The 72089-nt window shown below is 36.7% G+C and overlaps 3 protein-coding genes across 3 annotated transcripts in view; 2 read left to right on the top strand and 1 right to left on the bottom strand.

Moving 5' to 3' along the window:
• The window catches only part of LOC306869248 (excitatory amino acid transporter 1-like), a 14815-nt gene extending 2318 nt beyond the window's left edge, over positions 1–12497 (top strand). Inside the window, exons 2-10 of the mRNA XM_079415931.1 lie at positions 211–468; positions 1314–1451; positions 5944–6148; positions 6229–6271; positions 6360–6631; positions 7562–7795; positions 8764–8958; positions 9667–9801; positions 11484–12497. Of these exons, the coding sequence (XP_079272057.1) occupies positions 288–468; positions 1314–1451; positions 5944–6148; positions 6229–6271; positions 6360–6631; positions 7562–7795; positions 8764–8958; positions 9667–9801; positions 11484–11694 (1614 nt within the window). The 5' untranslated portion in view covers positions 211–287 and the 3' untranslated portion in view covers positions 11695–12497. The remainder of the gene's footprint in view (positions 1–210; positions 469–1313; positions 1452–5943; positions 6149–6228; positions 6272–6359; positions 6632–7561; positions 7796–8763; positions 8959–9666; positions 9802–11483) is intronic.
• Positions 12498–15158: 2661 nt separating this feature from the next.
• Positions 15159–63737, top strand: LOC306869218 (nipped-B-like protein A). Its single transcript, XM_079415888.1, has 45 exons — positions 15159–15328; positions 17199–17348; positions 18945–19110; positions 21886–22022; positions 23063–23171; positions 24081–24235; positions 24343–24398; positions 25075–25444; positions 28541–29254; positions 30562–30726; positions 31173–31340; positions 31683–31754; positions 31859–31942; positions 32273–32373; positions 36836–36922; positions 37042–37273; positions 38527–38678; positions 38774–38854; positions 41186–41286; positions 41387–41513; positions 41628–41710; positions 41808–41940; positions 43000–43143; positions 43239–43325; positions 44565–44782; positions 44894–44996; positions 45088–45186; positions 45292–45438; positions 46198–46332; positions 46448–46546; positions 47799–47852; positions 47944–48052; positions 51014–51144; positions 51758–51898; positions 52148–52396; positions 54961–55051; positions 55553–55726; positions 55916–56106; positions 56668–56775; positions 57014–57214; positions 57315–57461; positions 58801–59213; positions 59313–59487; positions 60361–60540; positions 61569–63737. Exons 2-45 carry the CDS (start codon positions 17285–17287, stop codon positions 61935–61937), a joined length of 7122 nt encoding a protein of 2373 aa, XP_079272014.1. The 5' UTR covers positions 15159–15328; positions 17199–17284; the 3' UTR covers positions 61938–63737.
• A 7068-nt stretch (positions 63738–70805) lies between these two features.
• Positions 70806–72089, bottom strand: part of LOC306870496 (glial cell line-derived neurotrophic factor-like) — a gene marked incomplete at both ends in the record, with an annotated part of 1795 nt that continues 511 nt past the window's right edge. Inside the window, one exon of the mRNA XM_079417808.1 lies at positions 70806–71227. Within this exon, the coding sequence (XP_079273934.1) occupies positions 70806–71227 (422 nt within the window). The remainder of the gene's footprint in view (positions 71228–72089) is intronic.

Raw genomic sequence — 72089 nt, 5'->3', positions numbered from 1 at the left:
CACGTTTCATTCAACGTTATTGCTGGATCTTTGACATTTTTTGTGAAATTTACTAGTAATTACTGAATGACAATTATTTCAATGTAAATCCTACACCACTTTTTTTTCTGGTGCACTCACAATTTCGTAAGAAAATTAAAAAATTGAGTTATTATTATGATTTAGCTGGAAATTGCATTAGAGAGGTTACCTGTATGTTGTTCTCTGCAGTTATTGTCCGAAGCGGAGTGTTTCCCGTTAATCGTTCAACGGAGTCTGGTGTGTCCGGTGTGGCGCCCCCATCAGGCATGACTCAGAGTAACGGAGAGACGCGTCTGCAGCGCAGCAGAGTGCAGCAGCTGCGGGACGGCTTCACAGAGCGCTCACAGCGGGCGCGCAACACCGTGCAGAACATCACCACTGATGACGTCAGAGGCTTCTTCAGGCGGAATGCCTTCGTCATCTTCACAGTCGCTGCCGTCATCATTGGTGAGATGATGTTTGATGTTGAGATGACTGTCTGTGCATACTACTCTGAAAGGGAAAAACAGGTTTACATAATATTGGAACTGAATCAAAATGCAAATAAATATAAAAGTAAAAATTGCATACAATTAAATAAAAGTAGAAATTTAATCAAATAAATAATAAAAAATGGAATTAAATATAAAGGTTCAAATGTAATATTAATAAGCTAAATTTAATATAAAGCAAAAAATGCATATTACTAAATATTTATTTTGAATTCACAATTTTATAAGTTTAATTTTACATAAAATAACCTTAATATATTTAGTGTGTGTGTTAAATTTTTAAATTGTGAATTTCAAAATGGCCAAATAATGGTGGATTAATCTGCTTAATTTACATTACATACATCAATGTTTCAGGGAATAATGTCATACGGCATTATTTAGCAAGTATTTTGTTATGCCATCATCATATTCAACAACATCTTATATATTAGATTTTATTTTTTGTATAGGATATCATAAAACACTGAACCTTAGCCTTTAAAAAAATTGTAAAGCAATACTGAACATTTCAGTAGAATTAAATGCATAATAATATCCTGTTTCTCTTGGGATCCCATTATGATTAGTTCCAAATTGTGATAAAAATTCCATTAGCTTTTCTTTAGGTTTGTTTTGACAGACAGTATTGTGCTCTGACTTTAGCACTGGCACAGTACAACACACTTAAACTATTTCACAATCATTTTTTTTCTTCTATTTAGGTATATAATAACACTCCAGCTTAAAAAAAAAAAGAAAAGCTAAATGCAAAAGTTTTTTTACAGATCAATTAAAGGTGCATGTGTGTTTTTCTCACAGGTATAATTCTGGGATTCGGACTGCGGCCGTATAAAATGTCCTATCGACAGGTGAAATACTTCTCTTTTCCTGGAGAGCTGCTGATGAGAATGCTGCAGATGCTGGTGCTCCCTCTGCTGGTGTCCAGTTTAATCACAGGTACGGGGCCGCTGCGGTGCCACCAGGCACTGAGCATGAGTCTGAGACAAACACATGATGCAGGGGACGGGGACGGGCCCAGTCTGATTTGGTCAGGCTCAAATGGGACAGCAGATAGTGACGTCGGATGGCGTCGCGTGGTGACGTAATGACACATGCCATTAATCGATCTATGTGCTATAACATGTAAAACGGGAACATTAATCATAATACTGTCTTATTCGGAATAAGTTAAATAATTAGATTATTGATGTCAATGTTATGTCACTCGTGCAGCTGAAGCAATTCTGTTTTTTCAGCTGTAAATGTATTTGCAAAACCATATACGCCTAAGAATATAATAGTTTTAAGAAGAATTCAGTTAGTTTTGAGATCTTCAACAAGGCTAGTTCAGCTTCTAGGCCTGTTTTGTTTAGGAAGGTTACAGCAGGTTCAACATAGAGCAGGTGAGCACGTGTGTGAGGTCAGCGCTTTGATGGTCACTTTACAAACAGACAAGAGGTCAAAGGTCAAAGTGACCATACGGAGAAATGAACAAAAGCTCCTTTCAGTCATCTCTCTCTCACACACACACATTCTCTGTGTATAAATAGCATTAGATGCTTTCTAAATAAAGCCGCAAACAGTTTCCAGGCAGATTAGATGGCTGCCGTGTGGCACAAACACAGCTTATATAGAATAAAAAAGACAATGCTTTTCATTTTTGTCCATCTTTGATAGTTAAACAGCTGCTTTTATGCTATAGAGCCCACATGAAACACCATTCATCATGAGTCATTTTACTAACATGAGTGAAAAACTATGGCAGGGCTTGATTTTATCTAGCAAAAATTGATTGGATTGTGAAATGTGGCTGTTACATACCAGAATGGAGTTAGATGGCTGGAGCAAAGGGGTTAAAAAGTAAAAGATATTCATGATTTCCTCTGAAAAGGGAAGAGGTGGAGCAAATTATTACATTTTGATGAAAGTATTTGTTTTTCTTTGGAATAATGTTGACTTATTTGGAATGTCATTTGCAATAGGACCAGAAATGTGTATTAAGTAAATCGAGACTGTTTTGATTTCATATCGACTTATTGCAGCTGTCTTTAAAGATTTTCTCAGATGTACGCTGTTTGTTTCTGTCTTGCTCTCACTTGCACAGTCACAAGGCTGAACATCAATGACACAGTAGAGGTCCATTCAGATCAAACACTCAAAACATAAACACACACACACACACACACACACACACACACTCATATGGTGCATCACAGCATGCCATCGGGTCAACCAAATCTGTAAAAGCTAAAACGAGGGCCAACTTTAGAGGCGGCCAGTGACACCGATTTGAAAATCTGTGGGAAGTGTTGTTCACTGGCTGCGTGGCCATATAGTTACAAAGCAAAAATGAGTTGGATTTGTCACTGTGATTAAAAATGTAGTGTATTATTACTATAAACGAAGTTTGATGTGTAAATGAATGCCATGCAGAGAGAGTTGTTACTGCTATATATTGAATGCATTATAACCTGAGGGAAATGAAGTAGAGAAACTAAAAAATCTTCACCTGCTGCAGTTTAATATTTTAATTTTTGATTAAACAGCTACTTCAGACTTAGTTTTTTGGCAAATTCTGGCCGTTTGCTGATTGAGCTTGAGATTGAGCTCTCATTAGATGAGTTTCTTTGTGAGGGTCACACACAATTCGTCTTTGAAGACTGTGTGTGTGTGTGTGTATATGTGAGGTAATTACTCTGCGGTATAGGAGAATAAGATTTTATAAGACTCTGGTGGGGAAGTCATTGTTACCATGGAGACAAGAACTAATGAGAGCAGCAGGACGAGAACATGCCCTGTGCAGAAGGTTCCCAGGCCACTGTGGGGTGTAAAGCTGAGGGGTTTTATAGGGTTGGGGGCCGTGAGATCACTACTTAGGATCAGACACACACACACATGCACCATACACAATAATGGAAGACATACTTAGTTCAATACAATAGCTGTTTCTGTCCTATAGAGAGAAATGCTGAATGGCAGTCGTGGTCAGTGACCTTCAGGAAATATACTGTCTGACTCTTATACAAGCTATTGTTGTTGATCATCAATGTAGAGACTTTCTTTCTTTCTTTCTGAATTTCACACTGAATTTGACTGATTTTATTTTTTGTCTGAAAACGTCTTTTGTAGACAAATATAAATTGTATGTCCTTTAAAAACTTTTAATTCAACAACTATAGACTTAAGTGTGAAGACAAATCAGCCCAAAAACTTGCAAAATCTAGACAAAGAAGCTCAAATAAGAGAGTTTCACATTTTGGAGTCAAACGATAATTCCTGCCATTTGTGTTATTTCATAGATTTGATAACGTAATATCCAAATAAGTCTAAAATAGTCATAATGTATTTTACCATTCGAAGGTTTGGGGGTCAGTAAGATTTTATTTCATTTAAATTAATACTTTTATTCAACAAGGATGCATGAAATTGATCAAATGTGTAAGTTGTTTTAGATTTCAATTTGTAAAAAAATGCTGTTTTTTTACCTTTAAATTAATAAAAATATACTGAACATCAGCGTTTTTTTCCATAAAAATATTAAGCATCACAACTGTTTTAAATATTGATAATTATAATGTATCATGAGTAGCAAATCATAATTATTTCTGAAAGATCATGTGACACTGAAGACTTTGGTAATGATGCTGAAAGTTCAGCTTTGATCACAGGAATAAATGACATTTTAAACTATATTACAATAAAAAAAATATTTTCAATTGTAATATCTCACAATTTTACAGTTTTTTTTACTGTAGTTTTGATCAAATAAATGAAGCCCTTGAGCATAAAAAAACAAAAAAAAACAAAAACTAACACTTTATTTTAAAGACCAATTCTCACTATTAACTAGTAGTTTATCACTCATGGCATATTGGCTGTTTATTAGTATGTAAAAAGCACATATTAATGCATGACCATATTTTAGATCCCTTAACCTCATACCTAAACTTAACTACCTCACTAACTATTAATAAGCAGCAAATTAGGAGTTTACTGAAGCAGAAGTCATAGTTAATAGTTAGTTAATGGTGATAGTTGGACCTTAAACTAAAGTGTGACGAAAAAATCTTACCTTATCTTTGAATGCTTGTGTACAATGAGTTGGTATTTCCAACCTTTTCACTGACATTGTATGTATATGCGGTTGTATATCCAGTATATGCTGTTGCGTGCATCACTATATGCTAGGGGTGTAACGGTACACAAATATGACCGTTTGGTACATACCTCAGTTTTAACGTCAGGATTCGGTATGGTTTTGGTACAGCAGGGGGAAAACTTTTTTAATAAACAGTGGTTTACTGAACAAGTTGCTCTTTCTTTAAATACATTCAGTTGTATCTACCTCTTGTATATACCAAAGCTATAGGGAGCCCTTTTACATCAGAATCAGAATGAGCTTTATTGGCCAGGCATGTAGATGTACACAAAGTGCAAATAACATATGTTCTTAGCTATAGATTCTATTTACACTGTTAAAATAGAAAGATTTTCTGGTATTTATACTACTTATTGCAAATAGTTGCAATTATCTGCACCTCAGTATTGTAATACATTATAAAACAGTACCCAATAATAACGTATTGAGTGTAAATTATAATTTTAATTCAAATTATTAAATGTATATTCTCATTGGGACAATAATCTACACCTACCCTAACCCTACCCCATACTTTATTTTCAAATTTTTGATTATTTCCTTCATTTTTATTGAAAATAAATCTGATGCGATATGAGATTTGAAAAGGGAGAAAAAAAAGTTTGGAAAAAGCACGCGCCTAACCATCTATGCCACTGAAACTGATGTCACATGACCATCTTTTTTTTATTGTTGACTGCCCAATCAGGCTTTGGTGAGCGGAGTGAGTGTAAATAGCGTCTGCCAACAAGGCGGGCTATTTGCACTTAGTGTAAATAGACACTCCGTTTATTTCCACGCTGTTTTGTTGACGTCTTTCCACGGTTGAAACACTGATTGAGTAATTACATGAGGCATGAGATGTTCAGTCATGTTTATTCCCATTAAAGTACAGAGGAAGGAATGATCGCGTTCACTCGCGCTCCGCTCTGCACACGTCGGTCACGGCCTATGGTCACGGCTCGGGAACCGGAGCTGATTGCGGCCGCTCGAGTCAAGTCAATATTATTTGTATAGCGCTTTTAACAATGCAAATTGTGTCAAAGCAGCTTTACATCAATGCAGAGTCAATGCTTGTGTTGTGTTTATAATATCACATTTCGGCTCTCCAAGGCGTTTATACAGCTATCTGTCAAAACATTTATTATTTGAATTTCCTGAAAAAAAAATGCTGTACACATGCGTACCGAACCGAAAGACCCGTCCCGAAACCGTTCGGTACGAATACGTGTACCGTTACATCCCTACTATATGCACATGCATCCACAGAATCATGTGAAACAAACTAATATTGCAGTCACCTGTGTGCAGGTATGGCCGCTCTGGACAGTCGAGCTTCAGGGAAGATGGGTTTGAGAGCCGTAGTTTACTACACCACCACCACTATTATCGCTGTGTTCATCGGGATCGTCATGGTGCTCATCATCCACCCGGGAAGAGGCTCTAAAGACGAATTCACCAAACAGGAGAAGATAGAACAAGTCAGTCCAGCAGATGCCTTCCTCGATCTTATCAGGTATGGTGAAGTACATTTTTAATTTACAATTTTACAAGTTTTTTTTTTCTAACATTATATTCTTTTTTTATTTTTAACAGAAACATGTTTCCTCCTAATTTAGTGCAAGCGTGTACTCAACAGGTGATGTTTTTAACCACTAAAAATCTAGTTTCCTATAAGATGGTAAACACAACCAAGTAACTGTTTCTATTCTCTCTACCTTCATCAGTTTAAAACGCAATATGCCAAGCGAGTGGTCACAGTTAAGGTTTTGGTGAACGAGACATTGTTCAGTTTGAATAACGGGTCGCAGGAACTCAAACGTGAAGAGGTGATACCAGTGCTGGGAACGGTTAATGGAATCAACGCGCTCGGACTCGTGGTCTTCTCCATGTGCTTTGGCTTCATAATTGGGAACATGAAGGAGCAGGGTCAACCACTACGGGATTTCTTTGACTGTCTAAATGAGGCCATCATGAGGCTTGTTGCCATTATCATGTGGTGAGTGATTTAGGGTGGGAAAGTTTTCAGCTCTCATGTACTTGATTTTCACAAACAGTGGTTTTTCTAATTAATGAAATTAGAGGAAAGAGTTAAAAATGGTCCCTCATATAGTAAATAACGGAATAATGAATTGCTCTGCTAAGACGCTAATAGATAAGTCTATATTTTAATTAGTTTGTCAGTTAAAAAAAGTGTCTAAAGTCTAAATAAATTCATTTAATAGGCCTATATATGGCAATGTATAGGTCAGCGTTTGAATTTGGGTCTGTTTACTTGAACAAAAAATTCTTAAAGGATTAGTTCAATTTTATGAAAACCCTCAAGTCGTTCCAAACCTGTATGAGTTTCTTTCTTATGTTAAACCGAGAAAGATATTTTGAAAAATATTTAAGAACCAAACAGTTGCTGGTAGCCATTGACTTCCACTGTATGGAAAGAAATACTATGGAAGTAAATGGGGACCATCTACTGTTTGATTACCAGCATTCTTCAAAAATATCTCCTTTCATGTTCAACATCTTCAAGAAAGATACTCCTACAGGTTTGGAATGACATGAGGGTGAGTAAATGAAGGCAAAAGTTTCATTTTTGGGTGAACTATCCCTTTAATAGCTCAATAGGCCTAATTTAGTATGGACCACAACACTTCAAGTTATAGCTGTAAACTTGTAAGCTTTCGTAGTTATTTGTATTATAAATTTGTTCCAAATTTGATGCTTTCACTCTCTGGTGATTCATGATGATGTAAAAAGCACATCAAAGCACAGTTCCCGTTTCGAATCCGATGTGACTGGAAAAATTACAGTAAGGAATTCAGTTGTGAACTCAATAACGGCTCTGAGTGACATTCTCCTTGCCTTAATTAAGTGTATGTTTTCCGCTATTTTTTCCCGAAGCGGTAATAACTAATTTGTTTTCCCACCTCAGGTACGCTCCCCTCGGCATAATGTTCCTGATTGCGGGAAAGATAGTTGAGATGGATGATATATCAGAAATGGGAGGCCAGTTGGGCATGTACACCATCACAGTCATCATTGGCCTACTGATACATGCAGTCATCGTACTGCCTTTGCTTTACTTCCTTGTGACGCGTAAAAATCCATTTGTGTTCATCGCTGGACTTCTGCAAGCCCTTGTCACTGCACTCGGTACCTCCTCCAGGTGAGCTTTTAAATTAAAATCATTTTCTATACTACAATACATTTTAATACATATTATATTTAATTTAGCAAAGAGCTTGCATCATTTTGACACGGATATCACTGAAAATAATGATAACTTGTTACGGATATCACTTAAAATAATAAGATGTTGATTCAGTAGCTGCTCTGAACAATTCAGTTTAGTAAATGAATCATCAAACAGATTCATATCGGAGACTTTTTGAGCTATTCATTACGTTGAATGGTACCAGCTCATGCTTAAATAGTTTGGAAATCGCAATACATTTGTAGTACTTTGTTTTTGAATTACTGTAGAGAATTGCACAATATAAGAATTGCATAATAAGAGAATTGCATAATTTGTTTGTGATTGGAATTATGCTGGTCGCATATGCGAGAACAACTCTATAAAAAGACGTTTGTGTCATTATGTCCTGTACACTGTTTTTATTTCATCACATTCAACACAGACTGTACACTCTTATTCATAACACAAGTAAAATGTGATTGCCGCTACGAAAGTAAATTACGATTTTACTACAAATAAAACCAAAAAAACCCATGGTTTTTGTAGTTAAACCTTAATAAACCACAAAAAGCCATGATAGTTTACCCAGAGTATTTGTAGTAAAACTGGTTATACAAATGTAAATCAATTCTACTACCCCCCCCCCCCCCCCCCCCCCCCCAAAAAAAAAAAACATGGTTAGGCCTACTACAGTTTACTACAATAAATTTAGGTTGGTTATTTTGCTGTAGCGCTAGAATGAGAGTTTCACAAATTTCACCCAAATAAGAATGTGATTCATACTTTGGTCACCCACTACATGCTGTTTGTATATGTTCTCAATATGGATTATTTTTAAGGTGTTTGTTGGAACTAGACATCCCACTGTGACTCGCCACTGAAAAAGCGCTACTTTCCTTACGTCTACGTGAATAATGACAGAATTTGTCTCTCCGTAGCTCTGCCACACTGCCCATCACCTTTAAGTGTCTAGAGGAAAATAACCATGTGGATAAACGTGTAACCCGTTTTGTGCTGCCTGTTGGAGCCACCATAAACATGGATGGCACCGCTCTGTACGAGGCTTTGGCTGCCATCTTCATCGCACAAGTCAATGACATGGATTTGAACTTTGGAGAGATCCTAACCATCAGGTACCGTTAGGTTAAATAAAGAACTTTTTCCTTGAGAGCTTATTCAGTTAAGGCAAGACACCACCAGTGAAAACTAACAGATTTCACCATATTTCCCCAGCTGATTAATCACAGAACATTAAGACGTTAAATGTTGTTCTACTACACGTTTTTTTGAAATGTTTAAAAATGCAAATTAGGCATTGTCTAATTAAAATACACTAATTTGCATGCATTTCCAGAACAAAAGAACATTGAATAAAGCCAGGATCAAAATTTTAGTTTTATTTTATTTTTGACATTTGACATTGACACATATTTTGGATATCTGTTTTTTTAACACTCCATAAATCAAAAATACTGTCAGAAAAATTCGGGGAAAAACCCCATTATGTTAAGGAATAAAACTGTATATTTAAAAAAAACCTTAAGAACCTGTAAAAGTTTTTAGAATATAGACAAAAATAGATTTCTGATTTGAGAAAACGGCAATTAAAAAACTGTATTGTAATTGAATATACAGATGCAAATAGACAAAATATAATACAATAAACACTGTATTTTTGATGTTTTCTTTCCACTATTAGAATCTCAAAAATGACCAGTGCATAAAAAAACTATGGTTTTGCCTGTAAGGTCTTGCCTTAAATGTAGTTGATTTCTCACACCAGTTTAGTATTAATCTGATGAAAAATGATTTTTGAATGCATGCTTTGTATAATTTTAAAGCATCACAGCAACAGCAGCCAGCATTGGTGCTGCTGGAATCCCCCAGGCTGGTCTGGTTACCATGGTGATAGTGCTGACCTCTGTAGGACTGCCCACTGATGACATCACTCTAATTATCGCAGTTGATTGGCTCCTGTGAGTACTATTTTTTTGTGTATTACAAACGTTTAAAGTTTTTTGGTGTGTGATACATCACACATATGACTTTTCAGGGAAACCAATGTGTACTTGCACATTACACTGAGATATAATAAAGTTTGATATAATATACTGGGTGTCCAACTTTGTATATCCTAGTGTATATAGAGATTTATTTATTTATTTATTTAGTCATTTAGCAGACGCTTTTATCCAAAGCGACTTACAAATGAGGACATAAGAAGCAATCAAAACCAACAAAAGAGCAACAACGTGCAAGTGCTATTACAAGTCTTGGTTAGCCTAACGCAGTACAGATAATTATTATTATTATTGTTATTTTTTAATAAAAAGACATAGATAAAATACAATTAGAATAGATAGTGCTAGAGTTAGAGGGTCAAGTAAAGATGGAACAGATGATCTGATATTTTTACATTTTGTGATAATTTAAACAATCAGGCAGTTGAGATTTGCTATCTAGTACATACTATATTATATTCAACTTTTCATATAATGATGGGTAATCTGCTAGTTTACATTTTGCGCCAATATAACTATAAAACAGTTTAGATTTGCTCTATAGTACATGCGTATGTATCCAGGTAAGGTTGGATATACTTATTGTAGTTGTATAATTAATAATCTAATGAATAATAAATTAATTTATTAATTGAGTTACTAATTCATTAAGCAGTGAATTATGAAACCTGTGAGGTTTTGTTCAGTTTATAACAATTTCTAGTCCTTGTGGAAATTACTTGTCTAAAAGGTAATAGAAAGTTTTATTTAAATATTTTTAATTAATACAAATTAATAAAAATAATTTAAAATTATTAATAAAAGTGAATATTTTATTGTTTATAATGAAATATTAAATTACATTAATAATTATATTATTTTTTTTGTGTTTTAAATTTAAAGGCTTCATCAGCTAGAAATGCCTCTTTGTGACTGTAACCACTATCTAACATAATTTTTAAAAATATTTATCAGCATTCATAATCCAGAATAACTGGAAAAGTCATGGAAATTCATTGATCCAAAGCTGTGGGAGAACCCTGAACAGGAGAATTTCAGCTGATGTTCTGAAGGTGCTTTGAGTGAATATTCTTTCACACAGACCCAGGCAGAACTTCAGCGCTGAGCAGCAAGATATTCTATCTTTAACATTCCATAACCCATAATCCAATTGTATATGGCCATGTAACATCTGCTTCCAATGAGTTTAGGACCCACTGAACAATACACCCATATCCAATAGCATGTTCTTGTGGCCTTTACTCCCACCACATTCAGAGCAAAACAGCAGTCGTTGAATTCAAGTACAGTCAGGGAGCTTGTCCTCAGATTACGTGCTGGTTAAAGCAGCGTACAGAACAGAAGAGGCATTGTGAGGCCTAGAGGAGGACTCAGACTCTCAGGAACGTTCATGCTAGGAAAGATGGGTCAGCAAAAACATCACACAAGATGGAGGAACTGTTTTTCTGAAGCGGAAGCTACATGAGGCCCTCAGAGCACAACAAAGGCTCATGTAACATCCAGATGTGTAAACCAGAGAAATAAATCCCCATTGATGAGGAGATGGCTTTGATAAGAATTTGTGGTGTGCTTGGACCAAGCACAGAATATTTCCACCATGAAAATAAATCTGTTTGTTTTTTGATCTGCTGTTTCAGAGATCGGCTGCGCACCACCACGAATGTTTTGGGTGACTCCATTGGTGCTGGCATTGTGGAGCACCTGTCACGTCACGAGCTATGCGCTATCGACGCCGAGATCGGAAACTCTGTAGTGGAGGAGAACGAGACCAAGAAGTCATACCAGCTCATCTCTCAGGAGAGCGAGTGCGAGAACGCCAAGATCCCTGACAGTGAGACCAAAATGTAACTGCCTGTTTCCTGAGGAAAAACTGGAGTTTTTGTACAAACACTAGTGACTTAGTCAGACGCTAGTCTGATATTCATCTCAAGCCTTTTTATATGCCTGTCAAAGACATCTAAATGTGTTGAAGTTCAAGCAGAGATGGACATGTGTGGTCCTCTTTGAACTGTTTTATTGTAGAGTAAATGGAATAGGTTTGATTACATTAGACATATTAGACCTAATTTTCTAGGTGCAGGTTTGTTTTCGCTAATTCAAGAGAAAAACCCAATGTCATTATGGAAATCATATGTTCACAATGATGCTTCTACTTGGGCTGGGAAAAAAAAGGATTTTAAATAAGCGAAATGATTTCAAAAAGAAGAAATAGTTCAAAAGAAGCATTTTCAAACTGGTTGTTATGAAACACATGGGAAGTTTTGGCAGCTTAAGTTGGAAAGTGAGGCTGTGAATCCAGAAACAACAGTATATTGTGATGTTTCCATGCTACACAACTACAGCATATCAGTGAAAATATGGAATCTGTGAAGTCAGACCGTGCATGAGTTGTTTTTGAAAAACTGTACATTCAACTGATGTAATAATCTTATTTCAAGACTTTTATAGATTACTGTCGGTTTGAATAAAATAAAGAAATCTATAAATAAAAAAAGAGCATTTTGCTCACGTTAGTTCAAGTTCAAGTTCAAGTTGAGCTTTATTGTCATTCTGCTACATGTGTGGACATATAGTGGAACGAAATGTCGTGTCTCACAGGACCAGGGTGCTACATTACTGTCGGTTTGAATAAAATAAAGAAATCTATAAATAAAAAAAGAGCATTTTGCTCACGTTAGTTCAAGTTCAAGTTCAAGTTGAGCTTTATTGTCATTCTGCTACATGTGTGGACATATAGTGGAACGAAATGTCGTGTCTCACAGGACCAGGGTGCTACATTACTGTCGGTTTGAATAAAATAAAGAAATCTATAAATAAAAAAAGAGCATTTTGCTCACGTTAGTTCAAGTTCAAGTTCAAGTTGAGCTTTATTGTCATTCTGCTACATGTGTGGACATATAGTGGAACGAAATGTCGTGTCTCACAGGACCAGGGTGCTACATACTAGTTAAACATAAGATAAACATACAACAATGCAAGTATAAGAGAAACAAAAAAAAGACCTTTATCTCATTACCTGTTTTATTCTTATATTTTGTACCTGTTTTGCATCCTCAGTGAATGGGTGCCGTCAGAATGAGAGTCCAAACAGCTGATAAAAACACAATAATCCACACCACTCCAGTCCATCAAGTAACGTCTCGTGAAGTGAAAAGCTTTATGTTTATAATAAACAAATCCATCATTAAGATATTTTAACCTTAAACCATAATCTAAAGCCAAAATCCATCATAACACTTGAAAAAGTCAATTTCCTGTTGTCCTCACGCCAAAATCCACCCACATATTTGTCGGTTTTGGACCGTTTTCATTTGTAAACGGTGCTTGATCTGTGCTGATTTCTCTCCTGATTCAGACAAGATGACTTTTTCGCTAGAAGAAGCAATAAACAGAGGACTCGTATTTTAGCCTAAAGCAACAATTTGAAGTTAAAAATGTCGTAATGATGGATTTGTTTCTTACAAACATGCAACATTACATATTTCACAAGATGTTAACTGATGGACTGGAGTGGTGTGGATTATTGTGATGATTTTATCAGCTGTTTGGACTCTCATTCTGACGGCACCCATTCAAAATTGGTGAGCAAGTGATACATTTCTCCAAATCTGTTCTCATTAAGAAAAAACTCATCTACACCTTGGATGGCTTGATTGTGAGTACATTATAGCAAATATTTTATTATTCCTTTAAACTGTTCTTTCATAAAAAAAACTTGTTAATCCTTAATGTAGCACCACACAGTTCTGCAGAATTACAGTCATTATCAGCCTTTGAATGGGTCATCCTTGACATTTCTCAATCGCTCACTATACATTGTGTTACCGCCTTAGAAAGAATGTATGATCTAATCTCTGTTCATGTCAAGACCTTGCTGACACAGTTTTATCATGTCCTTCTTGACCTGTTCCAGTAGTGTTTTTTGTTGAGGTGAGTGCGAGTATAATATATTGCATTTCCGAACACATTAAAAATCTCTTAGTGTTATATCGATATACAACTAATGAGCAAACATATTGCTTTGACATATATTCCAAACTAAAAGCAATGCATGAATGTACTACTGTGCTATACCAAAAATTTCAAGAAGAGTTGATTCATATAGACATTTTGTATATAAAGTGCTTTACATAGACATGCTAAAGAACGAGTAGAAATAAAAACAACAATTGTCAATTCTAAAATACATAATTTTCAGGTATACGTTTTGCAGATGCTTTCCTACAAAACTTTCATTCAAAAAAAAGGTTAGACTTGCACAGGTTTTTAGTTTGGGCTTGAATAGCACTGGAATATATATGACAGATAATGGCAATGGAAGCCACAGTATTATAGCTCATATATTTCATATAGCTACACCGAATTATTTCTCTTAAAGAAGACAAATAAATTCAAAGAATGTCGTTAATAAACTAATCGTTATACTAAGTCGCCATCCAGTGGTGAGAAGTGAAACTAGAGAAAGGCTCAAAGGACAGGGCTCTAGGTCAAGTTACAACCTACAAGAAGTTCCTACAAGAACACAGAAGTCTGCTAACTGTTCCCTCACAAACCCATCAGCAATTAAAAGAAGTTGTAGTTTCTTTAATATCCAAAAGCATATTTAATATTCTATTAAAAAAGATCCCTAAACGTTCTTTTTAAGGTAATATCCACTGATCAAGGATTCCCATTATTTGTATTATAGTTGTATATTAATAATATAATACACATTATTTTAATATGCTCTTTTTTCACTTATGTATTAATAAATATGTACATATCCACATCAATACATAATGTAATAGCGTTATTCACAATTACTTTATAATTAATACTCATCATACTTCATAAACACAGTGTGTGTGTATATATACATGCATACGTACGATACGTATTAATGTAATTTATATGAAAGAAGAGGATTATACATTTATATATATATGCATGCGCATGTATTAATATATGTGAACACTATTACATGATTATTATTACACTATTACATGATATGTAATGAGTGGGGATGTCAAACTAGAGTAAAAAAAAAAAAGATATCTTGAATAAAAAATATAGTTATACGTGTTTTTCGCACCTGATGGAAAAAGGCTGGAAATCGTCAACAGTGTCTGCGGGAAAATAATCACGTTGTTAGTATTTGTATTTCCGGTCAACCTACAATTCCCTCTGACTAGCGACAAAGCATCGGTTGTGGGGCTTTTTTGTTTGCAAACAAAGACGACTGTGTTTTACGAGCATTGATGAGTTCATGAGGAGCTGAATTAAACTCGGCTCCGTTAAAGTGTTATGAGAGAAAGCCTGACCTCCCCCACCCCAGATAAAGATAGAGTTGGCTTGTTGTTAGCTGGCTCGGCTAAACAAACCCCGCGCTGATCTTTTTATAGCAGAGAGGGGGAGCCAGAGACTTACAGCAGACCGACAACCAACCTCTCATCCCAACAACAGTCCCCTTATTTTTTCTTCTTTGAAGTTACCCCAAGCTAAGGTAAATATCAAACCATGTCACAATTACTCCTAAGGCCGCCTTCGCGTTCCCTTGCCACATTTCGACACATTTCTATTTGGTTTTTCTCGACGGAACGGCTCTGAGGAGACGAACATCGCAACGGCTCGGCTAGTCGTTCTCCTCCGGCGCGCCCCCCTGCGTAGAGTCCGAGGCTTCTGCGGAGCTCGCTGAGGCCTTGCGACACAAACACTAGCGAGCGCTTTTGTGTGGGAGCTCAAACGGATTATATACAGATATCCCACGCTCCTTGTAATGACCGAAAACGTTTCGTCGCGTCACGTACAGTGTGAGGGAGAGAATGGAGGACAGCGAAAAGTGTTTTTATTGTTCGCGAGCGGAGATAGAAAGATGTGCGTAGCCGAGCTAGCTTTCGCCAGCGTTTAGCATAGCGGCGGCTATCGTTTAGTAGTCGAAACGACTGAACTATTAACAGAAAACCGTGTAGAAGATAACTAAATTCGTTAGTTAAATAAGAACACAAGCGGCTCGGGTTTCTGTATGAATTCACAAAGCAGATCGGAGCAATGCTAACTAGCGAGTCTCTGCGAGGAATCTATTAAGTCCTAACGCTTTGCTAATAGTCGAAAACATTTCTGAGCATCTCTCGATAACCCACGAACGGCTTGAACGCGTGTTATGGTAAATATTTACATTCTCTGGTGTTCATAACTTAGCTGTGTTAGCCATGTTTTGAGTCATTACGGCTGAATAAACGTCAGTGAAACGCTTTGAGGATGAATGGTTCCTCTCTGTGGTGATCGACTTGTCAACACTGTGTTTTTGGTCATTTTGTGTTACCCTGTTTGCACAGATGTGATGCTTCACTCTACTGTATGACCTGCCATATCCTCTAATAACATCTTGCGTTAACGAATTAGCGAATAATACTATAAATTGGGCAGATAATTGCATTCAGAACTTAAGCCAACTCAAAGTCGCTTGCACCTTATTTTCGGTCAGAAATATAAACATATTTTTGCTGGAGATGTTGAAAACGTTCCTGATGGTTGAATTTAAATTTTTAGCGACAAAAGGTTTGATTATGAAATAGTGCATTATGTGAATGTCTCTGCCGAGTTGTTGTCGTAAAACCTGCATGCAAGTGATCGGAATGGATTCATGAATATAAAGTGAAGTATTGACATTTAAAGGGACAGTGCAACAGAAGGACCCCGCTTTGCATCGGTAATCTGCCCCTCAGAGCTCAGCACTGGACTGTTTACCTTTCGAATACAGTTTCACATGTAAACGAGTCATGAATATTAATGCCTCCAAATAGCCCGGATGCGGAAATGTATGCAGAATTTTCTACAGAAGAGGTTTTTATAATTTGAAATGCAGTTGTTTAAACAAAAATAGCACTGTTTACTTGTTGTCCCCTGAGCAGTGATGTAGTATGTTATTTTGAATGTGTGTAAAATGTGTTCTTATTTGATTATGTGAGGTCTGCTTCTTTGCATCTGCTCTTTTGTGCTTACTATGCGCTTCTCCCAGCTGTCATTGGTCCCCTGAGAGAGACAGGGTTGGGCTTGCATATCTAATGAGGGGTGTGTCCATGGTCCATCTTCTGTCTGTCCAGAGTGGGTGTGTCCGTCTGGCTGTCTGCACTGTAGTAAATGTTATCGGACTCACATAATGCTCCTCTACGTGACAGTTAGTGTACATAGAAATCAATACACCTGTTACAGACAGTGCGTCTGAGTGGACCGATTCTGCCAGGAAACATAATGACTGTCTTGAAACGAGTGTATAATTTATGTTGATCTATGCAAAAAAGTCTGTAACAATGAAGCTTGTTAGACATCATCCCATATACAACCTCATTTAAACGCTCTTTTTTTCCCTCTAGGATTAAGTGAGATGTGAGGGATGGTCAGCGAATAAATATCTCTGTGGAACTCTGTGTGTGTAAGACTTCTGTGCCCAGCCGTCAGTATGAATGGGGACATGCCACATGTGCCCATCACAACCCTTGCTGGGATCGCTGGTCTCACTGACTGTAAGTACTCTAATCACACTACTCGTAATTCACGTTTTCATTGGCGTTGCTTCCGGAAGTATTTTTTCCATTCATTTTTCCCATTGGGATTTTAAAAAGGATTTTGTTAAAGCTTTATAAGCCATGAACTAACCCAACATAATAACAACCTTATAAACCTTAAGTTGGAGCGAAAAATTGGACAAAACAACAAAGGTACAAGACTTGAGGGCTTTAGTGAGGGAAACTACAATCACATGAAACTTTGCAAATGACAATCAAATTAAAATCAATGGAGAAATATAAAACGACTCATTTAAAGATATTAATTATCTATAGAAACAATGTATTTTTAGTTTATTGAAAAATATTCAAATATTTAAGTATTACGGGAGGCTGACTCGATTACATTATTTGTAGTGCCTAATGGGCTTCAACAAAAGTATATACCATCGATTAACAACCTCATAGCTCATAACTGAAAATGAAAAATTCATATTCGTATGTAGTTTGTAGAGTTTTTTTCTAGCTTGTAGAGAGACATGTCTGGTTACAGTGATGACTTTGCATTGGTGGCGCTATTTTAAAAAATATGGATATAGTTCTTCACCTCTTGGTGACATGAAGTTAAAATCACACTTGTGCATTCTTTAGATACTTGTTTGTCCTAAATGGTCTATACATTGTTTAAAAGGCGTTTCTGTGGAGAGAATGAATGATATTTGTTTTTAGTGTTTTTTTTTTTTTTTTTTTAATACAAGATTGTGGGAATCAGAGCATTGTGCGTATGAGATCATTGTAGGTCTTCAGGATGGTTTCCTCTGAAAAAGTTTACAATAAAAATTTTATGCTTTTTTCACTAGGTGTGATAAAACAATTTATCATATACGGTAGTATTGAACTCACAGGTATGCGTGTATCTTCTATTTAAAATGGGTAATTCATTCTATTAGAATTTAAAGTCTAAATGATCTATTTTGTAATTAAGCAATGCACTATGAGAGACTTGAAAACTTTGTTTTTTATAAAGCTCTCTAAGATTTAGGTCAAAAATAGTCATATTGTGAAATATTACCATTTAAAATAACTTTTGAAAAATTTGAATATTTTTTTAAATGTAACTTATTTCTGTGATGTAAAACTGAATTTTCAGCATCATTACTCCAGTCTTCAGTGTCACATGATCCTTCAGAAATAATATGCTGATTTGCTGCTTAAAGAAACATTTCTCATTATCAATGCTGCTTATTGACATATACATATATATATATATATAAAATTGTTTGCATTTTAAACCGTCACTTCATCCATTAAAGCATCCTTGCTGAATTAAAGTATTCACTTCATCCAGCAAAAGCAAAAAAATCTTGCCAATCCCAAACCTTTGAGCTGTAGTTTATATCAGATAATTTGCTGCAGCATCTGGATTATCTTCAGGTTTAGCTGATAAGACATTGCTTTCTTGGACTCTGATTCATGTACGCTGTGTAGAGGGTGTTTTAGATTGGCTGCGTCAGAACATCTATGACGGCACTTTAGGTGGCTGTTAGATTTCTTCCCTGGGAGTTCTTTTAATAAAGAAAGCTTTGCCTTATCACACTCTGTTTGTGTGTACAGTGTTGAACCAGCTGCCCCTGCCCTCCCCTTTACCGGGCACCACCACTAAGAGCCTGCTGTACAGCGGGCGTGTAGCTGAGGAAGTGGGGCGTCTGATGGGCAGTAGGGATGAAACTCTGGTCTCTCAGCTCGCCAGCAGCCTCAGCCAGGTCTCCACGGAGCACATGTGAGTTTTTGCTTACATTTGCCCATTACATACACCACTTTTCTATATGCCTGCTCTGTCTAAATCAAACTCTCTGCTCCATAAAAAAAGTTGTATTTTTTCCCAAATTGCATGCTTTCCATTTTCGTTTTAATGGTTTAAAGAAATTTTAATAATGAAAAAAAGATGTCTAATCAGTTGAACTCATAACATTTTTATTACTTAATAATTACTTAATACAATTTTTGACGATAATAGGGGCTATGAAATGTTTTATTTTTTTCGGAAATTGTGTTTTATGATTGAGTCAAAAATGGTGCTAATCAAATGAATGCGTAAAATTAATAATGCATGCATAGTAAGGATGTTCATTTTAACCGGTTAACCGACTGATAAGAATTTTGACTGATTAATACAATCAGTATAAAAAAAAAATGTTTTGCTTTGATTTGTGTACATTCATAATAAAAACAAATCTTTGTGCTTTTGTAAAATAAGCTTAAAAAAATAGGATGCTGCTTTCGCAGCACAAAAATGAACCAGAACTCTGCATAGGCTACTTGTTGCACAGTTTTTCTTTAGTTTTTCTTAAATTATTATTTAAGTGAAAATATATTTCTCGTATAGGCCTATTTATTAGTTGTTTTATATATACACACACACACACACACACACACACACACATACATACATACACTCACTGGCCACTTTATTAGGTACACCTTGCTAGTACCGGGTTGGACCCCCTTTTGCCATCAGAACTGCCTTAATTCTTCGTGGCATAGATTCAACAAGGTGTTGGAAACATTACTCAGAGATTTTGGTCCATATTGACATGATAGCATCACGCAGTTGCTGCAGATTTGTCGGCTGCACATCCATGATACGAATCTCCCGTTCCACCACATCCCAAAGGTGCTCTATTGGATTGAGATCTGGTGACTGTGGAGGCCATTAGAGTAAAGTGAACTCATCGTCATGTTCAAGAAACCAGTCTGAGATGATTTGAGCTTTGTGACATGGTGCATTATCCTGCTGGAAGTAGCCATCAGAAGATGGGTACACTGTAGTCATAAAGGGATGGACATGGGCAGCAACAATATTCAGGTAGACTGTGGCGTTTAAACAATGCTCAATTGGTACTAAGGGGCCCAAAGTGTGCCAAGAAAATATCCCCCACACCATTACACCACCACCACCAGCCTGAACCGTTGAGACAAGGCAGGATGGATCCATGCTTTCATGTTCTTTACTCCAAATTCTGACCCTACCATCTGAATGTTGCAGCAGAAATCAAGACTCTTCAGACCAGGCAACATTTTTCCATCTTCTATTGTCCAATTTTGGTGAGCCTGTGTGAATTGTAGCCTCCGTTTCCTGTTCTTAGCTGACAGGAGCGGCACCCGGTGTGGTCTTCTGCTGCTGTAGCCCATCTGCTTCAGGGTTCGACGTGTTGTGCGTTCAGAGATGGTTTTCTGCATACCTTGGTTGTAACGAGTGGTTATTTGAGTTACTGTTGCCTTTCTATCATCTCTAACCAGTCTGCCCATTCTCCTCTGACCTCTGACATCAACATCATTTTCGTCCACACAACTGCCGCTCACTGGATATTTTCTCTTTTTCGGACCATTCTCTGTAAACCCTAGAGATGGTTGTGCGTGAAAATCCCAGTAGATCAGCAGTTTTTGAAATACTGAGACCAGCCCGTCTGGCACCAACAACCATTCCACGTTCAAAGTCACTTAAATCCCCTTTCATCCCCATTCTGATGCTCGGTTTGAACTTCAGCAAGTCGTCTTCACCACATCTAGATGCCTAAATGCATCGAGTTGCTGCCATGTGATTGGCTGATTAGCAATTTGTTTTACCAAGCAATTGAACAGGTGTACCTAATAAAGTGGCCGGTGGGTGAGTGAGTGTGTGTGTGTGTGAGATTTGTTTTTCTCCGCTCGCAGAAGCGCTGCAGGTGCATGATGTGATAGCTATCATGACCAGGTGAATCCTCATGTTCTGTTGTTTTCTGCTTTTTGTGCATGTACAATTTATTTAAAATATAAAAAAAACAACATAATTTTGTCGGTTAACGGTTAATAATCGGTTAACGAGCGTCAGTTGTCGGTTAGGAAAAATAACCGAATTGAACATTCCTAATGCATATGAATGTATAAATCTTTTGAAGTGTAATCAGATGAAATGTGATCAATTCCAATTTTTATCAAGCCATTAAAAGTGCTGCACAACAGTTTAAATATAAACAAGAAATTCTATTTCTTAAATGTTTCAATAGACTGTTATTGTTGTTGCTCCTTAGAAAAGTGCATTCTACTTGTATAGTAGTTATATATGTCATAATTTCTTCAAGTTAAACCAAATGTTATTTTGACGGGCTGTAGTGAAGACCTTTGAGTTTCTGTCTGTATATCACAATAGTTTTATCAAACAAAAGGGTGAAATGCTGATGTCCTTATATGAGGCGGCAGATGCTGAAAACACCACAAGCATCAAGTTATATGTGGTAGACAAAACTGTGCCACTCATTAACACATGCAAACTTCATATCTAAATAGACTTTTGCAGTTCAATGTTCACAGATGCTATTCTATCACAACTTGATTAAATGCACAGCCCTTCTTTTGATTTATTCGTTCAAATTTTGCCAAATTTTCTGACAGTCTGGTGTTATACTGTAAATTCCATATTTATGACGGATTCTGGGATTCATAGTGGAAATCATAGGGCCCTGTGTATTCTTTCTGTGGTGTGTGAGTTTGTCAACACTGTTATGTTTTTCCGCAGAGAGCTGAAGGACAGCCTTGGCAGTGATGAGTTGGAGGGAGATGTACCAGTGCTGCTGCAGCTTTTGCTGTCTAGGAACCCCAACATCTTCAGGAATAAGACCGCACCGAGCACTCCCCAGTATCCGGCCCAGGCGGGTAAGAGTCAATCCGAGCACGTAGGGAAACTGATACTACCACAAACTTAACAGATTGCACTTGCAACAATGCTTACTTTTGGGTTGTTAGTTTGCTGTTTCACCCAAGCAGGTAAAAGTAATTAAATATGTGTGTCTGCCTGCAGAATGTTTAGTTATTTTTGCAGCTTTTTTCCTTCTGATAAGACAGACTTTGCCTCCCTTTCCTCTCCCTAGAAAATGGTGTTTTTTTTTTTTTTCCCATCAGAACTACGGAAAGAGACATTGTTTTTCTCTGACCTTCAGTTATTCAAAGAAAATAACATTTATGAAACAACAGAGAAGAAACAAAACCATGTGAATTCCTCCATAATGTGTATGTTAAGGAGAAATAAATCATTTGATTTTGTTTCTTATGTATGCCAGTATATAAAATCAAAGAACTTTGTTAATATAAAAAGCATATTAACGGATGTATTTTGCACATGTAATATAGTTGCCACTGCACCATTCATCAACAAAGGCCTGTTTACAAAGTCTGCATGACACTGACAGCATCGCAAAGCAATCCAAGCTGATTTGTGCAAGAACGTGTGTAGTATGAATTTAGAGTATGTTTGCACAGCACATCAAACTCGTCTATTTAAAAAAAAAAAAAAAAAAAAAAGTTTAGTGCCTAAAAATAAATGGAAAGCTTTGTCAAGTTTTGGACAACATACTTTGGAAATGGCACAGAAAAATATATGAAAGAATAATTTATATTTGACACAATTGTTTCATTTAATAGAACTTGTATAAATATTTAATATCTCTTTAATAAATATTTATTGTTTTAAGTTTCAACTGATTTCATTGCAATGACCTAATGCCTGAATTATTTAATTCTTTGCTATTTTCCTGTATAGCAGCAAAGATGAAGTAATGGTTTTACCTGGCTTATTGGAACCTTGCCAGTCTTTAAACTTTTAGTAGCCATCTGAAGTGATGTTATGTTGTTATAGTAGCTATTCTGCCTGTGTTGTTTCTCATCCAGACTATTTTTCACACTCTTGTATTTCACAGGTGTAAGTCAGCAGTCAATGGCACCGCCGTATAAAATCACACATGGCTCCATGCAGGGAAGTCCAGCCTCTGCTAATTACCAGGCCTCTATGTCCCACAGCCCCTCTGGGTGAGCCTGCTTTCTATTTCAGTTTTTATGTGGAGTAACTTGTGATACTATTTGTGTCACGATCAGTTTGTTTTCATTGTATGAAGCTAACCAACAACTGCTGTTATTTACAATTAAAGCCATCATGCAGTATGTTTTATAATAACGTGTATGATTTAATATGTAGTTGAATTGGTATTCACCCATTAATGCTGTGCTATGGAAAAAACGGATATAAATGTCATTATTAATCATAAAAACCTGAGATTTTGTTGCATTAAATAAATGTGTTGGATGTTTCCAAGTGAAGCGTGGCACATTTACACGTGAGCAGCTCGTAATCTGGTGTTTTCAGTGCCTTAGTGAGGTTCATTTGACAGTAAATACTTCTCTACACATCTGCTCTGAGTTTGGGTCTCTTATAACATGCATTTGGCAACACAACTTGCACTAACCATCTTTCCTGGCTTTTAAAGTGAAACCTGAAGGGCTCTGTGTAGCTTTCAGAAAAAAATAACGGCTTGTTGGGGTTATGCTTTACATTTAAATATTACAGTAGTAACATTTCTTAATTTGTTTAATTTTATTTAGTAATAACTTTATTATAAATAACTGGAATTGTTTTAGAATTGATCTAATTAAAATAATTCTGATTAGTGGTATTTATTATTTGTATTAGATTTTAGACAAAATTATAATTTAATTTGCAATTACAATTTATGTATTTCATATAAAATATAATATATAATACAGTGCAATTTAAAATAACTGTTTTCTATTTTTGAATTTTAAAATATTGTTTATTCTTTAAAATAAAAAAAATAAAAAAAGTTAAATAAATTGATGTTCATTTTTTAACGAATCAGTTTTGGCAAGTAGATTTAGTAAAAACTCTCTGTTGACCATGTCCCTTCCTGTTCCTTATGATAGGCGTTTTGTGCCTGGGCAGTCTGGTTCTGGTGGACGGTTTCTGCCTCAGCAGAGCAGCCCAGTGCCCAGCCCGTATGCCCCTCAGAGCCCTGCTACTGGCTACAGACAGTACCCACACCCTCCGGCCTACAGTCAACACCAGCACCTGCAGCAAGGTCTGCACGAAGACGCACACATAGATCTATAGAGAATCTCTTACATTGATCGACACCTTTCTCTGTTTTCTGGCTTATTTAAACTTTGTGTTTTTTTTTTTTCCCAGGTTCAGTAGCAAGCCCGATGATTCCAGGAGGCATGAGAAATGTTCATGAGAATAAGGTATTTAAAACTCTGTTCTACATTAATAGTCGACCAAGAGTCACCAGTTTTTCTGTCTGGCTGATATGTCAGAAGTGGGACTTTTATTTTGACAGGGCTGAGAATGCCAGCACATGTGTGCATGGAGCTCCCATTCTGTTAAACAAAGTAAATTGAATACAGAAATATAATGTTTAAATATGGAAATAAATATATATTTAATTTTAGCAGGTGCTATGCATTTTTATATTATATATTAGATATTACATTATATTTATATTATAGATAAGATCATATATATTATCTTTATCGCAGATTGATTTGGAAAGAAAAAAAAAATTCCCTTGGCACTGTTGGTTATAATTCTATAATAGGATAACAGTATCACAAATTTGCCATCAAATCTGTTTAATTAGCTTTTTTTTTTTTTAAAGTTCAGGATGTTGTTTCAATATTAATTTTCAAATGTTTTCTGATTTCGTAAATGATGTAAAATAAAAAATACTCATTTAATTTCAACAATTGCTATGCATGTATTTTACTATACTTTTGAATATCTTTTATTTTTTATTTTTTTTTGTATTTTACATATATATCTGATATCGGCATTGGCCATCAAAACAAAAATGTACATTTTGGTCAACCACTTTTGTTTTAAGAAGCAGTTCTGATTGTGTATTTCTCTGAAAACCATTAGGATCAGATGAGGGCGGGTTTCACGTCTCACATACTGCAGTCATCTCCACCTTACACTCCTCCTTGCGACGGGGCTCAAGAAATGCATCTGGGCTCCCCGGACAAGCAGCGCGGTCTGAAGCCCAACGAGGGAGAGCGGGACCCAGCCGATAAGGCTGCGGTGTATGATATTGTGGGCTCGCCGGCAAAAGACTCCACTAAGCTGATCCTGAGGCCGTCACGGGCCAGGCCAGCAGAGGTGGAGCTTGGGGGAATGTACCCCGGTTCAGACCCAGAAGGAGAGCTTGTTGAGGCTCTTGCTGCAATAGAAAGGATGGAAAATGAAGCGGCCATGGAAACGGACCGTGGCGCTAAAGAGGTGCAGGATAAAGGTATGATGCAGGATGTCAGTAAACACATTCTCTCCAAAACGAATATGTACACTGATATAGAAACTTGACTGATAAATATAGCATACTTGCATGATACATGCAGATTATTATTTTTATGTTATGGAATATACTTATGAATAAATCAGTCATCCCTAATATCCCCTTTCTGAGACATATTCAGGCTGAACACACTTTAGCTGAAAACAGTATAGCTCACAGTTTAGTTAGCTCAACAAGGCTGCATTTTTTTGTTAATAAATAAAGTACAAATAGCAATATATTGAAGTATTATTACATTTTAAGAAAATCTTTTAATTAGGGATACACCGAATGTTCGGCTGCCGAAAATGGCGTTAGCGCTGCAACTAACGATTATTTTGATAATCGATTAGTTGGCCAATTATTCTTTCGATTAATCAAATTTTTAATTTTATTGACAAAAAACACACTATTCCACATTCTGTCCAGTGTCCTTCAAACAAACGTGCCAACTGAATGCTATGAAAACAGAGTGCTTAACAAATTATTAGACCACGTGTCAATAAAGAGAAAACACAAATATTTTAGGAACCTGTCAATTTTTTTAAAATAAAAAATAGTTATTGTAATTTACTGGGCAAATAACAAACTGAAACCAAATAGTATTCACACAATAACAAAAAGGGCCTCCTATGCCTTGCAACAGCTTGCATTCCTGCTGGAATTGTTTTTGTACTTTTTGACTGTAATTGGGTATCTGAAAAAAAACACTATAAAGCGCTTTGCCTTTCTTTCATGGATAACAGCAATAATTATATTATAGAATCAGAAATAGCCTACTACTGTTACTAAAGTGATTGGAGGACTAACCAATAGGCCTACAGAAAGCTAAAAAATGACTTTGGTAATCACCAATGCTGTTAGTTTAGAGCAGCAGTGGCAAAAACCTTACATAAATTTGTTTGAATAAATTTAAGCAGTGAATATACTTTACATCGCTATTAAAAATTTAAATAATAAAGAGGAATAAAAACACAAACTCTGTGTTAACCAACAGATGAGAGTTATTTATTAACAAAAAAATGCAGCCTTGTTGAGCTAACTAAACTGTTAGCTATACTGTGTTCAGCTAAAGTGTGTTCAGCCTGAATATGTCTCAGAAAGGGATATTAGGAATGACTGATTTATTAATAAGTATATTCCATAACATAAAAATAATAATCTGCATGATTTGTTTATTTTTTTATAAATAAAGAACTGTATTTCTTTAGTCAATTATTAAAGTATTACATGTTACACGGGCTGATTTATTCATTTTTAAGTATTTGTGATTTTAAGAACAAGTGGGAAATGTGCTGGATGTTTCATTTCATCCAAGTGAAATTGGCAAGCAGTTACTTAATTTACATTTGTTTAAACGCGGAGCCAGGCGTGAGTTGACACAGGTTGCGTGCGTGCGTCAGGCCCCGTCCATATTGCCAGATGCGCTCGTGAGAGACTTGCGGAGCAGAACCGGGCTCGAGACCGTGAGTATAAAAGAGCATTATGAGACAGGCTGCGTGTAAATGGCTCGTCCGTGAGACGCGGGAGATGCGCAGCGTGGGGCGGAGCGGAGCGAGTATGAGACGCATTCAGAGACACGGGCTGTGTGTGTGGTCTTCTGAATTAGTGAACATGCATTATAAACTTATTTCAAATGAATCTGTTGGGGAGATAAAATGTGTAAGATAACGTTCATGTAGCCTACTAATAAAAACATCTAAAAATGTATCTTTTATTCTCCAGTACTGAAAGCAGAACCGAAAAGGGAGCTCTTGATATGCGTTGTGACGCAACTCTTGCAAATATCCCTTTTTGTTCATTGTCTGTCATTTCGAAGCTGAAGTTACAGACGTTTTTCTTTGGTTTTAATTTAATTTAATTTAACTTTCGATCTGACCCTTTTTAAATGGTAGGCGTTTACGCAGTTGGCTAGAGCAGTGCTGATCGGGGAGAACGGAGGTGCGCTCACTCTATTGGTTAGTAAGACCGCCACTCAAGGCTGGCAGTCATGCTGATATGAACAGAGTAATATCACGTCCACATTGCAGGCTTTGCGATTAGCAAATCGCAACATCTCAAATTGCGATTGCGATTCGATTTCGATTAATCGCACAGCCCTAATATTAACTAAGATTAATAACTGCTGAAGAACTATTGTTCATTCTTAGTTCATGTTAACTAAAGTAGTTAACTAATGAACCTTATTGTAATGTGTTACCAATATTAATATATATTCTGTTCAAGTTACTTTCAGTAAAAGTGTGGTTATTTTATTGGCTTGTTTTTTTTTTATTCAGTATCATTACAATAGAGTTCAATAAAAAAAAATCTTACAAAATTACTTTATATTATTTAATAAAATAATAAATAATCATTACAAAGCATTTTCAGTTTCGGTTTTCGGCCAAAGTGCAACCAGAATTTTCAGTTTCAGCTGAGAATTTTCATTTCGCTGCTTCCCTACTTTTAATGTATGTTAAAAATGTGATTTATTCCTGTGATTGCAAGCTTTATTTTCAGCATCATTACTACAATTTTCAGTGTCACATGATCCTTCAGAAATCATTCTAATATGATGGTTTGTTCCTTAAGATACTTTTCTTATTATTAGCCATGTTGGAACCAGTTGTGCTGTTTAATATTTTTTTGGAAACCATGGTAATTTTTCTTCAGGGTTTTTTATCAATTGAAAGTTCTTAAGAACAGCATTCATTTGAAATATATATTTTTGGTAACAAAACTATTTTTTTACTGTCACTGTCACAGTTTTTACTGTCAACTTGATGCTTTCCTGCTGCATAAAAGCTTTAATTTCTTTTAAAAACCCAAACTTGTCGGTGCTGATAGCCTCATGGGCATAAAGGCAAATAACGGCAAATATAAATCTAAATGGAAGTTAAATATCTAAATCATTTCAATGCATTAGTAAAAGAAAGAAAAAATATTTTTTTTGTGAAAAGAAAATGAAGCCTGTTATGCCTTAAAGACCCACGTTTTGACATTATTTTCATTAATAAGAACCCTCCCATAATTTTCTTAATAAAAATTATGAATCTGATCTCTTTTTCTCTGTAGATAAGCCTTTGAAGAAGCGCAAACAGGACTCTCACCCGCAGGAGCCAGGCGCAGCTGGCACAGCTGGTTCAGGCACTGGGGCTCCAGGTGGAGGAGGAGGAGCTAACGCAGGGCACAGGCTCGCCCCTCAGGAGGCCAGCGCCGCCGGCACCAGCGCCAGCCGCCCAGGCCTGCAAGTGAGCTTGGAGGAAGCAGGCAGAGTAGAGGATTCCTGCATGGGCATGCCCATCCCCGCCAGCGAGGCTCAGCGCTGGCCTCAGGAGCCGCAGGAAGGGGTCACTCCAAAGGCCCTCAAACACAAGCACGACCACGCTCCAGAACACCGGCATCAGCCCGATACCCCGCGTCAGAAACACAGACCCGAGGGTCGGCACGGTGATGTAGGCATGCAGTGTGCGGCTCAGTCTGGAAGTAAACCAGCAGAGCTTCTTCCATACATGCTGGGCGAAAACACCAGTTCGGGAGTGCTTAAAAACTTCACCATTCCCAAAATCAAGAAAGATCTCGGAGCAGGAGATATTCCAGAGGGCTGGAAGCAGCCGTGTGTGCGGCTGGAGAGACTGGAACCTGAGGTGGACGTGAAGAAGACTGTCAAGCCTGTGGTCGTTCTGCAGAAACTCTCCATCGATGAAGTTCAGAGGCTCATGAGGGAGAGAGACTCACGCAGCTCCAAGTCTGGCAAGAACAGGCTCTCCTCTGGGAGATCTGGGAAAGGTAGGGGAACTACTTTTATCTTTGCTCTTTCCTGTTTGAATGACTGTTTCCCACTCTGAGAACAGGTTTTTCCCTTTCGAATTGAACGAACAGCCAGGCAGGGAGATGTTTTACTTGGCTGCTTGTAAAAGGGTAGTTATGCGAAATGTTTCTTGACTTTTCCATCTGGTCAGAGGTGAACTGTTACCAATTTGTTTTTTTGCGCTTTGTTGAAATGGCTCTTATAAGAGGTTGTCACATGTTTTGAAATAGTGTCTCATTTGTATAGCCAGATTTGTTGTGTGATGGGTTAGAATTATAGAATACAAAAAGGAAGAACAGTAATAATTGTACTGTTAAATAAATGATTGTTTTCATATTTTGAATGAGCTTCTGTTTATAATGCTGCTTTTCATTAAATTTTTTCTTTTTTGTTTTAGTAATTGTGCTTTTGTCGTTTTTATTAGCTTTTGGTTTTTGTAAACATTTCTATAGCCTATAGCTTTACTTTGTTAAATTCCCTTAGTTATTTTAGTCCTTTAATTTATATGCCAAGGTATCGTTTCTAACTTTCTTCTTCCCAATATTTGCGTTTTATTTCAGATTTTTCAGTTAGTCTAAGCGTTGTTGTTTTTGTTTATAAAAAAACAGCTATGGTCACTCATAGTATGAAATCACACTATAATGCCAAACCAGTTTTCCACAGTAAAATCTAACATGCTTTTGAACATACTCATTTATTCAACATTTCTCTATTAAGATTTTATTTATTCCTGTCTGACAGCAATATCAGTTAAGTAAATATTGATTAATTAAAAGAATGCAAGAGTAGTTAAATGTAAAAATATATGATTTTATTCCGTAACAAAAAATACAAAAAAACGGAAAACATTCATATTTGCATGGCTATTGTCAGCTGCAACAAACTTATGGCCCTATGAATTTGTCCATTTTATTCATCCATCAAGATTCGCAGACCAACTTAACAAAAACAGTCTTTCTGCTCTTCTTGCATATTACTGTAGTTATTGAAATAGGCACGCTCAATATTTTTTACATTGGTGTCTGATTTGAAGTATAAATTTATGAAATGTTTTATGTTGCCGCTACTTAAATTGGGTTTTAATTAGGGTTTTGGGTTATTGTGCTTGTATTCTGAAGTATCGGTACTTTTGACGTTCCTAGTGGTCAATTTATTTAAGCTTGTTAAGACCATTGCGAGATTTTGTTTGTTTAGTCCCAATTACAGTTGATAATATAAAGGAGAGGATTTCAAACCCTGTGTGTGCTGTAGGCAATGCAAGTTGAACGTAAGTCTCTGTGCACAGGTGGAATAGACCCGTCAGTGCTGAAAGATCTTCCTCCTGAGTTGCTGGCAGAGATCGAGTCCACCATGCCTCTGTGTGAGCGGGTAAAAATGAACAAACGCAAACGCAGTACTGTCAATGAGAGGCCTAAATATGCGGAGGACAGCTCAGAAGACGAAGGTTTCTGTGAGTAGCACCACTGTAACGATAACAGTCTGCTTTCACACAAAGAGGAACACCAAATCAATCAATCAAATGCAATAATAATTGCGTTTTTCATTATGAATCTTAACCTAACTGGACATTGTCTTAAGTTCACAAGGTGCATCCTGGGATGCTTTAGTAGTAAATTCATGTGCATGCTGGACACCTGTTGACTGATTTCTCTTTAACTTTCTACTCCAATACATCCATTAAAAAAACAGAATAAGTAAGATTTTTAACCAAACTGATGCCCCCTTGCCCTGATTTTTCACTCATAAATTGCTAGTAAATTTCACAAGTAATTGCAAAGAAACTGCAAGTAACATTGAGTTAAATGTGAAATGGACATTTGAAACAGTATTTTCAAAAATTCTTGTTTTATTTACTTAACTTTATTTACATTTTATGGTCTCTGTGTTCTGCCCCAGCATCTCGTAAACGTCAGAAGAAAGCGCGTGATAGAACGTGGGAGTTTGAGGAGCGTGACCGAAGGAGTTCAGGAGAGCATCGAAGAGGAAGCTACGATGCACGCAGAGGCTCAGGCAGCCGATATGACGACTCTGACCAAGATTCACCTCCCCCCAGCCTTAGTGACGGTTAGCTACAAACTGTTGTGTCCATAAAATGGATTATTTACTCAACAATGAAAATTCAGTAATTTACTCACTCTCATGTCATTGCAAACCCACAAGACTTTCTGTCCTTCAATTAAAAGTCCAGGGAACCAAAACGTAAAATATCCAAAAAAGTCTGTAAATGATGTAATGTTGACATAATTTTCCTTTTTGGGTGAACTATTCCTTTGAGAATTTAATTATGAAATCAAAGATCTGCTCCAAAACTTAGAGTAGCTATAGTGTCATCATATTTGAGATTTTTCAGAAATGAGTTTAAATGGTTTATTAGTGGTTGAGTTAGAGATTTCTTTTTCCTTTCAGTTGCAAGGCGTTTAAAGACGAAGGAGAAGCAGAAGAGGAGGAAAGCCTATGAGCCCAAGTTAACACCTGAAGGTAAACCATTTCACCTCTTTCTCAACATTCTTACCTTTGTAGCATTTCCCCCATCAAAATGATGCTCATTAAATCCCTGTATTTTTCCCCTTTTATTTCTGCAGAAATGATGGATTCTTCCACTTTTAAGAGGTTCTCGTTGAGTATTGACAGCATCTTCGAGAATCTTGAGGATGTGGACTTTAATGGTCAGGGTAGGGCAATATAGCCCTTTTTTTTGTAGAATTTACCACCCTGTATCATATTTGCTCAATTAAATCCATTAATTGTTTATTATTAATTTTAGGGTTCTGTTTCCAAAAATAGTGACTGTTTTGCTCTAACACATCACACTTTCTCACAAATTATGATTGAATATGAACATGATATTATTCTTTAATCAGCATTTTTCTTTAATCAGCAATTTTAGCAAAATAGTAGATATTAGTCGTATTTCAGATTGTTTTTTGGCAGATGCAGTACTTGTACCATCTCTTTCAGTTTTTGACTATTCTGTGTTGACTTTTGTTTGTTCTTAGATGATGATGAGATCCCTCAGGAGCTGCTGTTAGGGAAACAGCAGCTAAATGAATTGGGTAGTGAATCTGCTAAGATAAAAGCCATGGGCATCACCTGCAGGGTAAGAGATACATTATTGGTATACTACTCCTTTTATGCAATTGTTAAAAGCCCCATGAAATCTATATTATACAGGGCCTGAGTTTCGGTTTTTAAACTGGGGGGGAACTCCCCCCTTACATGGGTCACATGGGGGGGGATTTAAAGATTCTTGGGGGGGGGGGGATAAATTGACACATCGGGCTAAATTAATCATCATCATTTATTTATGTCTACAGTTTTTAATGTATCTTGGTTTTCAAAGAATTATAACAAAATTTGTCATGCTCTTTCAAATTGACATTAAGAACTGTATTAAAACTATATATTAAGAATCACTGTATTTGTATATTCCAGTTTCAGTTCAATTTCTTTGTTTTAAAAAAAAACTTTATACAAAATACACCATGCTCTCCTTCAAACTGACATTAAGAACTATATATTAAGGTCTCTCAATTTCAGTGTATTTCATGGGTTTCAGATCAGTTCAGTTCTTTGCTTTTTCAAAACTTCATACAAATATTATGCATACCAAGCTGTTGGCGTCTTCTCGCCATTGCAACATGGGTCGTTACGTGAGAGATGATGACGATCAGTGAACGTCTATTTTCTTATGTTCATTCATGTTAACTTTCAATAAAATGCGCATTTTAAGATAAGGAGATGATGATTTACTCGCGCTTCGCTGCTGCTGTGTTGAGTCGGCGGGCGCGCTCTATCCACTCACACACTATAAAGAGCAAAACAGCATTTGATGTTTGAATTTCGGGATTAAAATAATTTGGAAGCCGATAACATCTTCACAAGCAAGTCATTATGACTCAGAATATTAGAACGCGTTACACAGCCTTGTGTGAATCAGTGCGACGCGGGCCACGGAGAACAACGCCGATGCTCTGCTACAGGACTCAACGACAGAGAAGGCCGGTGGTTTTAAAAAAAAGACAGGCTGTTTGAACCAGTGATTTATTTTTTTTCGCGTCTGTAGATGTATTTAATCTGAGATGAAGCAAATATATTTTTACGGGAATTTCTCGCATTATAAAAATTAAACTTGCAGGAATGGTTTAAATTATGCGCTATCCCCGCAATCCCGCGCCGAAATTCAAGCCATGTTATAGTACTTCTATTAAGAGCATCTGTATGATAATGGACTCCTAAAATTGGACAAAGTTTAAGTGAACTTTAGTTGCGTTACGTACACTGTTATTCAATCTTATGCTTACCAAGGCTGCATTTATTTGATCAAAAATATTATCAAATAGAATTTACAAATTAAAATATGAAAAGTTGCGATTCTCTAAGCTGATATGGCTTGGATCTATACTCTTATTCCGGCGTAATGTTATTACACAGCGCCTGAAAGTAGTCCCCAGCTACAGTGGGAATCGAAAGTTTGGGCACCCCAGGTAAAAATTTGTATTAATATGCATAAAGAAGCCAAGGAAAGATGGAAAAATCTCCAAAAGGCATCAAATTACAGATTAGACATTCTTATAATATGTCAAAAAAGTTAGATTTTATTTCCATCATTTACACTTTCAAAATAACAGAAAACAAAAAAAGGCGTCTGCAAAAGTTTGGGCACCCTGCAGAGTTTATAGCATGCACTGCCCCCTTTGGAAAGCTGAGACCTGACAGTGTCATGGATTGTTCTCAATCATCGTCTGGAAAGACCAGGTGATGTCAATCTCAAAGGTTTTAAATGCCCAGACTCATCGGACCTTGCCTCAACAATCAGCACAATGGGTTCTTCTAAGCAGTTGTCTAGAAAACTGAAACTGAAAATAGTTGACGCTCACAAAGCAGGAGAAGGCTATAAGAAGATAGCAAAGCGTTTTCAGATGCCAATATCCTCTGTTCGGAATGTAATTAAGAAATGGCAGTCATCAGGAACAGTGGAAGTTAAAGCAAGATCTGGAAGACCAAGAAAAATATCAGACAGAACAGCTCGCAGGATTGTGAGAAAAGCAAGTCAAAACCCACGTTTGACTGCACGATCCCTCCAGAAAGATCTGGCAGACACTGGAGTTGTGGTACACTATTCCACTATAAAGAGATACTTGTACAAATATGGTCTTCATGGAAGAGTCATCAGAAGAAAACCTCTTCTACGTCCTCACCACAAAAATCAGCGTTTGAACTTTGCAAATGAACATATAGACAAGCCTGATGCATTTTGGAAACAAGTTCTGTGGACCGATGAGGTTAAAATAGAACTTTTTGGCCGGAATGAGCAAAGGTACGTTTGGAGAAGAAAGGGCACAGAATTTAATGAAAAGAACCTCTGTCCAACTGTTAAGCATGGGGGTGGATCAATCATGCTTTGGGGTTGTATTGCAGCCAGTGGCACAGGGAACATTTCACGAGTAGAAGGAAAAATGGATTCAATAAAATTTCAGCAAATTTTGGACGGTAACTTGATGCCATCTGTGAAAAAGCTGAAGTTAAAGAGAGGATGGCTTCTACAAATGGATAATGATCCTAAACACACCTCAAAATCCACGGTGGATTACATCAAGAGGCATAAACTGAAGGTTTTGCCATGGCCTTCACAATCTCCTGACCTCAACATAATTGAAAATCTATGGATAGACCTTAAAAGAGCAGTGCGTGACAGACAGCCCAGAAATCTCAAAGAACTGGAAGACTTTTGTAAGGAAGAATGGGCAAAGATACCTCAAACAAGAATTGAAAGACTCTTGGCTGGCTACAAAAAGCGTTTACAAGCTGTGCTACTTGCCAAAGGGGGCAGTACAAGATATTAACTCTGCAGGGTGCCCAAACTTTTGCAGATGCCATTTTTTTGTTTTCTGTTATTTTGAAAGTGTAAATGATGGAAATAAAATATAACTTTTTTTGACATCATTTAAGAATGTCTAATCTGTAATTTGATGCCTTTTGGAGATTTTTCCATCTTTCCTTGGCTTCTTTATGCATATTAATACAACTTTTTACCTGGGGTGCCCAAACTTTCGATCCCCACTGTATATCATAACTAGTTACCTAGCTGGGGACTACTTTTTAGGCGCTGCGGAGATCGGCTGAATGGATTCGAAAACGGTAAAACTCAGCTGATTAACTCTTGGGGAGTTGGAAAATGAGCCTATTTCCGAAAAAGTGGAGTGTTCCTTTAATGCTGGGAAGACCTTAAGTTTTTTTTTGTATCTAACAATCCAAGAGCACATTCGGCATTAAGAGCTGAACTCTGCAGTGAGTCAGTAGTGTCATGTACGTAAGGGCAGAGCAAGTTTAAATAGGCTATCTTTTCGAGTCTATATTTCCACCTTTATTGGTGCTGTTTTTAAAAAAATATAAATTATTTGTAATAGAGCAGACACTGACACCGTCTCTACACTGGACGCGACAGTTGTTGTGTAGCTCTGCGCTGCGCTGGAACATCTGTCTACACTGGACACGACAAACCGACCTTTGCAAATCATTTGAACGTTGTGTCAGTAGCTTACATCATAAATAGAATGAGTAGACAACATCACTCATTATAATGGGTTCTATTGTCTTTTGTCACGGCGCGTAGTGCCACTCGCATCCGGTGTAGACAGTTTTTTAATGGGTCATGTTATAGCCCTGCTTGTTTTTAATGTTTTTATGAAATATCTGTATTGTCTGCATGATCATATCATCATATTATTTACTGTCATGCGAGCCACAAATTGAAGCCGCGCAATGAGTAACCCAACATTTCTTATTTGTATTTTTTTAAATATTTAAAACATTAATCTTAGAAAATTCTTTGTATTCAAAATTTTGCAGTGTAAATGCATTTATGGCACCTCAGCTTCATCAAACAGTCTGTGTAAATACATCTAATGCCACTTCAGATGCAGCTTCTGTTTCCTGCAGTGAAAAGATGGAGTTTGTTGATACTGATTTAATTTGAATGGTAACAGCTCTACAGCTTCTTATTATTCTAACTGAATTAATTGATACAATGTTAGAATTTGTTGTGAAAGATGACATTTATTAATAAGGTTAGTGAAAATATGTCAGTTTAAGAAACAGTGGGAAATTACATCTGTTTTCTTAAATAGTACAGCAACTCTTTTGTTAATGATTATTTCTACCTCTTTTCTAGTCACAGAGAACTTTATTTTGAGCGTGGTTTAAGTGAGATAACATCTGTAACTTGGTCCAGATTGGGGGAATTGTAATGTTTAAAGTTTTTTTTTTTTTTTTTTTTTTTTTTTTTTTTTTTTTTTTATGTAAATTATTTTTTTTGCATTAAAGTATAGATTTTTGTTGGAATATGCTGTCAATTATAGTTTTTGGAAAGAATTAGAATCTACAAAAATCGGTATCGGCCAAGAAAATTGCAATCGGTGCATCTCTATTATTAATGGTTTGTATAGAGTACATTTATATAGTGCACAGAAAGATAGTGGGGGAAAAAAAAAATAAAACTTTTTTGTAACGTCCACTCTGGCTATATACCTCATTCTGTTGTTTTTTCCTCTATTGCCCAGATTCCTTCTGATAAACTGGTGAAACTGTTGAGTATTCTGGAGAAGAACATTCTGGACGGATCCAATCTTTCTACACTTATGAACCATGTAAAAATCACTTTGTTCCTTAATCATGTTGGTTTTTCGAGTGACACTTCCACTCTTCGAATGATGCCTTTACTTGTAGTTCAGTGCTTTCCCTCAGTCTTCTCTCTGGTCTTCATCAGGATAACGATGTAGAGGACGAGGAGCGTCTCTGGCGGGATCTCATCATGGAGCGTGTGACCAAATCAGCGGATGCATGTCTGACAGCACTGAACATCATGACATCATCACACATGCCCAAAGCCGTGTACATTGAAGACGTGATAGAGATAGTTCTGCAGTACACTAAGTACCACCTGCAAAATACTCTTTACCCACAGTATGATCCGGTCTACAGAATCGACCCTAAAGGAGGTGAGACACTTCACTTCTGCTGAAGGGCTGTTCACACCCAGTCTGATTTATTTAAAGGGGTCAAATGACGTTGCTAAAAAGAACATTATTTGGTGTAATGCAATGTGTTTATGTGGTTTAAGGTTAAAAAATACATTATTTTCCACATACTGTACATTATTGTTGCTCCTCTATGCTCCGCCTTTCTGAAACGCGTAGATTTTTACAAAGCTCATCGTTCTGAGAAGCGAGGCATGCTCTGATTGGCCAACTATCCAGTGCGTTGTGATTGGCCAAATACCTCAAGCGTGAGACGGAAATGTTACGCCCCTTACCGTATTGTGATGCCGTGCCCCGGCGCGTTGACACAGAAACAATAAAACAATGAATTTTGCAAATCTTCCCACACCGTGACGTAGACATGTGGGGGTGTGTTTAAATGAGCCGTTTTAGGGGGGCGTGGTCGAGTCTTAAATTTTATAAAGAATATCTCTTTGGTTTTGAGACTTCAGTCTTTGCAACTTCAGGGGTCTTATCTATGCACAATCAGCTTGTAACACTCCAAAGAGAAAGGAAAACTTGAAATCACATCATATGACCCCTTTAAATGATACAAAATCATGAAATATTTAGCTCTAAAATTAATTACTATATTTAATGTCTAAATTGTTTGACAAGTTTAAGAAAAAAATTGTACCCTACAAGTAAAAAAAAAAAAAGGCATTTTGAATGCATTTTTTGACATCACAAATAAAAATGAAAAAAAATTGTATTGCCAGTTTTTGGCCTTATTTGAAAATCACTTAATTTCTGCTGAAGGCCTGTTCACACCAAGTCTGATGTGTTTAAATGGTACAAAACCATAAAATATTCACAAAAATATATTTTTTAGAACTTTTCACTGTATTTAATGCCTGAATAATTTTTGACAAATGTATAACAAAAATGTTGCATTAATTGTCTGACATCTTAATGATAAAAAATAATCACAAATAAAAATGTAAAAGATCAGCCAATGCAGTTCGTTGAAATGTATTACTCATATTTAAAATCTTATTGAGCAATTTTAATTTTTTTTAATAGATTTTTAAAATTAACAAAATTTGTTATTATTATAATTAATAATGATAATAATAGTTTTTTTTTTTTTTTTTTTGGACAAATTTTACATTGGTGTTTGCTTCCATTACATTAAATGAGATTAATGTCATCTGTTTGTAAATGTAAATGAACCACTAACATCTTGATGTGGTATGAACCATGTGTGGTTTCAGGTTCCATGCTGAGCTCCAAAGCAAAGCGAGCCAAGTGCTCCACCGCCAAGCAGAGAGTCATCATCATGCTCTATAACAAAGTGTGTGACGTCGTCAGCAACATCTCAGAGCTGCTGGAAATTCAGCTGTTGACCGATACAACAATATTGCAGGTAGGAACTGATCGATGCAGCGTATTTTTGTATGCTCTATAGTTTATTTGCATTTATTGTATGTTGTATCGCGCTGTGTTTTTGTTCTTCTGCAGGTCTCTTCGATGGGCATTACTCCTTTCTTTGTGGAGAGTGTCAGTGAGCTGCAGCTGTGTGCCATAAAGCTGGTAACAGCGGTATGTTTTCTTAGATTAGCAGCAAAACCCTGCGCTTTTGGTTTATCATGCATTGAAAGTAGGGATACTAGAAAAAACATGCATTGCGGTATTTTGTTTTTCTGCAATATATATTGCGACATGAAAAAAAAATCACTAGATGACTTGAATAGTTCTATTTGGAAAAAAATAATGATTGGGGTGATTTTGTAGGTGAGTAAATCAACTATGTTATTAGAACAAAGTGCTTTATATTTTCAGGTAAGTCTAACATTATTCAGGTATAGAAATTGAATAATCAAATATAAAATAACCCCGCATAGTCTTCACTATGTATATATTCAATTCCGCGCGTGACGATAATTCAAGGAATCCTGTTTCTTTAGAGAAAATAATTAACTTTCCTATTTTTACCCAAAATAGGAGATTGTCCTCACTGCAGAACACAAGGTCCAGGGGCGTGGTTGGATCAGATCCAACTCCTCCCACCTTACATATACCTCAACCTACCCTCTCGACCCCCTGATCCCTAAACCCACCCATCTCCACCCCTGAACCTATCAATCTCCACCCATTAGATGTGGATCCAACCACGCCCCCTGGATCTTGTGTTCTGCAGTGAGGGGCTACTGCAAAATAGGGTGTTGTGAGTATTACTGAGTACACATGTAATGTAATAATTGTTTAATTCATACTGGAAGCCGGAGGGCGCCCTTGCGCATAAACTCCACATATCCATAGTAGAAGTATTACTACTGACTACACTCCATGAAATCCCTAATATGGACAAAGGTATCCAGAGATAGAGAAATTTTAACTGATGAACCTTGAAGACAATAAACATACAATTGCACAAAATATGTGGTTTATATGTGTTCTTAAAGCAATCTTGGGTATTTTTTATAAGGAAAGTATATTTATAATGCAATGCTAATCGACATAGCCTTTATCACTGTATATAATCACTGTAACTATCATTCTGTAATATGAAACCACGTCTGGTCACAAAAAGAAGTTATTTCAAACACTCAACTATGTTATTAAGTTAATTTGGAGCATGTCAATATATGATATATTTGTTGGACAGCTGGTTTATAAACAGGCTCATACACATGCAAAACTGTATTGCACACGTGCTACTGTAGTACATTTATTTATTCAAGGCTCAGACCGATATTTTTTTTTTTTTTTTTTTGTAGCACTGTACAGCCCTAACCAAACCAGTTCCAGATTGTAAAAGGAGCTCGAGCTCCTCATTTAGCGATCAACTCCTCCTCAATTTCACGGCCGCCTTCTGTGATGTCGCAATGCACTGTCGCACACAGAAATGTCAACAACTAAACTTTATCGTTATATCGTGGGAAGACTAATTCTTATCGTGGGGAGCATTTTTACTGGTATATCGCAAACGATAAGATATCGCCCATCCCTAGCGCGTATGTGTCATTACAGGCACAGATGGTGCATCTGAGTGGCTCTCACCGTGCGAGCAGTGTGATGCGACAAAATACAATAGAACTCATTCTAATCAGTGATGTTGTCTACACTGGATGCGGCGCAGCGCGGCATGATAAATCCCTGACAGTAAACTGATGTCTCGTTCTATTTATGACTTACTGACACAAAGTTCAAATGATTTGCAGCGGTCGCATTGTCACATCCAGTGTAGACAGCCTCGATTTGTTCACGGCACAACAAGACAGCTGTTGCGTCCGGGATAGACACAGTGTCTGTGTGTGAGCAAAGAAAACAATCAGTATATATAATAACAACCAGTATACTAAACATCGCACATCCTGTGATGTGCGCACCCGCGAGTGTCACATCGCGATATCGATGCTGAAACGATATATCGTGCAGCCCTAATTGAAAGCATTTTTTCAACATTGATCAAATTACAGCTCACCAGTCTTTAAACTATTTTGCATGATTTCATAAATTATAAAATATAAAATCCTATAAATCTTATCAAATTATTTTCAAAATTAAATTATAACAAAACTATTTAGCCATTTTCTTCCTTCCTTCTGTCAGGAATGTCTCTTTTTTCTTTTATTTCCTATTTTATGGCAAAATTACAAAACATAATTATGAAATAAATTACAATGCTATTAATATAATCAAATTATTAATTTATTAAAATTGTATTATAACAGCTAAATTAATTAGCAATTTTTTCCAAAATGACCCATTGTGATTTTTGTCCTTTTAAATACATATTTTGGCTTAAAATCTGGAATGACGCTTTTTTCTTCTTTTGTGACCAAAGAAAATCAAACTTTTTTTTTTTTTTTTATATAACTGTCAAAACATGACACTAATGGAGGCATTTCACTTCTCTCTTTGTCTCAGGTGTTCTCTCGCTACGAGAAGCATAGACAGTTAATTCTAGAGGAGATTTTTACCTCTTTGGCCAGACTGCCCACCAGCAAACGCAGCCTCAGGAACTTCAGGTATTGATACTGCCTAAATTCAGATGGCAGTTCTGCCTAAGCTATTGATCTGTGATAAACACAAGCATTTCCTGAATGTCAATTCTGTCTGTGTGTTTAGGTTGAACAGTAGTGATGCTGAGGGTGAGCCCATATACATTCAAATGGTTAGTGCTTTGGTGCTGCAGCTAATTCAGTGCGTGGTCCATTTGCCCTCTGAGAAAGACTCTGAAGACGATCACAAGAAGGTACTAGTTACTCACCCAACATTACTTGAGCTAGTCTCACATTTGCTCTATTGCCATAATGTCTGGTGTAGATTTACAGGTTATATTAACAATATGATTTCATCCGTTTTTCAGATTGATGACGATGTGTTCATCACCAACTCGTATGAAACAGCCAGACGGACGGCTCAGAACTTCCTCTCTGTCTTCCTCAAGAAGTCAGAACATCCTTCCTATTTTCCATTTTTTTCTTTATGAAGTATATGTGTGTGTGCAGTACTCAGCGTGTGTTTCTGCATTGTTGCTACATCTCAGGTGTGGCAGTAAACAGGGTGAGGAAGACTACAGGCCGCTGTTTGAGAATTTCGTGCAGGATCTGCTGTCTACGGTCAACAAACCCGAGTGGCCTGCTTCAGAATTACTGCTGAGCCTGCTGGGTAGATTACTGGTAAGAACAAGCCATAGCCAATCACATTATCTGCAACAGAGCATTAACTTCCCTGACCGTGCTACACATGAAAACACATGCATATTTATGAACCCGTAGGAGTTTACGATGGACCTTCAGGCGATTTGTGATAAATGAAATTAGATCAAATAAATAAATTTAGAAAATTAATGTAATTATAAAGTTAACAAATAAAAATTATTTATATATACTACCAGTCAAATGTTTTTGAACAGTAAGATTTTTAATGTTTTTAAGAATTATTTTCTGCTCACCAAGCCTGCATTTATTTGATCCAAAATAAAATACAGCAAAAGCAGTAATATTGTGAAATATTTTTTACAATTTAAAATAACTGCTTTCTATTTGAATATATTTTAAAATTAATTTATTCCTAAAGAATTAAATCTAAATGTTCAGCATCATTATTCCAGTCTTCAGTGTCACATGATCCTTCAGAAATCATTTTGTTATTATGGTGATTTGCTGTTCAAAAACATTTATTATTATTATTATCATCATCATCAACATTTAAAACAGTTGAGTATATTGTATTTCAGGATTTTTTTAAATAGAAAGATCTAAAGATCAGCATTTATCTGAAATAAAAAGCTTTTGTTTCATTATACATTATCTGTTTGTTATCTTTATTAACAAACCGCATATTTGAAGTCCAAACAAGTACATTCTTGCCTAAAATGCTCTTAAAACTACACTCTGTGACACAAAACAGTATTATTTTTTACATTATAGTGGATCTGGGTATCCGCCAATAACACTCACTGTGAGAAATATGGCAACTTCAGCAAGCGGAGTGATACAAATGGCTGTTGGAGTTCTGTTGGACTCTAATATAAACACTGTTGTCAGCCAATCAGATTTGAGGACCAGAAAGAACTGTTGTATAAATAATAATATTTGTAAGATTTATAGCATTGTAAAAGATTAAGAAAAACAATTTTTGTAATGAAAGAAAATATCATAACAGTACTTGCAGTGAAACACCTACAAAGGTTATACTCCTTCAGTGATCGTTGACACTTCATGCTTTGTCTCTAGGTGCACCAGTTCAGTAACAAGCAGACAGAGATGGCTCTGCGAGTGGCATCACTGGATTATCTGGGTACCGTAGCAGCCAGATTGAGAAAAGATTCAGTCACCAGCAGGATGGATCAGAAAGCCATCGACCGCATCATCAGAGAGGTACACGCACATGTATCTGCATTATACATGCTGCTGCATGTGGACTACATCTAAACACTAAAATTTTAATGTTTTTTTTTTTTATGTGTCTTTAGAGCTCAGAGGGAGATGAGACTCAGCGGCTGCAGAAAGCCTTATTGGATTATATGGATGAGAGTGCAGAAACAGACCCTGCCCTCACAGTGAGTCCAGCTCAGATGCTCTTCATTTTCTGCGGCCTTTGTTGCGTTGTGGTCAGGCAATACGTCTTTCTCTATGATCAAGTGTTAAAATCTAAAATGCATCTAAAGTTGCCTGTAATTAATATTAAACCTGTAAATAACAGTACCAACAGTCAAATGTTTAGACATGACTGAATTTGTTTCTCATTATCCTAAAAACCTTTTGCACTAAAGGTTTATGCTTAAAATTATTAGTAAATATCTGGAAGCCAATGTTGATATTTGAAATCACAAAACAAACACGCCCCTACCCCAAAAGGGTCTCGCCCCTATTTTGATAGCTCCGCCCCACACATATGTAGCCTACGCAACCCAGGCAACGATTAGTTCTGTGAAACAAAGCAAAACCAATGTTACACCGTGTCTACACTGGATGCTGCGTGGCGCGACAAATCCCCGACAGAAAACTGCTGCCGCGTTCGATTTATGACGTGCTGACCAATGGTTTTCAACGGTCGCTTTATCACGTCCAGTGTAGGCAGACTTTAGCTGTTGCAGCACGCCGCGTTCGGTGTAGATACGGTTTTACTGCCTATCGAGAAGAAACAAAGCAACCTCGGCGTCCGATCGCAGGCCTTCCGCTCCTTGAGTTCTCCAGCGCTGGAAAACTGATCCGATATTTACACAGGTCCTACTTCTTGCCTTATCGTTCCGCAGACCTTTTCCTCTTTTGTTTTTTATCCGCCATCTCTATCTTTCTGTCGCTCGGCTCGGCTGTTCACTGAATGCTCTCTCCTCCATATCATGAGTAGACACGCCCCTTACTGCTCATTGGCTACAAGTTTGTTTTGGTACTCTGCCCCAACTCAGTTTTCTAAAGTTTTCTCTTCCGTTTTACTCTGCCCCGTAAGAGTAATTAAAAATTACATACCCCACCTTTAACTTTTAAAATAGAAATATGATAGTATGTAGTTTATTATTATGAATAATTAAATTATGTAAATAGTAATATTATTTATAACAGTAGTAATAATAATAGTAATAACAGAGACATGCACAAAATTAACATTTTACTGATAGCAGATATCAGTAATAATATTTGTTGTAATTTATTATAATGACTAATGCTTTTAATAATAATAATAATTATTATTATAGAGACACAAAATTAGCATTTTACTCATACAGATATCACTAATTTGCCCTTTTTCTACTCTTAATCTGCCATGTCACATTCCTCCATCTGATTTTGTATTGTAGTTTGCACGCAAATTTTACATCGCTCAGTGGTTCAGAGACTGCACTACGGAGGCTGAGAAGGCCATGAGGACTCAGAATCAAAAGGAGGACGATTTGGAGGGCACGCAGCATGCCAAAGAACTCCAGGCCACTGGAGACATCATGCAACGTGCAGAAACTCGCAAGAAATTCCTCCACACTGTCATTAATTCAACTCCCAATCAGTTTGCTACTCTCAGGTATTACCACACACGTATCTCTGCTTTAATTATGTAATGTCCTCGGCCTCAGTCAAGACTGTATTATAAGGGTTATATTGTGGTATTAATGCCAAATAAATCTTTTGGCAGGATGAATTCAGACACTGTGGACTATGAGGATGCCTGCCTTGTTGTACGCTACTTGGCCTCCACCAGACCCTTCTCTCAGAGCTTTGACATCTACCTGACACAGGTGAAAAGATGGGTCTAAAATGTAGACAAAATCAGTTTCCACCTGTTATTAATGTGCCTAACAAATGCTTCTTTTTTGTATTGTCTTTTAGATTCTGAGAGTGTTAGGGGAGAGCGCCATAGCTGTCAGGACCAAAGCCATGAAGTGTCTATCTGAGGTGGTGGCTGTTGACCCCAGTATACTGGCCAGGGTAAGAACTGCAACTAAATTAAAACTGACAGCACAAGACTAGGTAATTCTGTCAGAGTTGACCGATCATGTCTATGATTGTGGTATGCTTGTCTGTGTTGTGAAGTCTGATATGCAGCGTGGTGTTCATGGGCGGTTGATGGATAACTCCACCAGTGTGAGGGAAGCAGCGGTCGAGCTGCTGGGACGGTTTGTGTTGAGTCGACCTCAGCTGACGGAGCAGTACTACGACATGCTCATCGAGAGGATACTGGTATGACTGCACTTCAGATCAGTACCTGTCTGAAAGTTAAGGCAGCAAAATGTAAAGCTTTTATCACTGTCATATGGAGCAATATCTCTATATGTAAATGTACACACTACCATTCCAAAATTTGGGTCAAGTTTTTTTAAAATCTTTTTTTTTTTCTTTTTTTTTTTTAGAAATTTGTACTTTTACTCAAGAAGAATGCATTATATTGACATTTTATAATTTTACAAAAATGTTTTTTTTGCTTTCTGTTAGACATAAACCAAAAAATATGGTTTTCTAAAAATGAAAAAAATGCCATATTAAAATGATTTCTGAAGGATCATGTGACATTGAAGACTGGAGTGATGCTGAAAATTCAGCTTTGCAATCCTAGGAATAAATAGTTATTTTAATTTGTAATAATATTTCACAGTATTGCTGTTTTTTCGATCAGATAAATGAGCATAAGGAACTTTTTTTTTATTATGCGTGCAACTTTTATGACCTCATAATGATTTATAAGCAGTATTTATCATTTAAAAAATTAATTTGATCTACTGTAGGACCATTTTAAATGAATTGGTTGTGAATATGAACAAAATTGTTAATGGTGACCCTTTAAAGGCCTAAAATATGCACTTTCCCTTTAGACGTTGATGTAAATTTTAGCCTAAAGTCTGGATGTTAAAAATGCGTACCGCTGTGTTTTTTCTGCTATTTTGAATACTGTACTTGTAATCTGCGAGAAGTTTAAAGTGTTTTTATGTGCTTTCACTCCAGGACACTGGTATCAGTGTGAGGAAGAGGGTGATAAAGATTCTGAGAGACATCTGTTTGGAGCAGCCCACCTTCAGTAAGATCACAGAGATGTGTGTGAAGATGATCCGCAGGGTCAATGATGAGGAGGGCATCAAGGTGCAACCCCGTTCTCTGCTTTGTTTTGCTTGAAAAAAGCGGTGCTAAACTTCTGCTGTGATAGGTTTTTCCAGTTAGTGAGAGGTTTGAGCTAACAGTCTTTCTCTCCCTGCAGAAACTGGTGAATGAAACATTCCAGAAGCTGTGGTTTACACCCACAGCCAACCATGACAAAGAAACAATGAATAGGAAGATTCTCAACATCACTGATGTGGTCAGTCCTGTTTATATTGTACCGTTACCAAACATGACGTGTAAACTCTGCTGATCACTTATAGGCTGGAGAAAATCGTCTTTGCCTGCTTGCGACACGAGATACAACAGACCCGCTAGATTTAAATCAGCACAGTCAGCGCACTTTTATTTTAACAACTAAATCGTTGTCTGTTGAGGAAGTACAGACGTTCCTCTCATTGATAGTCGAGGAGCGGATCCAGCAAGAGCTTTATGGAGCGACACGGAATGAAATTTTTCAGGAGTCACGGCAGTAGAGACGGCGCAACTATAACGACATGTGAATAATCCCGCCCATTCTAAAGCGATACTAAACTGCAGTGGAAACGCAAACCAAGCCGAGTCGTACCACGCAGTGAAAAAATGCCAATAGAACTACTGGTTTTCTCCCAATAAGTTAATATACAGCTTATTAAGATAATGCTGTAAATAAGAATCTGAAAGCTTTAAATAAATATTTTAACGTGCGTGAATAAATCCAACCTCCTCTATAGATTTAAGTTTCATTTCCATAATCTGTGACCGACAGGATCTTGGCGGGAGGGATTTAAATCTTTAACAAGACTTAAATTGACACATGCAGAGTGAAAGACTGGAATTTTTTTTTAACATTTCAGCCGGTTTATATATATATTGTAGCCTATATATTATTTATCTCGTATGTATAAGATGCATTTAGTTGAGTTAAGATGCAGGAAAGCGCTTGTAGCACTACGGTGATTATCTCTGCAGCGGAATATTGTAGAATATTAATAGCTAGCATATGACTGGGACTGTCATATACGTAACATTATAATGAGAACACTATTATAATAAAACGCTCTGAATTTTTAGAGTCTATTTGCCGTGTTTCTACATGTTGTTGCGTGAAGAATGCATCCACAAAAGTAGTTCATTCAGAGCCGCGCAGACATGTTCACTTCTGCATTCGGGGCATTTTGTGCAGATAGCCTGTTCCTGTCACGTGTCCTCAATCGGGAACCCCGCGTAAGTGTAAAGTCTGAGGAGGAGGGACAGGAGAAACAACTCTTTCCAATATTTAGAATTTGGACTGCAGTACCCATTTCAACCGCTAGCTGTCAATATTACATACTGCACCTTTAATAAAGCAACTTTCACACAAATCGATCAAATCAGAGTCGTGTCCATACCTAAAGGTCTAGTTTGAAAATGTATTTTCTTCGAAATAGTGCATCTTCCCCAAACTGAACTTATTCTTTTCTGTGCTGCAGGTCGCTGCCTGTAAGGACACTGGCTATGACTGGTTTGAGCAGCTCCTGCAGAATGTAAGTATTTTTGAGTCGAATACGTTTCCATCTGCCGGTCTCTAGTTTGGAGGACAGTAGAGCTGCAACTCAAGTGTTTTGTTTTTTATAGCTTTTAAAGTCAGAGGAGGACTCGTCCTACAAGCCAGCCAGGAAGGCCTGTGTGCAGTTGGTGGACAATCTTGTGGAGTACATCCTCAAATATGAGGAGGCACTTGCAGGTACGCACATACTACTAGACTTGTGAAATCCAATTTATTTTTTAACATATCAGTTACAGTTTATACCACAAACTTACACTCTATGTGTGGCGGCATTTCCCCCGGTAGCGCAGAAATAGCGGTTTCCCCGGTAACGGCTCTAATCAAAGCAGCACCGCTCTTAAAAACGCTACTTCATCAAGCGTTATAGGAAAGATGAAATGAAAATGACATCGAAGCTTTTCTGAAGACGGATGGTTCTTTTCAAAGATGCATAAAAACACCCGCGCCACATTTTAATTTTGAAACGTGCAGTGCTCATGTTTATTGTCAAAGCCTTTTGGAAAATATATTTGTGGCCATCAGTTCTGACATTGTGGCGGGCCGCCACAAATAAATTAATGCAAGGGAAACGCCGAGTTATCAGTAAAGGCTGATTTATACTTCTGCGTTGGACCTACACCGTAGTAGCCTCTACGCCGTAAGCTGTGTCGGTTTTCATTTATGCTTCTGCGTCGTCGTTCGTGTCGACATGCAGTACACATGCGGACCACTAGTACCACGGCGAAAGCCAAAGAAGAAAGCGACTCGTCGGAGTAGCCGTGACGGCGGCAAATAAATATCAAATCATTATTTAAAACTACAAAAAGGAGACAACAACGGAACAGGAGAAGATGGCATTCTTTCAATCTCCACAAGGACGTGTACCACGACAGATCAACATTGTTTGTCGCGGACAACTACTGATGTATAATGCTATGTAGTATTATAAATTATAAGACACTTGTTCTTTGCTTTGTTTTATTTTAAATAAGACGGTGTAACATTAAACTATATTACAGTGCTCATAAACGCACACAAAACTCAATTACATACGGAGGGAGGGGTTCTAGCAGACCAATCACAGCGGTTACGGTCTGCGTAGAATTGACGCGCTGTTAGATATTTGGAGAGGTGCACGTCAGGTTACGGAATAGGCCTGTGCGACTCTGCGTAGGCTACGGCGTAGGTTCGACACAGAAGTATAAATTGAGCTTAACCCTGTAAAGCCTGATGTGTGAAATAGTAGTCACAAAAAATTCTAATTTTATTGTAATGGAACAGTTTATAGAACCTTCAGACAAAAAATAAAAAAAGTTTGCTTATGTGCTTTTTTGTTGAGTATCATATTTATTTGGTGCATCAGGCTTTTATGTTTCATATAGTATGTAATAGCAGAATACAGAGCTCCTACTTCATAACACCTTAATTTTATTCAGTGGACCAAACTAAAAATATGCCAATTTGCTGCCATTACTGATATTTATATTGCCAAAAAGTAAGATGAAATTCCAATAGCTTTTAGTTTTGTTCAAAGCTTTGTAGTTTTTTTTTTTGTGGGGGCCAAAATATACAATGCAGTGCAATACAGTGATGATTGAGAGATTAACTTTTGGATTCATGCCAAATGAAATAGGTGTGTGAGGCCATTCATTTTAAATTAGGCTAGGGTTTTTTTTTTTTAAAGTACTTTTAAAGCTTGGATCGCGTTAAAAGCTTTTTGTACTTTTGTGAATTATGTGCGCAAAAGATCCAGCCCCGTCACTGTCACTCACAGCCGTTTCTTTGCGTCTGCTGCATGTGTTTTGCGCATGAGCCGCACGCACCCCAAAACCAAATTGTTTAATCGACCATAGCTTTAAAGGGGTCATGAACCGCCTTTTGTTCTTTATTTTTTCCTGTTCTCTGAGGTCCACTTATAATGTTATCAAGATTTTTGCATCAAAAAACATAACTTAGAAGTAATAGACTATTTTCTGTCCTCTTTTTAACCCCCCTCATCAGAACCCTCCGTTTGAATGGGGGTGGATGATTGTAGAGTCGGAAGTAAACGCCCATTGCTAGGATTGGCTAATAGTTGTGTATGTTTGCCAGCCTACGTTCTTCACAGATGGACGCTGCTGTGATTCAGGTTTAAAACGCATAAATACTCATCAAACGATCTGTTTAACAGGCAATAGTGACCACATAATAAAAAACAGTTACTCACACTTGTGTGTTGTGACATTATTTTCTGATTCAATATGGTCGGCACCGCATCGTCTTTTAGTTAAAATTTTTCTGAAAATCCCTTGACGAATTGTGCCTTGTTTGTAAATGAATCCACAGTAAAGTGAAGTGAACAAAGAACCAAGTTCTTACTGACGCGGTCCGGAACTTCATTTATAAAGTTCATTGCCTTCCTTCTGATCCCAACGTTAGGAAAGAGTGAATGCAAAGACAAAGTTTTTCCACATCTTGGCACTGCACAGCATCTTGTTGTCTTCAGAGCCATCTTTATGGTTTGGTTTCTGCATAGACCTGCATTCCCCTCTCGTTTTTTACTCTACGTGCATGAATCGGTGGGCAGGGCTAAACGGGCAACGATGCAGAAGCAGGCGTTGCTCTTCTGTTTAGCCGCACTATTACATCATAGAGTTGTACATTCCACAAGCTGTCGTTTTGGCAGACTGCTTTCAATATAAGCTGTTTTTAGACTGACGAGGAAGTTTTGAGTTCTGAAACTTACAGGATGTTTTTATTGTACAATGACATTTTATATGTCTAAAGATCAAGGTAATTTTGGTTTCTCAGTTCATGACTCCTTTAATCGATTACATTTTTTAATAGATTACATGACAGTTAATCAATCATCGATTAATTGTCAGCATCCCTAGTTTTAACCATCACTCAGTTTTCCATGAAGTCTTTGTGTTGCTTTTTTGTAGTTTTCATTTTTTTAATGTTCATTAGTGTTTAGGTTGCATTTAATGTAATTTTAAATAAATTATTGTATAAATAGTTTGATGAATTGATGTAAAGCACTTTAGCATTCAACCGATTTGTAAAACAAACTGTCATGATCAGTCAAGCCAGTAGAAAAAAACTTGCTCTACAGTTTGTTTGTGATCTTGAATTCCCCAAAATGTATTAATTTGCTGTTGTGATGCTGTCTGTGTGCAGAGCACAAGAGTGTGAACTCGACGCGGTTAGTCGCATGCATCACCACGCTGTATCTGTTCAGTAAGATCAGAGCGCAGCTGATGGTCAAGCATGCCATGACTATGCAGCCCTACCTCACCACCAAGTGCAGTGTAAGTTCAGACTTTCATTTTTACAGTAAACCTGCCGTTTGCAGCACTTTGTTTGCCAAAAGTAATTGTTACATTTTCATTTGATTACATTTTAAAAGATTCATTAATGTTTTATTCTGTTTTCATGAATTTGATTACCACTGTTTTTAGTAATAAATACCAATAAAACAGAATCTAGAAAAATGGAAACGGAATAAATGGAATCCAGAAAAAGTTAAATTTGGGGGAAAAAATTAAATCATGGGGTCCTTAAATCAAATTTTTGATAAACCTGACATAAATTGTAAAATTGTACGTGTCATGATTTTAAATAATCAGAAATGCTTATTAATGTTATTTAGCGATTTAAAACAAAATCCAGAATTTTTTAAAATTTGGTTAAAAATGGAATCTGGTGAAAAACAAACAAACAAAAAAGATTCATAGAGATCTATTTTAAGCCTGTTTTCTACCAGTGCAATATTTGAGGTCACTCTGCCATCTAGTGGCCGTATATTGCTAGTCTTTTAAAATGACATTGTCCCAAGGTTTAGGTGTCAGAAGATTGTTCTTGTTTTTTTTTCCAGTGTTTATGCATAATGCATTTGTGTTTAATTTCAATGCATTTTCACAGTCTCAGAGTGACTTCATGGTGATTTGTAACGTTGCGAAGATCCTGGAGCTTGTGGTTCCTCTGATGGATCACCCTAGCGAGAGTTTCCTGACCACGATTGAAGAAGACCTGATGAAGCTCATCTTAAAATATGGCATGACCGTAAGTAACCTGCTCTCACCCACTCGTATACGTAATTCAAATAGCTGAATTAATATTTAATTTACTTAAAAGACAGTAATGATTCTAGTGTGATTTGTGTGCGTTTTTAAAGTAATAGTAAAAATATTCATTTATATGGTTCATTAGTTTAACTACTGACTGCTTGTTCCTTTGATGACATGTAGTTACAGATACACTTTTGCATCCTATTTCTACACAAAAGTTTTTTCTCTCTTTCTTTTCGCACAGGTTGTCCAGTACTGTGTGAGCTGTTTGGGTGCGATAGTGAATAAAGTGACTCATAATTATAAGTTTGTATGGGCCTGTTTTAACCGTTATTATGGGGCTCTGACTAAGCTAAAGATACAGCATCAGGAGGGTACGAACAACATGGCACTGGCTGCCACCAAAGCAGCCCTGCTCAGATCTCTCTTCACTGTGGGAGCTCTCTGCAGACACTTTGACTTTGACTTCGAGCAGTTCAAGGGCACCACTAAGGTATCACAACCTTTCCCGATACGTATTTATACCATTATGCATAAACCTGTACATGGTTTACATGCAGCTGTGATTGCCATGTAGTTAATTGCTCGTTAACTTTAGCTCATTAGCATGAACAAACACAAGTTAAGTTGAAACAAGACTTGAGATGCTTTGTAAGATGATGATAATAATAATTAGGGATGCACCGATACCGATACTGGTATCGAGCCCGATACTGAGCTCCTGTACTCGTACTCGTTAAAATGCCCCGATACCAAACGCAGATACCACACAGCATGTGATAAGTGCCATATTCAGACAAAGACATACAGACAACAGAACAACAGACAGCAGAATGGAGTTATTAGAGATTAAGGATGTCTACGAAGTATAGATGGCGCAGATGCGGGAGCTGGTCGTGTGAATATCCCTTTCTCACAGACATCACTGGATAGTTTGTAGTTCGGTCGGATATGTCAAAAACAAGTAAGTAAAACAATACACGAGTTACTTAACGGTAGGGAGGGAGGGAGAGAGAGCGAGCGTGCGTGCACTTCTGTTGTGTGATCTTTATTGATGTTCGCTCACTTGGCACACGCATCATTTGGCTTAAAATTAAATCGTAAATATAAGACAATTTATAGGGGTATTCACTATAAACCATCATTTATTCTCAACCTCAACCTTAAGCATACATGACATTCTGGCGAAAGTGAAACTAACAGCCTATGCGCTATGTTCTGTATTTGTCCCTCTCATTCTGCACCAGTACAAATACGTGTGCACGCGTTGCGCGTGTTTTGCTTGCTTCATGATTGATTATGCATTATATGAGTGGCTTTGGAATATAAATTGCAGCACGTTTCAGATGAAAAACAGCAACTTTTATTTCTGAAAATATCACAGTTCGGAGATTTATAAGTTCAAGTCAAGTTGAGCTTTATTGTCATTCCGCTACATGTGGGGACATACAGTGGAACGAAATGTCGTGCCTCGCAGGACCACGGTGCTACATAAATACAGACATACAACAATAAAGTAAAAAACACTATAAACCTATACACAACTAACCTACTGACAGATTTTAACTATAACTATACTATATATAAATATTTACCCTATACAAACAAAAAATTAAATATAAAAAATACAAACTATACGAATGCTTCACATAAATATTTACCCTATACAAACTAAAAAAAAAAAGATAAAAAATACAAACTATACGAATGCTTCATAAATACTGTACATGTGCAAAGAGAAACATTTTGAGTCAGCAGCTGGTTGGGGAACAGTGCAGGATGATTTGTAGTGCATGAGCATGTAAACATACATATATCGCTGAGTATTTTGTGGGATTGTGTACACGCAGCAGTGTGTGTAAAGTGTCTAGTGCACATAGAGGAGAGTGTGTTACTACAGGTGGTTTGTACAGGCCCACTCACCTGTGTGTAGCACATTATAACCAGTGGTGATTTCAAACCAGTTCAGTTCATTTAAAAAAAATGAACAGTGAAAGTAACAAAAACTTGTAAAATACATTTTAATGGGCATAATTAATTGTGAAAATAACCGAAGATATTATACAGTCAAATCAAAATAAAGTAAACTGTGACACATTATAACCAAAAATTCTTCATACAGTGGACTACCAGTAAAATTGATACAAATTTGGGACAAAAAATTATTCAGACAAAAGCTGAAGTTCAGGATTGCATGAACCTGGTTTACAGCATGCCCAGGAGACTACAGGCTGTCATTAAGGCTAAGGGTGGCCCGACAGAGTATTGATAGTTGTGTAAATATTGTCATACTAACAGCTGTCTGAATCATTTTTGGTTGATTGTAATCCATTATGTACCTTTCTATCAAAGTTATCTGACATTTATCAAGCTGAATTTGTTCAGACACAGTTTTACTCTGAGTTCTTGTCATATTTTATTACCATTTTCTAAACTATAGCGAATAAACCGTGATAATGTGAGAAATTTTAAAGGTGCTTGAATAAATTTTGGTTTGATTGTGTTTATTTGATAAATGAAGTTAACCAATTAACATTATACATACCAAATATTTTAAAAAATGTACAAATGCAATGAAAATATCAGTATCGGTACTCGGTATCGGCAAGTTCCAAAAATAAAAGTATCGGTATCGGGCGAGCACTGGAAAAAGTGGTATCGGTGCATCCCTAATGATAATAATAATGATAATACATTTTTGCATTAGATTTATATAATAAACCCAAGATTGCTTGTTATAAGTGGGTTTTTATCTAAAATTTTAGTACTATATTTTATGTTTTTAGTTTAATTTGGGGTTACACTTTATTTTAAGATGTTCTTGCTACAGTGTAATTATTAATTTAAGTACTGATGAATATTAATTAACTACATGTACTTGCTGTATGTTTAGGATTAGGGTTACTTGCACGTAATTATGCATAATTTATTGTTATTATGATAGTAAGTACATGTAACGTGTTACAAGGACACCTTAAAATGAAGTGTCACCTAATTTGGTATGTTTAGCTAAAACTTGCGTTATTTAAACATGGAATCTTGCTCTGGCATTGACAGGTTGTAATAAAGGAGAAGGTTTTGGAATCATTACTGTACTTCACCAATCACGAGGATGAAGAAGTTAGATGCAAAGCCATCATTGGGTTGGGTAAGATGAAACATTCATTGTTGTTTTCATATTTGCAATATACTATTATAGTATTTATTCATATTTAAAATGAACTTTTTATTTTTATATTTTCCTTTTTTATTTTTTATTTTTATTAGTTTTGTAATATGCTTTTGTCATTTATTAGTTTTTTATTTCTATATAGCTTTAATCAAAATTAATTTTTAGTTTAAGGTTTATTTCAATATTAGTTTTAGTACTTCAACTAAAATTTCTTTGTTAATTGCCAAGGTAACGTTTCTAATTTTCCTTTGCTTTTTTTCATCTAAATATGAAAAAATACTGAAAATAGTGCTTAATAGTTTAATATTACTTAACAACATTTCAAAAGAAGAACTGTGTAATGCTTAATATCTTAGATGCATAATTGTTACAGAACCAGTTCTCTAAATGATATCATACATATTTTAATTCCTGAATAATTTTTTTTTTAAAAGTCCTGTTTTAACCTTTTATCATTTTCTTTCTCATGTTCTGCAGGGTTCCTGCTCATCATGCACCCGAGTAAAATGTTTGCTCCAGAGGTGAAGTCTCTGTATAACGGGCTTCTGTCTGATAAGCGGTGCTCCATCACGCTGAAGATCCAGGTGTTGAAAAACCTCCAGATGTATCTCCAGGAGGAGGACTCTCGCATGCAGGAGGCCGACAGAGAGTGTGAGTGACCATGACATTGTTGGCTCAACATTTAAAAAAATGCTAGTATGATTTTTAGATTAATAACATTCCCTACACTAACAGCAGAAAACTTGGGCCAAACTAGAAACTTGGATTGTCAAACTCCATAAAGCTCTATAAACTCTGTACCACCCTTAAAGAAAGCTTGTTGTGTTTCTTTCTCTTCAGGGCAAAAAATGTCAAAGCAGGAAGATCTGAAGGAGATGGGTGACATCTCTTCTGGTATGAGCAGTTCCATTATGCAGCTCTATTTGAAGCAGGTGCTGGAGTCTTTCTTCCACACGCAGTCCAGCGTGCGACACTTCGCCCTCAATGTCATCGCTCTGACCCTCAGCCAGGGACTCATACACCCCGTACAGGTACACACACCCCTATACAACAACAGTGACATCATAAACCCAGCGTCAATGTCATCACTAGTCCTGCAAAGAATCATAAACCTTTGAATGTTATTTTGTTTTTCCTTGTTATAATTGCAATCCCAAAACCGTTTGGAGTTGGTATGATCTTATTCAAGTCACTTACGCACACCAAAGCTGTATTTATTTGATCAAAAATTAAGTAAAACCAGTAATATTATCAAATTGAAAATAACTGTTTTCTGTGTGAATGTTTTAAAATGTAATTTATTCCTGTGATGCCAAGCTGAATTTTCAGCATCATTGCTCCAGTCTTCAGTGTCACATCATCCTTCAGAAATCATTCTAATATACTGATTAGCTGCTCAAGAAATATTTCTTATCAGTGTTAATATTTTGATGGAAACACGAATAGAAACTTCAAAAGATCAGCATTTTGGATTTTTATTTCCATTCTATAGTTCTTTTTTGTTTTCCACAATCCAGAAAAATAAATAAATCACCGCCACAACCTTGGCTGCAGAACTTGTCACTTTTTCCTTCTCCTCCTTCCAATCACAGTGTGTGCCATATCTGATCGCCATGGGGACAGACCCAGAGCCCACCATGAGGAACAAAGCAGACCAGCAGCTGGTGGAAATTGATAAGAAATACACTGGATTCATCCATGTGAGCACCAATCTCACATATGTGTCTCATGCAGTATCATTTTTTTTTTCATAAATTGTATAATTCTAGTTCACCATTCCTACTGATCAAATGCATCATAGCTGTGAATGTAAGAATGTAGTTCAAAATCACATTATACCGTGAAACATCCAGGTTATATCAACCTGAACGCTAAATTTCTTTATTGCAATATTTAATTGAATTAGTATTCAATCATATAACTTCAATTACTCTACAGATGAAAGCTGTAGCAGGGATGAAGATGTCCTACCAAGTGCAGCAGGCCGTCTTGGGATCAGCAGGACCCGTGGTCCGTGGTTTCCGTCAGGATGAGTCCAATTCTGCTCAATGTTCCCACCTCTACAGCATGGTCCGCGCAAACAGACAACACCGGCGAGCGTTCCTCATCTCTCTGCTCAATCTGTTCGACGACAGCTCGGTTAGCGCTCTTTGTTTGTCTTTCTCTACCTGACGCTGGCTCATTGTTGTGATGTTGAGACTGACCTTTTCCATCTGTCTGTCTCTCTGTGTCCGAGCAGAAGATTGAGGTGAACATGCTGTTGTTCATCGCTGATAATCTGGCATACTTCCCCTATCAGTCTCAGGAGGAGCCGCTGTTCATCATGCATCATATAGACATCACACTGTCTGTGTCAGGCAGCAACCTGCTGCAGACATTTAAAGAGGTAAGTGTTCTCTCAAGTGTTTGTGTCTCACCAAAACAGTTTGTGTAGCACATTTCAGCACTGATTGTTCTGTGAGCCTGTCACAGTGTAATCCAGCTTTACGAAGCAGCTGTGTTTGAAGGATGGAGCAGTGCAAACTAGCATCTCTGTGTGAGCCTATCAAAGCGCTGTTGACCATTTGCAGTGGGAAAATTACGCTTACATAGTCTTAAAGGCACAGTAGCACAAATGGCTAAAGATAAAAAATATAAAAATGGTCTTGATTAATATTATAAGGCTCAAAAATTAAATGCATGATATCCTCTTATAATCAGGGATATGATCCCACCCCATATTCATATGGATTTCCTTATTTTCAAACCTGAAGTATGGTCCACATGAATTGCTTAAATCTGATGATTTTAGAGTGAAGTGCAACACTTTGTTCATTTACACACAAGCAGCTCATGATCCTGTGTCTCAGAGTGGTACACAAACTCATCTCTGCATGTATTTTGTGTTTGGGTCACTTATAATGTACATTTGAAAACGCAACGATTAAAAGTGAAGAATAAATATTAGTATTGTGATTAGACTGTAATACTGAAACCCTGAAACTTTGATCGATATTCAGTACCATTTTTAATACCACAAAGAAAAATTGGCTCAAAATTAAGGGCTTAATTTTTTATTTAAAAGACAAATACAACAATGTTAAAACATGATAATGAGGTCTATTTTGTGCATGAATGAAAACTACTTAAGGTGGTAAAACACTGGAGAAAAACTTTGTACGTTTACTTCAAATTTCTTTACAGAGAAGTATTTATTTATTACATTAATTTTCTTATTTTTACCCAAAACAGGGTGGTGTGAGCATTTAATCAATTTCTCTGTTCTGTAAAATGCAATTATTATAATTAATACTTGATTATATTAGTGTAATGTTATTTTAGTTATTTATATCTTCAATTATTTTTTTCTAAATATAATAATATATAATTTATTATTGTGATTATTATTATTATTATTATTATTATATTTGAACAGTCATATTAAATGGGAGATTTATTTTTATTTTTTTAATTGATTAATGATCACAGTTATTTTGCAACAAAAACCTCATTTAGATTTTAAAGCAACACATTCTCCATTCTTGCAATTAATCCAATTACTACTGTTCCTTTAAGTTTATATATGTAATTGCATATGTAGGTTTATATATGTAAATAACCTCTGTTATGACTGTATTTAACACACAGTTGTTTAATAGATGTAAACATGGATGGTCATGTTAATGCGTTGAAGGTTGTGACAGCAGTTCCACCATGACTTCTAATCCAGCCATTGTTGTACCCAGTCTCTCGTTAAGGTTCCAGGCAGGAAGAGCAGAAAAAGGAGACGGCGACGGCGGCGGCATCATCATCATCATCATCATCATCAACATCAACATCAACAGCAGCAGAACGGTTCAGAGGAGGAGAGGGGAGAGCAGGACGAGGAAAGAGAAAAGAACAGCGGAGATGAAGAGTATGACAATGATGATTATGAGGAGGATGAGGAAGGGCAGCGGGTGAGGAAGCCCAAGCCCACGGAGGGCGCCAGGCAGTCAGAGTCCGATTCGGATTCTGACCTCGAGAATGCTGATGCTGTTATGGAGCGTCTCCCTGACGACACAACATCTCTCCTGGACTTTGCTAGGGCATCACAAGGCATACTGTTATTGCTGGTGCTCAAACAACACCTCAAGAACCTCTACGGCTTCTCGGACAGGTAACAAACACCCATCATGCATTGCAGAAACCCTGAAATGATTGCTGTTCTCTTCAGGTTTTATATTTACTGTCTTTATTCTGCTCTCTTCCAATGCAGCAAAATTCAGAAGTACTCTCCCACGGAGTCGGCGAAGGTGTACGATAAAGCCGTCAACAGGAAGTCATCGGTCAACTTCAGTCCACGGCAGACCATCGACTTCCTCCAGAATGATGAGATTCGTGACGAGATGACCTACGAGCTGAAGAGGAAGATCGTCAAACAGTACCTTGATGTAAGTTTTTTTTATTTATTTATTCTTAACATTTTTTTCAAGAAGTGGAATGTTTATATTGTTAGTATTATTATTTAACATTGTTTTAATAGCAATTATAAGAATATTTGTTAGCAAGAGTAATCATCTCGGTAAACTCCCAGGGAATTATAGTTTTTTTAAGAATTACTTAAATATATTTATTATTATTATTATTTTAAAGTTATCAAACTTCATGTAAATAATTGTCGACGCTGAAAACAATTGTCGATTACACGAGAGAGGAAAAAACAAATCTTGCAAATTTAAGTTACATTTTAAATAAGTTAAAATAAAACTTTTGAAAAAGAATACGTCAAAATATTTAAATATATAAATATTTTTAAAAGCGTATTTGGGCGGAAACTACGTTTACCTCAGACCTCGCATGCGTTTTCTTCATTTCAAATTTGCGGCGAGCTCAAAATGACCACGCGAAAGACCAGCAAGGTGTGGGATAATTTTGAATTAGAAGGAAACGGAAAAGTTTTGTGTAAACTGTATAATGTCAGATTGGCTTACAATAACTCTACTGGAGCGATGTGTAAACATATTCAATACAGGCACGTATGCGTTAGCTTGGTGGGAGGCTAGCCAAAGCCAGCAAATGCCAATCAAGTCATACACTAACCCGCCGTCGCTGCGGTCCGCGATCCCATCCGCACCGTCCATTACCCACCTCGGTGGTGGTGTGGGATTTCCAGGCTCTTTTCGAAATATATATATGCATTCCAACTTCTGCTGTTTTCAAGTGATTTTATTAACAGAAGTACTTGAAGAATTATTGTGTTGGAGAATGGGGGACCTTTGAGTGAAGATGTTGAGAATTGCTGATTTACACTGTTTGATTCTCAGTTTAAGTTGCTGATGGAGCACCTGGACCCTGACGAAGAAGACGAGGAGGGAGAGACGAGTGCAAACGTGAGGAATAAAGCCATTACGGCACTGCTGGGGGGAGCAGCCACAAGCCCCCGAAACCACCACACTGTTGACTCCGAGTATGAGGACAGTGACGGAGAGGAGAGGACACCAGGGGTGAGAGAACGCAAAACAATACAGCACAGCCAGATCTCTGACAAAACAAACAAAACACCTTGAGAGTGCATGCTTTCAATGTAGCCTAGTAGCATACAGACATATAAGGTACATAAAAACCATATATGGCGGTTTTTGTCACACAAGCAAACATACTGTTTTTCCCAAATATCTGCACGATTACAAATGTGGTATTGATCAACGGCTCAATAAACAAGTTAACAAACAAGTTTTTTGTCAGTATAACACACCCTTAACAACCCAGTCCAATCCTCGTAGTAGCTTATTCGGTGTAAAAATTAAATGGAAAGTCTAAAATAGTATTCTCTTGTAAAACATACTCCAATAATCTTTTATTTACAACTTTGATTTTTTACAGTGTACGTTTTGGTTTAATGTTAGTTGCTGTGTAACCACACAAGTTGCTGTTATTATTATAGCAGGGTTTCTGCGGGCCTTAAAGTGGAAGTGAAGCAGTCAGTCAAATTAACATTATTTAGTGAAGTGATTTCCACTTTAGTTAAAAAATATATAACAGACATGATTGACATAACCATTTTTGAGCAAAAAGGATGTTTTGTTATAGCTTTTGGAGCCAGGGTGCCGCCATCTTTCAATACCACAGCCTGTGATGTGACGGGGTTGGTTCGCTCCGTTGACATTTCTTTAAAATGGTTACATTGAGGGCAGTCATAGCCTAATGGTTAGAGAGTCTGACTTGTAACCCGAAGGTCGTGGGTTCAGGTCTCAGTCCGGCAGGGATTGTAGGTGGGGGGAGTTGAGCAAGGCACCGAACCCCCAAACTGCTCTCCGAGCGCCGCAACAATATGGCCGCCCACCGCGCCGGGTGTGTGTTCACTATTGTTTTCTTTACGTGGTCTTATAATTTACCTTCATAAAACCTGCAGAAACCCTGTATAATAATAAATGTGATAAGGCACATTCAAATAAATTGTTAGTGCCAGTAGACAAGTTAGAGATCGTCTGACCAGTCATTGCTCACATTTTGTTTCTGTCTCTCCTCACAGGCGTCTCGACGCGGGAGGCGCACGGCAGACTCGGCGGACCTGCTGTCGACGAACATGAACGAGTCGGTCAGCGCACTGGACATCATCGCCATCCACTGCCCCAAATACCGAGACCGGCCACAGATCGCGCGCGTGATCCAGAGGAACAGCGACGGTTACAGCATCCACTGGATGGCGGGCTCATACTCCAGCTCCTGGACCGAGGCGAAGCGGCGCGACGGACGCAAGCTGGTGCCTTGGGTGGACACCATCAGAGAGACTGACATCATCTACAAAAAAATCACACTCACCAATGGCAACAAGCTCAACCACAAAGTGGCGCAGACTCTACGGTCACTCTACGCTGCCAAGGACAGGAACTCCAGCTAATAATACGTAAAAGCACGCACATACCTCCCATCTCGGATCCTCTCAGCCTAATGCATCGCGCACACACACACACACACACACTCACACTCTCACCGTCTCTCCATATACCAACATGTCTGTCAGCCAAACATCTTCTGGGTCAGCCAAACACACACAAACACAAGCGGCTCTTCTACACTACAGACTCTTTCTCTCTCTGATGCACTCTGGGTCTGGCGGTGACGTTTGGCCCTCTGCGCCAGAGTGCATCCTCGTATCGCAGGAATAAAATGTTTGGAGAAACATTGTATGGGTGCTCCTTCGCTGTTGTGCAGCAGATTTCTGGTTGTTTGATTTCTACTGCCAGTGTATCATAGTTTAACATAAAAATATTGTTTATATCTATAAAAGAAATTTAAATATATACTGAATGTTGAATTAGTTTGTTGATCTTTTTACTTTTTTTCTTCCTTTTATTTTTTTCCATTTTCCTTTCGGATTTCTTACCGTCAAGCGGCTTTCTATAGCATAGCTCCTTCTTTACTGGCTGATGACGATGATTTTCTCTGTTGAGCTGTTCGTCCATTTTGTACGATAGCACCGTGTGGCTGTAATTTATTGTGTATAGCATGCAGTGTCTGTGAGGAGGGCTGTGTCGAAGGAGAATTGCGATAACCGGTCGCCCTGCTCAGCGTAAAGGGACCCACATGCCTCTGATGGAACAAATACTGCAATAAATTTTCTACTTCTCTTACTTGCAAGAGTCATCCTGTCCGTTTGCAAATCCTGTTCAATTATCTTTTTGTTTATTTAATTTTTTGCCATGCACGCTTCCTTTATTGACAGGTATAGTGAAGAGAAGACTTTTTTTCTAGTATGAGAAATGAATACTTTTTAAAGTCGTGCTTTTTTTTTATGTCTTTGTTACATAAATATTGTTTACACTGAAAAAACATTGGTGTGGGATTTAATTTTCACTCTAATTTTGCTAGTAAATTTTACAAATAATTACAAAAAAAACACCCAGCAAATTGAATTGAATGTGAAATTTTGCAGTAGAAAGACTGAAGTAGTACTTTCTTGTAAAATGCACTCCAATAAGCTTTATTTAGAAACAAAAATCATTTTTAGTGTAGTGTTAGTTGCTTGTAATTATGCATAATTTGCTGTTATTACTATACTATAAATACATGTAATGTGTAACAATGGCACAGTAAGTTAACGTGTCACCCTTTTACTTATTTTGCTCATTGAACTGTATTATTGTGCATTACCAAACCACAGCTGCACACAGGAATAGCACTTTTAATATGTATACAGATGTGCAGTCAAAATATGTTTTTTTGACAGGAAATGCCATCCTTATGTCCTAATGTTCTCATCACAAATTCAGATCCAGTGGAGAGACTAATTCTGTCATAGCAGTCGTTTACAATAGAAGAGATTTTTAGTATGATTACAAAAATGTCCAGCCTCAGTTTGTAGTTCACGTCTTTTTGTGAAATCTTCATAGATTTTTATAAAGTTTACATTTATATTGTTAGTCATATTTCAAGATGAACACTAATTAGACTGAAACAACTTAGGTTTGATTATCCATGCATTATATTTTTTAAAACAATCATGCGAAAATGTCTCAAATATGATCATCAGGCTTTTGAGGAATGTGCATTTGTCCATATCTCATCATTGTATTGCATTGCATTACATGTTTAGAAACTGCAGAGCTTTGATCATAAAAGCTCTAAATATAAACATCAGCAACTGCACCAAAATGTATTTTTTCCCTCAGTTTCTGAGCCCTTGAATAAATACTCATACAAAACACAAAAGCCTGATGTATCAAATAAACACTCAACTTATTTCATCTTATCAAAAAATGTTGTCTTAAGGTTTAATTTACCGTTCCATTAATAAATAAATATTCTGACTTCATGGCTTTTCAGTACAAAATTCAAATGCAAAATATTGTTGAATTTAGAGTAGCATGCTATTTCTGTCATATCTTTGCATGGTGGAAGTAGTTAGAATACTACAAAAGTATGCTTTTCAGCCTTTGTGTTTATTTCCAACTGTACAAGACTCAAGATTTGAATTAAACACACATTTAATATAGAGTCATGTGACCGTACTGTAGCACACTGCTGTTGTATACCTAGTGTGTCCCTCACTTTGAGTAAACAATTAAAGAGTACTAGGCGCTATAAGGTGTATATACAGCATAATGTTTAGATAATATTGTCAAAGGTTATGTTCAGAATAGCACACTACCTTTTTCCGCAGTATGTAGTTCATATTCTATACAGTATGCATATTGCCTGTATGGACAAAATACTGCTGTTCAGTGTTCAGTGTAAAAGCGCACTGTGCTATGTACTGTATCCCACAATGCAATGTGCTCAACTTGCCATTATCTGTGTAATGAACTGGAAGTAATAGCAATATCTATTAACTTATTTGTACTGCCAAACGTTAAAACATTTTACCTTTTTTTTTTTTTCTGAGATGACAGCTAGATGTTAATCACTCATTTATACACACATCATGGCGCTATCATGTATCTATTCTGATTTAATTTTTATTTTTTTGCACTTTTTACACTGACTTTTGTATTTTTATGCTGAGGAAAGAGGCTCCTCTGTTTCCACTGGAACTGGAAGTACCAGAAATGTGGTTTTTCTATGTGAATTGTCTCCGGTTTTCTTTGGATCAATGAATTCACATGATGTTCTGCTGTTTAATGGATTCACTTCCACCATGTATGCACATTGTCCCTGCCAAAAGCAATTTCTAACCTATGAAATATTTTGGCGCAGAGCACAAGTTGGGAATTTCCATGAATTTTCTATGATTAGGACTGTATTAATTTCCACAAGTGAACTGATGAAATGCATCAAACACTGCAATGAAATCATGTTCCAATTGCATAAATGCTACTTTTTTTAAGGATAATTTTCAGAAAAAAATGTAGGATATGCAGCTTTTCAAGATGAGAAGTACTGGTCTGTTAACAAGCTGTTAAATGTGAATCTTGCTTCTAAAATTGAAAAATCATTTCTACATCTATAAAGGGCATACGGTATATGTTCATGCTACTGTATGTTTAAATAACATGACCCCCAGTGAGGTTTCATTGGTCCAAAGCTCAGTCATTTCTGTAGAACATGACGTTATTTTACCTGTCAGCAGCTGCACAGGTGCTGGAAACAGGACAACAGGTGTTTGCTCAAAGGAAATGTTTTTCCTGTACGTCATTCTGGGAGAAGAATGTATGTTATGATTGGCTGAAGCCTTCATCTTGCAGAGAATACGAGATTTCAACTGATGAAAGACACAATAGTCCACAGGTCTTCATGAGAATAAATGTGTATGAAATATAGATCAATGTAGGTAATTTGCGCATTCAGAATGCATTCAAACATTAGATTCTCCTCGCATCAATTTCAAATAATCCTAAAATGTATTTAATCGACTCTTCTATCCTGTCAAACAAACTATTACCATTCCTATCTCTTGAATTTCTGATATGTTTCACACTTCCATACTTTTATTTTAAGTTTTAGTCATTTTTTTAAATGTCTATATCAATTTTCATTTCAGCTTTGGTTATTTTAGTATAAAAACATCACAATAAGCCACAAGTAATCCTCACCACTCCAGTCCATCGATGAACATCTTGTGAACAAATGTGTGTTTGTAAGAAACAAATCCATCATTAATGCATTTTAGCTTTAAACAGTCACTTTTGGCCAAAATGCAAGTCCATAATATGTTAATTAATGGACTTAGGTTTGTGATGTTTTTATCAGCTGTTTGGACTCTCATTCTGACGGCACCCATTCACTGCAGAGCATCCATTAAGCAAGTGATGTAATGCTACATTTCTCCAAATCTCTTGAAGAAAAACTCATCTACATCTTTTTGGGTGAACTATTCCATTAAAATATAGTAAACCTATGCAGCAGGAGATTTCTCAGCAGATCCTCTACATTTGACTCTACGTTAAACAGACAAAGAATATTATTACTGCTCATGATGGCATGTCTTCTGTTAACACAATGCACTGTAATGAGGCGCTTCATCACTTGAGCTGAATGCTGTGGTCGTTCTTTCAGATATTGACTTGAAATGCTGCTCTATAATTACAGATAAAGAAGGAGAGGCTGGTGCTTCGAGTCGAGCTACAAGCTGAACAGAAAGTTCAGGTAAGAGACATTTTCACACAGGCAGTGAGACGGTGAAGTCTTATAATGTTACAAAAGATTTCTATTTCAAGTACGTTTTTTTAAAAAAACTTTCTATTAATCAAATAATTCTTTAAAAAAAAAAAAAGTATTGTCCAGACAAAAATATGAAGCAGAACTGTTTTGAATAATAATAATAATAAATGTTTCTTGAGCAGTAAATCAGCATATTAGATTGATTTCTGAAGGATCATGTGACACTGAAGACTTCATAATGATGCTGAAAAATCAGCTTTGCATCACATATATTTTTTAAATGTATTCAAATAAAAAAAATTATTTGAAATGGTAATATTTAACAATTTTACTGTTTTTCAAAAATCAAATAAATGCAGCCTTTTTTAAAGATTTTCTTCTTTCTTTAGTTTTTCAGTCCAAACCCCAATAAATGGTCAGCTTATATCTCGGTGGAAATGGATTTTTACATCCAGAACCCAACATCTACGCTCTTCTCTTCTTCTCTCTGTCTAGTACTCAAATGACAGATTTACAACAGCTATTGACTAATTACTGATGTAACCATTGCCCTGGGTCTTTGTTCGTCATGTTGAGGTAACAGCATTAACAAGCTTGTTCCTTGTCGGTCGGTGTATTAACTCTGTCCTGTGTGGTGTGTGATGACAGGTGTGTGTGACGGCCGAAATGTGAACTCTGAATTAGAGATCAGATCTCCACCACACTCCATATCTCCCGTTTCATTCTCTTTTCTTTTCCACCATTACTCTCTATTTATACATCTCTTTTCCACAAACCCAAGCTCTTTATTACATACAAGTTATAAACTCACTGCACGCGTTACAGTCTTGTTGCATGATATAGGTGAAGATTTTTAAGCCATTATGACATACGTCAATTAAATGGTGTGAATTTGGTTTAAGGTATGATCACTTTGACAAAGTCAGCATGACATGATGCTCTCTCATTTTACTTCCATAATATGATATATTTTCCAGCTTTCAGCTGAATGTGAGTTTTTCATGAAGCTTTTTGACCGGGATCTGGAGGCTGATGATCAAGTAATGAATGGTAGGCTAATGCTTGTATTTCAAGATTTTAGCAAGACTATTAGCCATCTGTTCTAGGTAAACAAAATAAAATGATAGAAATTATATAAAAATAACATTCACAAAATTTTGGTTCGCTAACATTTTCCTTGCTGTACAAAACAAAGAAATACAATGCTGAGAGGTAAATATTAACTGGATATCCAGCTTTGTCAATAATACAGTAAGTTTTAGAGCACCACATGAAACAGTAGTAAAACAAATTAGTTCAAATAGTGACTCATAAATACCCATCTAAATAAAGACGTGTCAGTTTGGCATTTTGGCTAGATAAAGGGAAGTTACCATTTGCTCATTGTCATTGAAAATCCGTGTGACAGCTTCTTCTGTGGAGCAGAAAAGTTACTAAGATAAATTAGATAAGATATAGATATATTAATATTATAAAGGCAAGCCAGGCTTATTAGAAATGCATCATACATACATTTCACTGCAGTTTCCAGGTGAAATATACAAAGAGGCAGCAAAACACCAACGACTTTTGTTCCTTTTTACAGAAATTATGATTACAGGGGCACATGTTCTTCTCAATATGGCTTTTCTGATAAAGTAAACTCACACGGTAGCTCACCCGGTACAGCATTGCGAATATCTAGAATGGGGAAACATTATACATGTCCTATGGACGTATCATCTGACAAATTCAGCAAAATGCACGAAAAGCAATGTATTGCAGGTTTTGCAGAAATGTAGGCAGATGTATTTCCAGTGAGCCCGAGTTGCAACAAGGCAAGGTATGAGAGGCAATATTTTAATTTCTGGTTAATGAGATTAAGTTGCGATAAAACTCAAGTAGCAACAAATCTTCTTTATTGTGGTGTACATCAGAATGGAACAAATTATCGAAAAAGAAAAAAAGTACGGCGGGGACTTGATTCTGTCTTTCGGTTGTTGATGTGGGCGTGGCATTCAAAAGTGGAGACAGATGAAAGAAGCTTGAAGGGGTGGAGTTTAAGCAGACTAAATGATTGGAGGATTCCTGCATACATCAGGAATGATACTGGAAGATTCAGTCAAGACATTGATTAAATGTTGGGATGTCAAATATAATTGAAAATGCACAAATTAATTAAATCACAATGAGATCCATAATATGCATTAAGAAAATAGAGTGAATTTTCCTTTCATGGTGGCTTCAAGTACTACAACAGATAGGAAGATTTTCACTTAATAAAGACGTTGGTCTGTTCATCATGAAAATCTTCAGAAGTCTTGAAATACAGTGCATGAATCTTTTGGAATAGATTTTTTAATGTGCTGACATATTATGGAAAAAGAGCAGCGTGAACATTCTGCAAAACATCTTTAGCTCTCCACAGAATAAAGGATGCCATACGGGATTCAAACAATGTAGGAGTGAGTAAATACATTTTGTTTAGTGTTACATTTTATTAGACGAAGCAAAAATAACTTGGGGTATAATTGATAATACATACACACATACATACTGCCCAAAAGTATTGGAACAGTAAGGCCAATTCCTTTATTTTTGCTGTAGACTGTAAACATTTGGGGTTGACATCAAAAGATGAATATAAAATGAGAGATTAACATTTCAGCTTTTATTTACAGGTATTTTCATCTGGATCTGATACACAACTTAGAAGATAGCACCTTTTGTTTGAACCCAGCCATTGTTCATGTTAAGTATTGGAACATGTGACTGACAGGTGTGTTTTGTTGCCCTGGTGTGTCATATTAACGGATTATTCAAACAATAAATAGCACTGAACGTCTGCGCTCAGTTTCAGATCAGTGCAGACTGTATTTATAGTTAGTTAGACGTGTAACCAACATGAAAACCAGAGAGGTGTCTATGGGTGAAAAACGAGCAATTGTGAAGCTGAGAGAAGATGAAAAATCAATCAAACCATTGCACAAACACTGACAATAGCAAGTACAACCATTTGGAATCTCCTGAGGAAGAAAGAAACCACTGGTGTACTAAGTAACAGCTCAAACGGGTAGATCAAGGAAAACATCTGCAGTTGATGACAGAAACATTGTGACAGCTGTAAAGAAAGACCCTAAAACAACTGTTAGTGACATCAGCAGCAACCTCCAGAGGGCAGGAGTGAAGGAATCACAATCTACTGTTCGCAGAAGACTTCATGAACAAAAGTACAGAGGCTACACCAGAAGATGCAAACCACTCATTAGCAAGAAGAATAGGAGACGAGCCTCAAAAATTCTGGGACAAGGTTTTATGGACTGATTTTATGGACCAAAGTGATGGAAAGGCTAAAATTTGGAGAAAGAAAGGATCTGCTCATGATCCCAAACATACAAGCTCATCTGAAACACAGTGTACACAGGTGTACATTATAGTACACATTACACAAGTAATGTAATGGCTTGGGCTTTCATCGCTTCTTCTGGGACAGGCTTATTAATCTTCATTAATGATGTAACACATGATGGCAGCAGCAAAATTAACTCAGAAGTCTACAGAAATATTTAGTCTGACAATTTACAGAAAGATGCAACCAAACTGACTGGGAGATCCTTCATCGTGCAGCAAGATAATGACCCAAAACACAGTGCCAAAACAACACAGGAGTTCATCGGGGGCAAGAAGTGGCAGGTTTCAGACTGGCCAAGTCAATCTCCACACTTAAACCCTGTAGAGTATGCATTTTACCTGCTAAAGAAGAGACTGAAGGGAGTAACCCCCCAAACTGAAAGAGGCTGCGGTGAAAGCCTGGAAAAGCATCACAAAAGAAGAATACAAAAGTTTGGTGATGTCAGTGGGTCACAGGCTTGATGCAGTTATTGAAACCAAAGGATTTGCAACTAAATATGAAGTCTTTTTCACTTTAATCTGTTAATTCTATCTGTTCCAATACTTTTGGTAACATGAAAAATGGCTGGGTTCAAACTAAAGGTGCTATCTTCTAAGTTGTGTATCAGATCCAGATGAAAATACCTGTAAATAAAAGCTGAAATGTTAATCTCTCATCTCATATTCATCTTTTGATGTCAAACCCAAATTTATCAGTCTACAGCAAAAATAAAGGAATTGGCCTTACTGTTCCAATACTTTTGGAGGGCACTGTGTGTGTGTATATGTATATATAATATATATATATAGGGATGAATTCATTTAATCAAAACCATTCGTTTGGGTTTTGTATTTAACAATGAACATAAGAATCTGAGAAAATTATCTTATTAACCAAAACTAGTGGAGGTTAAATGTCAAAAAGACACCATAAGAACTTATAAAAACACAGCACACAAAATATCCTGTCTTGATGTTTAAGATGTGCCTTCCTATAGGTTAAATGATTTACACTCTCAGAAAAAAAAGGTCTTTTAAGTTACCTTATTTACCCCTAAATAGTGCATATTAGTACCTAAAGTGTACATATTCACACCTTTTAGCATTTAGCTTTTTTTTCTGAGTGTATGTACCAGTTTTTTAACATCTTGCAATACTATTCTTGCAATTCCTTATCCTGTATCTTCTTAGAGAAATGCAATCATGATGATTCCCTCGACCGAGCTATGCTCACACATGTAATAACCTGAAATAGTTTCTATTGGTTTTCCCATCTGGTGTCATTGTCTATCACAGTTGCTTAGACACAGCCACATTTCCGTGCCGAGTGCCTCTTCATGGTGTGGTATATGAGGTTGTCATCCAGAAAGGACAGGTCGTCGTCGTATTCGACAGGTCGGCAGCAGGCGGTGTGAGGAGAGCTGCGCAGAATATTTTTGCTGTTGCCGGCGAAGCCGGTGAGGATTTTGTCGTAGTTTGTGAGGGAGTTCATACACACGCCGCTGCAGTAGCTGAATATCAGCTCCTCCTGACTCCGGTAGCCCAGACCCAGATCAGACACTTTCAGCTGGACTTGTCTCAGTGCACACGCTCTTCCTTTGCCCTTCTCTCTCTCGTCACGACTTAGTCTCTTTCTGTCCATCTTGTTACGAAGGAAGCCTCTCCGTTTTGGAGATCTCTTGGATCTGTGGGTGAAGGCTGAGTGTGGTGTGGGAAAGCTGTCTGGATGACAGAGGAAAGAGATGTTCCTGCATTTGCATTACAGAAACAATCTGAATTTAAGCAATACGCTAAAACGAGCTACAAAAGCCTCTGAATCTACAAAGGTAGTTGTATATGGAAAGGTGATGCTTTGAAAGGGTCATATCATGGAGATAAAATAAGTTGAAAGACTAAAATTAACTAAAACTGAAATAAAAATACAAAACGAATTAAAATTGACAAAAGCACAAAGTAACTAAAACTGGCAAATAAAAAAAATAGATAAATAAAAAATGACAAAAGCATGAAAAAAATACTAAAAAAATTAAAGCTAAATAGAAATATTGAAAAAAAATATTAAAATTGACAAAAGCATGTCACAAAGTTACTAAAAAGTGAAATAAAAATAGAGAAATAAAAACAAAAAATGGCAAAAGCACAACAAAATTAAAACTAATCTGAAATAAAAATAAATAAAAGCTAAGACTATTGCAAAAAAAATAAATTGACAAAACTAAATTACTTCAAAATAAAAAAGTTATAGAAAAATAAATAAATAAAACAAAATTACTAAAACTCAAAATACAGCTCTCTCCCTCATATATATATATATATATATATATATATATATATATATATATATATATAAACAAATAAGCACGTAAGAAAATTATGAAAACTGAACTAAAATGAATATGAATTAAAACTGTAAATAAAAAAATTAAATGTAACTTTTTAAGAGTCAGACAGGGTGGTTGTGCAAAAACTAAACCATGCCTGTTTTTGCTGCAGGACACCTTGGCTAGTGGATCTCAAGGAGAACACAGACTGCTGAGATGACCCTTTCAAGTGCGTTGTACATTGTGTTTTGACAGAATGTAAA

Source organism: Barbus barbus (genome assembly GCF_936440315.1).
Source record: "Barbus barbus genome assembly, chromosome: 5".
NCBI classification, from domain to species: Eukaryota; Metazoa; Chordata; class Actinopteri; order Cypriniformes; family Cyprinidae; genus Barbus; species Barbus barbus.
This window is presented reverse-complemented; position numbering and strand designations above follow the sequence as displayed.

What these genes read in the sequence shown, in the direction of transcription:
- LOC306869218 (XM_079415888.1), top strand. Translation starts at nt 17,285, where the DNA reads ATGAATGGGGACATGCCACATGTGCCCATCACAACCCTTGCTGGGATC. An exon ending in GACTCATACACCCCGTACAG is followed by an intron (nt 56,107 to 56,667) that starts GTACACACACCC and finishes TTCCAATCACAG; the next exon opens with TGTGTGCCATATCTGATCGC. An exon ending in AATACACTGGATTCATCCAT is followed by an intron (nt 56,776 to 57,013) that starts GTGAGCACCAAT and finishes ATTACTCTACAG; the next exon opens with ATGAAAGCTGTAGCAGGGAT.